The following is a 72089-nucleotide window of genomic DNA, read 5'->3' as shown; positions in this document are numbered from 1 at the left end:
TAAAATCTTTCCTCTCCCTGATTTACATTCTGACATTTATCACATGGTGCCATTGTTACTGCTGACAGGTGATGTCACTGGAAGGAGATGATGCTTGCTTTTTTGGCAGTTGGAAACAGCTGTAAACAGCTATTTCCCACAATGCAATGAGGTTCACAGACAGGAAACTGCCAGGAGTACCATGGTCCTCACAGTTTCCTGTGGGAGGGGTTTCATCACAATATCAGCTACTGACTGGGACGAAGTTCAATTCTTGGTCACGGTTTCTCTTTAAATACATTAATATTATTGTATAAGACGATATAGCAACACCCACCAAGGTTTTTTAACTTCTTATCCACCACCATAGGTCAGAAAACAAGGACAGTAGAGTGACTCCACAACCTTAGTAATACAAATCCAATAGCATATATTACTGGGGGTTGCCTTGCAAAGGGCAAGTGAAACATTCCTGACACCCTTATAAAGCATAGTTCTTCTAATGCTAAGCCCTGGGGATCTTCCTCCCCTCTCTGTGTCTCAGTGGAAAGTGGAAATATTATGTATTGTAGGGCTCATGGTAGAATAATAATAGGAAAGAGACCTACGTATCCATTCACACCCAAGTCAATAATAAATTCCCAGTTGTTAAATGTGAAAAAAACACCATGTGAAAATAAACACAATTCAATTATTTTTAAAGCTGATCCGAGATGAAAGACTAACTATAACAAGTAACTTGTCTATATCTTATCTAAAGTTTAGATAGTTTACACAGTAAATCTAGCTGCAAAGAGCTTCAAAAGTTTATGATGATTTATTCCTGTGATAGAATGAGGGCAGCCATGTTCTGTTTGTCACATTGTCACAGGCTGAGGGCTGTAGATGCTATCAGCTTGCCTGTTTTGTCTATGGAAATCCTCCCAAGAGTAAACTCCATCATTTTGGTATTTTCAAGTACCTCTGCAATTTGTCCAACCAGTTAATATCTGCCTTCAATGGGATTCTCAATGGGATTGACATTGCTCAAGACATATTTTAAGCTCCTCTAGAGTTTTTTTTTTAAGGCTCATTGTGTGAACATAAATTAGAGAAGTTTTCTTCAAACTTAGATATTTCACCCTGTATGCCCTGGATAATTTAAGTGAAAAGATCTGAGCTACGCTTGTTCAGAATTTTATACCAGTTCTAACACAAAAAAAAAAGAATTGTCCAACCTATCTGGGTAGGCCTAATATTTAACCTCAGACCCAGATGACCCTTTTCATGTTTAAATATTTCCCTTGGGTTTCTAAGTAGAGTTTCTATCGTATAACTCTCTTAGACATCATCTCAAATTGCTTGTTCAGAAAGACAAAGGGCAGTATTAAACATACTCTCAGATTTCCCAAACTAAGAGATAACACTCTCTAGTCTCTACTTCACTCTGACTGCAGACAAAAGTTTCTTCTTTCCTGCCATATCAGAAAAAGATATACCGGTAGTCAAAAGCTTAGGGTTTAATACCATCATGAAATGAATGAAACAAGTGATACACAGTTAACCACTTGCCGACCGCATGCTTATACCGTGCGTCGGCAAAGTGGCAGCTGCAGGACCAGCGACGCAGTATTGCGTCGCCAGCTGCAGGCTGATTAATCAGGAAGCAGCCGCTCGTGCGAGCGGCTGCTTCCTGTCAATTCACGGCGGGGGGCTCCGTGAATAGCCTGCGGGCCGCCGATGGCGGCTCGCAGGCTAAATGTAAACACAAGCGGAAATAATCCGCTTTGTTTACATTGTAAGGCGCTGCTGCGCAGCAGCGCCGTAAGGCAGATCGGCGATCCCCGGCCAATCAGCGGCCGGGAATCGCCGCCATGTGACAGGAGACAGCCTGTCACTGACTGCACAGGACGGATAGCGTCCTGTGCAGCCCGGTTCACCAGGGGGGGCCAGGTAGGAGAGGGAGGGGGAGGATTTCGCCGCGGAGGGGGGGCTTTGAGGTGCCCCCCCCCCCGCAACACCCGGCAGGCAGGAGCGATCAGACCCCCCCAGCACATCATCTCCCTAGTGGGGAAAAAAGGGGGGGCGATCTGGTCGCTCTGCCTGCACGCTGATCTGTGCTGGGGGCTGCAGAGCCCACCCAGCACAGATCAGCTAAAACAGCGCTGGTCCTTAAGGGGGGGTAAAGGGTGGGTCCTCAAGTGGTTAAAGGGACACTGTAGGGGGGGTCGGGGAAAATGGGTTGAACTTACCCGGGGCTTCTAATGGTCCCCCGCAGACATCCTGTGCCTGTGCAGCCACTCACCGATGCTCCGGCCCCGCCTCCGGTTCACTTCTGGAATTTCCGACTTTAAAGTCAGAAAACCACTGCGCATGCGTTGCCGTGTCCTTGATCCCACTGATGTCACCAGGAATGTATAGCACAATCCCAGTATGGTCTGTGTCTGCGCAGTACGCTCCTGGTGACATCAGCGGGATTGAGGACATGGCAACGCAGGCGCAGTGGTTTTCTGACTTTAAAGTCTGAAATTCCAGAAGTGAACAGGAGGCGGGGCCAGAGCATCGGTGAGTGGCTGCGCGGGGCGCAGGATGTCTGCGGGGGACCATTAGAAGCCCCGGGTAAGTTCAACTCATTTTCCCCCTACCCCCTACAGTATCCCTTTAAAGCCCTTTTCAACATTTTTTTTTTGTTAAGTGTAACTCTCAGGCATAATATAAAAAAGCAATTCTTTATTTTTCTTTGGTAAACAAGTAAAAAGGATGCTAACCAGGCAATCCAAAAGTTAAAAATCACTAACACTTTTCTTGTTGATAAATGACCATTCCCCATTTTAACTGACTCGTATTTGGTACATCTGCTGCACAAAGGAAGTTGCAGGGCATTCTGGGTTGTCCTCTTTTGCTTCTCTACCTTCCCCATAAGACTTAACTAATGCAGCCTGATTGGCTGAAGACTCTTTCCCTCCTGTTTTCCCCTCCCCCACCTCTGTTCCTCTCTGATTGGCTAATATTTCTCTTGCTGAGACAATGCACTTTCTATAGTGGAGGGCAGGCAATGCATACACAATCAGGCAGAGAAGAGTAAGGGAGGAAATGACATCAGGATTGGCTTCAAAATAGCCACAGTTAAAATGGGAAATGCTAAGAAGGATTTTCTCTTTTTTTAATGTAGAAAAATCACTAAAATCAAAACGTGGACAGTGCAATACATTTGTTATGTAAATAGAGCAAGTATTTATGAACTTATATACGTGTTTTGTTTTTTTTTACATAGTATGGCTGACAGCTCCTCTTTGAAGCAAACCTGTATTGGAAAAAACTGGATACTTCTCGAAAGTCCAACGGCTTCCTGATCCATCCATGAGCCCACTGTTCCAGCACTGGATCCTTCTGAAAATATCTAACAAGAGCTCCTCAGATACATTCTTGTGGCCGCACTCACTGCCGTGATCGAGCATAACTGTAAAGGGCATGTGCGAGTACAGCCACAATCGTATCAGGAGGGGAGCATGACCTCAAAGAAGAAGTTCCCAGCCAGCAGCGGTGGGGTCAAGGTGGACATGGAAACTTCTGCACCATAAAAAGACTCAGTTTATAGAGACTTTAGAGCCTATATGGTGAGATCTGGTGGTGAAACCGATGGTTTTATTTATGGTTTGATTGATTGTCATTTAAAAGGTAATAACTTTATATATTTCCTGCCGGCTGTGTTCCTCCTGAAAATCTCCTGGAGCTGCTTGGCCTCCAGCTTCCGTCCTATTGCCCCATTTCCTGCTGAAAAAAACACCACGTTATTTTCTGTACTCTAAATAGAAAACACCATGCCATTTTTTTCAGCAGGGGGCATGGCTACACAAAGGAAGCTGAAAGATTTTCAGAAGGGAAATAGATGGTGGGGAATTATAATTTTAACCACTTCACCCGCAAGGGTTTTTCCCTTAAGAAAAACAGAGCAATTTTCACCTGTCAGTGCTCCTTCCATTCATTCACCTATAACTTTATTTACTACTTAACTCAATGAAACAATCAATACCTTGTTTTTTTCCACCACCAATTAGGCTTTCTTTGGGGGGAGGGGGGGGGTGATTTTTGTTAAGAATTATTTTATTCTAAATGTGCATTAACCAGAAAAACATTTTTAAAAAAATCATTATTTCTCAGTTTTCGGCCATTATAGTTTTAAAATAATACGCACTACCGTGATTAAAACCCCCACATTTTATTTGGTCATTTGTCCTGGTTATTGCAACGTTTAAAAGTTTTCCCTAGTACAGCTCCAATATTTTATTCGGAAATAAAGGTGCATTTTTTCAGTTTTGCGTCCATCCCTAATTACAAGCCTATAATTTATAAGTAACAGTAATATACCCTCTTGACATACATATTAAAAAATTCAATCCCTAAGGTAACTATTAATGTATTATTTTAATTGTTTATTTATTTTTTAACAAAAAATGTTATGGGTAACTATTGGGGAGTGTGGGAGATAAATGGTAAAAAATGTCTTTTATTGAAATAAAAAATGTGTGGATGTAATTTTAATATTTGGCCACAAGATGTTCTCGTGCATAACTTCCCTATGCGTAGTATTACTACACAAAGAAGAAGTAATGCGTGGATGTGTATGGGTCCGCTTTTTGTGAATAGACAATCGCGGTCATTCACATGGGGACTTAAATCAATGATTGGGAACTTCATTGGCTGGCGGTAAAGATTGCAGGAGCGCAGGGGGAGGGCAGGGGGGATGGCGTCGGGGAGAGACGTAGTATTTATGTCCCTCCGAGGAGATATGGGATTTTGCAGGGACGTAGTTACTCATCCCGGGGGAGGGGAAGTGGTTAAAATGATGATCATATTAAAAATGAAAAGGTAATTTCAGACTGTATAATCTCTTTAAGTAAGTGTTCATTTTTTCTGTGATATAGGTTTGCTTGAAGTATCAGCTTCTTCTAACTGTGCATCACCTACCCTACAACCATATCATACCTAACTCTGAGGGCCTTTGACATTGGGGGACATGACCCCACCATCTGGCTGGACAGCCATCAAGCTGAAGCCCTCAGGCTGCTTTCACTCTGATAAGGACTGACTCAAGCTTCCCCCCCCCCCATAACCCTCTAACCCCTTACTCTCAGATCCTCTGTCATTGCCACCTGGCCACAAACCACACCCCTATTGTGAATATACTGGGGGAGGTCCATGGCTATAAAATCCTTCAAACAGCATGGAATAGATAAGATAAGTGGCATGAACTCCATGTTATCTTCTAGATAGGGATGGTTGAAAATGCCGATTTCCGATTCCCAACAATGCTGATTACCGAATTTGTGGATTTCCAATTTCTAATTTCCAATTCCAATTTCCAAACAGTCTTTTTTGGTCATTTTTTTGCAGTCTCGGGCCAAATAATTCCGAGTTCTGCGATAGGGCTAAAATTACCAAGTTGCGGTAATGTGATATTTTCACAGAAATCCAATTTCTGTTTTGCGACTTCCAAGAAGTCTTAATTTTTGTCATATTTTGCATTCTCTGATTGGCCAAATACCTCCAAATGAACTCTGCAATCTCTGATTGGTCAGATGCTTCTGAATTCTGCTAAAATTACCTAGTTGTGGTAATGTAGTACCGTATATACTTGCATATAAGCCGACCCGCGTATAAGCCGAGGTACCCACTTTACCCTCAGAAACCAGGAAAAGGTGATTGACTCACATATAAGCCAGATGTGCCCCCAGTACAAGTCATCCTTTCTCCCTTTAACCAGACGTGCCCCAAGGATGATACAGTTGTGTCTCAAGATGCCACTAGATGGCATCAGAGATATGAAACAGCAATTGCCACACAGGAAGAATTTCTGATCATTGCACTGCTGACACGTTGCTGGACCGCTCCACTGCACATGTTGCATAGGATGGAGGGCAAATAAACGGCAGAGAGACAGCTAGCAAGTGCAGGATCACTAGTGCATGACCTTTAAGCTCCTCTGCCAGTAACAAAACCTGCTTCACCATCAGTTCTGCTCCGTTGACTCGCATATAAGATGAGAGGGTAACTTTTCAGCACATTTTTGTGCTGAAAAATTAGGCTTATACACGAGTATATAAGTTATTTCTGTAGAAATCCAATTCCCGGGGAGGATTTTTTTTGGTCATTTTTTTTTGCATTCTCTGATTGGCCAAATACTTCTGAGTTTGCTCTGCATTCTCTGATTGGTCCAATGCTTCCGAGTTCTGTGATTGGGCTAAAATTACTGAGTGGCGGTAATGGGATGGAAGCTGTTTCTGTGCAGCAAAGAATTAACGACTGAGGCCTTCCTGAATCCCTCACAGACCAGACCAAAACCTTCTGGCTTGATCCTCAAATCCAAGAAATTAATGGATTCGTCACTTATTTCCGAAGTGAACCGCATGTTCACCTGGTTGTCATTGAGGTAACTCATGAAGGCCGTAAAGTCCTCCCTACCTCCCTGCCACACGACCAGCACGCCGTCCACATACCGGGCCCAATTTTTTATTTTGTGCCTAAACGGATTCCTGGGGTTCGATACATAATCCTCCTCCCAAGCCCCCCAGACACTCTCCACCACCCAGGTTTGATGCATCTTTACTATTTGTCAAACTGTTGCATTCGTGGCTGTATGCTGTTTACTAAATAAAAGGTCTAAAAGAGACAGGTGCACAGTAGTGTTGGGCGAACACCTGGATGTTCGGGTTCGGGAACGTTCGCCGAACATGGCCGCGATGTTCGGCATGTTCGGGCCGAACCCCGAACTCCCCGAACATCCCGCTTTTGGGGGCCCTATGGGGTTGCAGGCATAAGGGGGGAGCATGCCCCGATCGCGGGGGGGGGGGGGTCGTCAATTCCCCCCACCCCCTCCGCTACCGCTCCCCCCTCTGCCCGCTTCCCCATACAAAAGTTTAAGGAAAGTAAAATAATACCGGTGGTAGTGGCTGGCAGTGGCACTGTGAAGTGAGTCAGGAGGAGGAGTCCGGAGAGTGACGCGTTGAGGAAGGCCGGGCAGCGGGCGGTTCAGCGGTAGTACCCTTGTGGTACTTCCGCCCTTTCTCTGACCTCACGTCCTCTGCATACGAGGGTACGCGTCACGCGTACCCTCGTATGCGTCATCACGCAGAGGACGTGAGGTCAGAGAAAGGGCGGAAGTACCACAAGGGTACTACCGCTGAACCGCCCGCTACCCGGCCTCCCTCAACGCGTCACTCTCCAGACTCCTCCTCCTGACTCACTTCACAGTGCCACTGCCAGCCACTACCACCGGTATTATTTTACTTTCCTTAAACTTTTGTATGGGGAAGCGGGCAGAGGGGGGAGCGCTAGCGGAGGGGGTGGGGGGAATTTCCGACCCCCCCCGCGATCGTGGCATGCTCCCCCCTTATGCCTGCGACCCCATAGGGGGGCCGTATTCGGCCGAACAGGGCCCTGTTCGGCCGAACAGGGGCCCTGTTCGGCCAGGCATTGAGCCGTTCGGGCGAACCCGAACAGTTTGGCCGAACACCACCAGGTGTTCGGCCGAACTCGAACATCACCCGAACAGGGTGATGTTCTGCAGAACCCGAACAGTGGCGAACACTGTTCGCCCAACACTAGTGCACAGTCATCTCTTTATGTGCTTTATATACTTCAGACTAGTTCCAGGGTGTCGAGACTACGGACCTCACACCCAAGATTAGGGAACTTGTGTTATCATTCTGTTATACTCCAGACTAGTTCCAGGGTGTCGAGACCATGGACCTCACACCCAAGATTAGGGAACTTGTGTTATCATTCTGTTATACTTCAGACTAGTTCCAGGGTGTAGAGACCATGGACCTCACACCCAAGACTAGGCATTGTTTGATATCTGTTATGACCTATTGCTTTCCTGACTATCCCTCCGCTATCTGATTCAGTACCATGCATATCTGATTATCCGTTGCCAACCCTGCCTGCCTTGGATACCGAATCAGCCTTCTGTCTTTGTACTTTATCTGTCCGTGTGTTGCCGACCTGGCTTGCCCGACCTCGAGAGCTATCTCTCCCCTTTAGGAGATAGTCTCCAGATCAGCTAGTGACATCCACCTTCAGGTGTCACTCACTCACTGGCCCTTCCTACCTTCAGCCTGAGACCCCACCTCTTGGAAGGTCTCTGGCTGCTGTAAGGTTCTTGTGCTTCTCTAAAGAGCAGTATTTCCCATACTGCTAAGGACCACCTGCTCATCAGGTGGTTTACTCAAAGTCATTACTGTTGCACCAAACACTCATGATATATATATAGGTGTCCAGAGGTTAGTACTATATCTGTATTATTGGTGATTCTGCAGATCATCAATAATCAGGTATATATCTGTATTCTTGGTGATACTGCAGATCACCAATAATAAGATTCTCTCTGTGTGCTGACACCGATCGTTACAGTAACAATTCTATATGTACAGTATATGAACTAGAACATGCTAACTGAGCACCAATAATATCATAAAATGGGATGTGATTCACTGTCTGAAAATATTAAAAATCAGTAATCAATATAAGAAAAAAAAAGGTCAAATATACACTCCATTTGGTGTAGCTTCACATACACAAATAAATAGTGTAATTATAATATTGAGAAAGTGAAACAGCCAGAAGCAAGCAATGTGCACAAAGCCATGTCATTTTTAAGTCAATACATATTTGGACATGAATTCAATAACGTAATATATCACCTGCGGAGACACAACACGGCATGCAGTGCAGTTAAATGACCCTGAGCAGTACATAGAATAAAAAATGAACTTACCTAGGGCTTCCGACCAGCCCCACCATAGACCGCGAGGTCCCCCGGCGTCGGAAGGCCTCAGAGTCCACCAGCTGGTATGGTAACAGCTGGGGGGCTAACAGTTCCGCCAAGCCAACTGTCAGACGCCGGGCAAGGGGGTGACTGGCAGACATTGGCTTCTTGCGCTCAAAGATTTAACTCACGGACACCTGGCTGCTGCTGTGCGCAGAGGAGCAGGAACCGCTCAAGGGCAGAGGCGGTGTGGAGGACTGTAGCTGTGAGAAAGGGAGAAAGCAGCTGAAGATAATGCACCTGAAGGAGGAAGAGGAGAAGGAGGGTGGCTTTGCTTTTGTGTGCTGCTTTTCCTCAGGTGGTCTTCCCATTGCAGTTTAGCCTCATGGGGGATTCTCAGGGTTTTCTTTGTTTCCAACAGCATTCCTGAACAGCAGTTGCAAAGTCTAACTGACAAATTAGTGTGCAAGTGAATAGGGAGGCTGGCTGGTATCTTACTATTTTGGCAGTTAAACTGCTGTTCAGAAAAATGCTGTTGAAAACAAAGAGAGCCCTGAGAATCCTCCATGATGAGATGTAGTGGCCCAAAACCTGTCAGATTTGAACTGCCTACTTTTTTCATGATAGTGGTCCTTTAATATTTCACTGGCAACTATGCTGAGCCTTAAAAAAAAATGAAAAAAAGAAAAACAGAATTAATGACAGTAAAAGGTCAATCAGCTTCCTGTATGTTCATTGACCTTTACATAAACATATTCAATAGAAACAGGTTTTCTGTGAGTCAGTACATTGGAGATAGAGACACATGTAACAGTATCCTATATAATAAAACCCCTGTGTCTCTGCGTCCTATCTGTGTGTGTGTCCCTGCATTTGTGCTATTGCGCATGTGCCACAGGGACAGCCTGGGACAGGTGCAGGATGGGTCAGGGGGTCAGCTGGGTGGGCTAGTGTGTGCGCGTGGCGGGCGGGTGTGTGTGCGCGTGGCTGGCGGCTGCGCACTCGGTCAGCAGGTACACAGGGGCGTGACTGTGCGGGCGCACACATCTGGCTTCGATGACAGACCTAGCGCCCATTTTTAAAGGGGCTAAGGTCACTAGTTCTTTATATGTTAGAACGGATGTGTTGCAAAACTAAGAAACTTGGCCTCTCGACTCCTCAACCAAATTGTTACTAGTTAGGGTGACCATACAGCATGTGGGCGTGGTCATGGGTGGGGCCAAATATACACACCCAGTATAGGTTAGATCGGTGTATGCCCCCAGTATAAGTTACATAGCTATATGCCCCCAGTATAGGTTAGATAGGTATATGCCTCCAGTATAAGTTAGATAGGTATATGCCCCCAGTATAGCTTAGATAGGTATATGCCCCCGTATAAGTTAGATAGGTATAACTATATGCCCCTAATATAGGTTAGATAGGTATATGCCTCCAGTATAGCTTAGATAGGTATATGTCCGCAGTATAGGTTAGATAGGTATATGCCCCCAGTATAGCTTAGATAGGTATATGCCCAGTATAGCTTAGGTATATGTCCGCAGTATAGGTTAGATAGGTATATGCCCCCAGTATAGCTTAAAAAGGTATATGCCCCAGTATAAGTTAGATAGGTATATGCCCCAATATAGCTTAGATAGGTATATGCCCCCAGTATAAGTTAGATAGGTATATGCCCCCAGTATAGCTTAGATAGGTATATGCCCCCAGTATAGCTTAGATAGGTATATGTCCGCAGTATAGGTTAGATAGGTATATGCCCCCAGTATAGCTTAGATAGGTATATGCCCCCAGTATAGCTTAGATAGGTATATGTCCGCAGTATAGGTTAGATAGGTATATGCCCCCCGTATAGCTTAGATAGGTATATGCCCCCTGTATAGCTTAAATAGGTATATGCCCCAGTATAAGTTAGATAGGTATATGCCCCCAGTATAGCTTAGATAGGTATATGCCCCCAGTATAGATTAGATAGGTATATGTCCACAGTATAGCTTAGATAGGTATATGCCACCAGTATAGATTAGATCGGTATATGTCCACAGTATAGCTTAGAAAGGTATATGTCCGCAGTATAGCTTAGATAGGCATATGCCTCCAGTATGTGCGCAGCGGCGGGGGGAGTGGGGAGAGAGAAGTTTCCACTTACCTGCCTGGATCCTGAAGAGAGCTTCTATCTTCAGCCTCTCCCAGAGCACGTCGCATCGGTAAGAGTTCTCCCTGTGATGACATGCGGTTACGTCATCACAGGGGGGCTCTGTTACCATAACGACAGACGCCGGTGTAATATCAGATAGGGCAGCCCGGAAGCAGCCTTCCTCATTGAGTATCACGCATGCTCAATGGAAAGTTAGATGTTATTTCTCTGAAATATCTCCGCTTCCGCACCAAGTACACTCCCAAAATTTTGATGCGAAAATTCGCAAGTAACACTGCCACCCACCAAAAATCGATTAGGTTGTAGTGATCAATTCAACCTTATCTATTTTACTCAGCCTTGATTAGGTTTCAGTATTATTAGTATTTATATAGCGCCGACATCTTCTGCAGCGCTGTACATAGTATATATAGTCTTGCCACTAACTGTCCCTCAGAGGAGCTTACAATCTAATCCCTACCATAGTCATATGTCTATGTATGTATGGTGTAGTGTAGTGTATGTATCGTAGTGTAGGGCCATCTACATCTATCTTTATGTTTTGGGATGTGGGAGGAAACCGGAGTGCCCAGAGGAAACCCACACAGACACGGTGAGATTATACAAACTCCTTGCAGATGTTGATCGGCTGCTCCTCCAAAGAGAAACACGATGGATTTACAATCTTAAGGCGTGTCAGTCACAAGGTCTGAACGAGATGTTTCGTTTTGCCCATTTTCTCCCCTTGTAGTCTTGAGTTGGTGACCTGCTGTTTTTACCAACCCTGTCCCCCCCTTTAATATCCCCCGTTAGGGTACGTTTTCCCTCCTCTTGTTCGGATGCATGGCTTTCCCGCTGTAAGCATATGATGGGCTTTTTTCTTGGACTATATATTGGCATGCCCAGACTGCGACGTGTCGTGTGGGCATGCATATTTTGTTATGACCCCATTTAAGCAGTGGGCTTTTTGGGAGTTTTTCTAGTCTGCCCATTAAAACCTCTCTTTCAAGGAGATTTAGAAATATGTATGCATGTTCTCAGTGGCTGTATGCTGCAGTGTATGAAAGTACAATCACGGGGCCGCTATGGCACGGTGGACGTGCGGTTTGTGAACTGCTGGGACGCGGCACTGGCGGCGAGGGATTCATTTCCTCGCCGCTGGCACGCACGTGTCACTTCCGCCCGGCGGGCGGGCTTCCGCTGTGCCCTGATTGGCCATAGCCACACATTTGAATCCCCTGGAACAGACGACGGACACGCCTTCTGATGACGCCGTAGAGAACGGCGAAACATGTAAAGGTCGTGTCCGCATGAGACGCCGTCTCCTCCTGCGACCCTTACAGCTCCCCATGCTGGCATCCATCTGGGCCCACCACACGGGACTTCCATTACGGGCCTGGCAGCACCATTACAAGCCCGTAGGACATCCATATGGAGCACTTGGTCCTATAAGCCACAGCGGATGCACATGCTGATGCGCAGGAATCTCAAGCTCCTGTGTAACCTGAAAACGACAGAGTGGTGAGAGACTGTGGTAACATTTGTTCTTCATGCTGCCATTACGGATTTGGCTGCTTCATGCTGCGCTTGTGCACTCTGATGACAAACTTGTTGCTGCTTTGCTCCTTCTAGCGTGCTTTGGATGCTTATCTGCTTTCTGCTTACATGGACAGTCCTGATGTTCATGGGTCCTATATCCATTCAGTGAGCTCACTTGCAGTTATTATCTGGCCAGATATTTGTATGTGTGGAGGGTGTGGTATGGGTCTGCATGAGGAGATGGCCATCTCATGTCATTTTAAATTTAACATTGTTTATGGAACAGACTTTTGAATAAAATTTGTACTAGATTTTTATGATCGTGATCTAGCATTTATTTAGATAGATACCATGAGCATCAATAGAAAATTTCTTTCTCCTATTGATTGTGATCCTTGCAGATGTTGACATGCTGAGATTCGAACCGAGGACCCAACGCTGCAAGACGAGAGCGCTAATTACTACCAGACGCGTATCTGGAGGCGTGCAGGCATGACACGTGCCCCAGGCGACCTCCTTCTTCAAACAACAGGGGGGGGCAGTGCTGCTGACAGCAATCCTGAGTCTAAGGGGGTAACAATCATTCAGCAGCCTGCCCGTCTCAGTCTTTGTCATATATCTACATTAGAAGCTATTGAGAGGTGAGCTCCGAAGTTTTCCCTCACTCCCTACCACAGACCATGTCTCAGTCCCCCGAGATAGCAGCAGATGCTCCTGGTCTGGAGGTTACAAGATCTCCCATCAATTCCGCTCTCTGTCATTCACACATTCCTCAGCCTTATCTCAGCGTGCTGTTTACTTACTTTTATTTATGACACTCTCTGCACTTTAACCATTACCCTGCTGGCATCTCTGTGGCCAGATTTAACGTCTCTCTTGTAACAGTATACCGTCCTCAGTTGTTAAAATGCATTATATTTCTAGCTCAGTACCTATCTACTGATATTTAATAGGTTGTCAGGCTTTTATTATGTTATAACCGTCACTGCAAATATGTCATTGCTTTCATTCATATGAGAGTGGTGGCTGCCAAATGTATTTCCTTTTAAACAATACCAGTTGCATGGAAATCCTGCTGATCTTTCTGGTCAGTAGGGCCTAAATCACACACCTGAAACATGCATGCAGCTAATCTTGTCAGATGTGTCATAGACATTTGATCTGCTTGCTTGTTCAGGGTCCATGGCTTAGGCATTGAACACACTTGTTTTTCAGTTTTCAGCTTGGCTTTTTCCGCGTACATTTTCTGCACACCAAGTTAGTGTTGGGCGAACACCTGGATGTTCGGGTTCGGCAACGTTCGCCGAACATGGCCGCGATGTTCGGCATGTTCGGGCCGAACCCCGAACTCCCCGAACATCCCGCTTTTGGGGGCCCTATGGGGTCGCAGGCATAAGGGGGGAGCATGCCCCGATCGCGGGGGGGGGGGCGGAAATTCCCCCCACCCCCTCCGCTAGCGCTCCCCCCTCTGCTCACTTCCCCATACAAAAGTTTGACGAAAGTAAAATAGTACCGGTGGTGGTGGCTGGCTGCTGCAGTGGCTGGCTGGCACTATGAAGTGACTGAGGAGGAGGAGTCGGAGTAGAACGCGTTGAGGGAGGCCGGGCAGCGGGCGGTTCAGCGGTAGTACCCTTGTGGTACTACCGCCCTTTCTCTGACCTCACGTCCTCTGCATACGAGGGTACGCGTCACGCGTACCCTCGTATGCGTCATCACGCAGAGGACGTGAGGTCAGAGAAAGGGCGGAAGTACCACAAGGGTACTACCGCTGAACCGCCCGCTGCCCGGCCTCCCTCAACGCGTCCTACTCCGACTCCTCCTCCTCAGTCACTTCATAGTGCCAGCCAGCCACTGCAGCAGCCAGCCACCACCACCGGTACTATTTTACTTTCGTCAAACTTTTGTATGGGGAAGCGGGCAGAGGGGGGAGCACTAGCGGAGGGGGTGGGGGGAATTTCCGACCCCCCCCGCGATCGGGGCATGCTCCCCCCTTATGCCTGCGACCCCATAGGGGGGCCGTATTCGGCCGAACAGGGTCCCTGTTCGGCCGGGCATTCAGCAGTTCGGGCGAACCCGAACAGTTTGGCCGAACACCACCAGGTGTTCGGCCAAACTCGAACATCACCCGAACAGGGTGATGTTCTGTAGAACCCGAACAGTGGCGAACACTGTTCGCCCAACACTATACCAAGTGTGTTTCTATGCAGAAAAATATGTGCGTATTTTCACAACAGTTAGTGTAATTGAAGCAGAAAACTGACAAAATATGCAGAATTATCCTGCAGAATGTCAGTTTTTTTTCTGTGCAAGAAAAACACATTAAGTGTGAACTAGCCCAAGATTAACACGAGTTTTCAGTTTTTCTGTGCAGAAAATGCGTATGAAAACAGTCAAGTATGTTCCCTGCCTTAAAGGGGAACTGAAGAGAGATGTATATGGAGGCTGCCATGTTTATTTCCTTTTAAGCAATACCAGTTGCCTGGGAGCCCTGCTGATCCTCTGCCTCTAATTCTATTAGCCATAGCCCCTGAACAAGCATGCAGCAGATCAGGTGTTTCAGACTTTAAAGTCAGATCTGACAAGACTAGCTGCATGCTTGTTTCTGGTGTTATTCAGATACTACTGCAGAGAAATAGACCAGCAGGGCTGTCAGGCAACTGGTATTGATTAAAAGGAAATAAATATGGCAGCCTCTGTATACCTCTTGCTTCAGTTCCCCTTTAACCACTTCACAACTGAGGAGTTTTACCCCTTTACCACCAGAGCAATTTTCACCTTTCAGCGCTCCTTCCATTCATTAGTCTATAACTTTATCATTACTTATCACAATGAAATAAACTATATCTTGTTTTTTTTTTTTTGCCACCAATTAGGCTTTCTTTAGGTGGGACATTATGCCAAGAATTATTTTATTCTAAATGTGTTTTAATGGGAAAATAGGAAAAAATGTGGGAAAAAAATAGTATTTTTCAATTTTTGGCGTTTATAGTTTTTAAATAATGCATGCTACTGTATTAAAACCCATGAAATGTATTTGCCCTTTTGTCCCGGTTATAAAACCGTTTAAATTATGTCCCTATCACAATGTTTGGCGCCAATATTTTAAATGGAAATAAAGGTGCATTTTTTTCAGTTTTACATCCATCCCTAATTACAAGCCCGTAGTTTATAAAGTAACAGTGTTATACCCTCTTAACATAAATATTTAAAAAGTTCAGTCCCTAAGGTAACTATTTATGCATTTTTTTTTATTGTAATTTTTTTTTTTAAAATTACAAAAAAAAAAAAGATTGGGGAGTGTGGGAGGTAAGGAGTTTATTTTGTGTGTAAAACTAATTTATTTGTATGTGAAAAATGCTTTAGGGTGTAGTTTTACTATTTGGCCACAAGATGGCCACAGTAACATTTTATTTATGCGACCTGCAAGCGTCCGGAAGGACGCTTGCAGGAAGTACAAAGAGGCTGAGAACTTTTTTTTTTCACGATGATCGCGCTGCTTATCGGAGAAGCAGCGGATCATTGCGAGGCTTAGATCAACGAACAGGAATGGATTTTCCTGTTCATTGATCTCCGGGCGAGCGGCCGGCGGCGTATTTACGAGCGGGAGTGCGGGCAGCGGCGGGAGCGCGGAAAGTACGCATTTCTCCGTTCCTGGCGGTGAAAGGATGGAAAAAGGGACGGAGAAATGCGTACGCGTGGGGGTAAAGTGGTTAAAGTGTTCGAGGCAGAGGATCAGAAGTAAAGCCTTATTTATTTCATAGTGATCGTTACATTCTAGTATCTGTGTGTGCGTGTGTGTTCTGAATGCATGAAGAGGTTACCCTGTCCAAAAAGGTTAGACAGGATGCTGTTGATTGTAGGTGTGTGTGTGTGTGTGTGCGGGGGGGGGCCTGGGGGGCACAATTTTAGTATTTGCCATGGGCGCTGTCTTGCCTAGATACGCCACTGATCACTATATCACTGTGCTGCCCTTCAGTAGAATAAATTTGCTCAATACAGTACAACCCTATGCAACCCTCCCCTGCTTCTCCCCGTCCAGTGATATTCCAGCATACTTAATGTGTTTTTCATTGATAAAACTGTCCGAACCTGATTGAAGGTTAATTAACTGGATGTGTTGGGGGAAGCAGACAGCAGGCAGATTCAATCAAAGTGTATATTGGGAATTACCGTATATACGTCAGTATAAGCCAAGATTTTGAGACCTAAAAAGTGGTTCAAAAGTGGGGGTCTTGGCTTATACTCGAGTCATGACCCCTACGAGTGCATCCACTGACCATAAATTAAAACAGGAGCTGCATTATAGTGCAATGGTGCATTTTTAAATGAGCAGTGTCTGTGCCGTGTCCCCCTCCCCTCCATGTGCAGAGTGCGGTTTTAGATTGCGCTGGTGGTGTGTAAATCCCCGTCCGCCACTGCGGAATGTTGGGTATACCTCTTTGCTTTCTTCAGCCCCCTCCTGTCCTCTACAGCGTCTGAACGTCCCCTGGCAAATGCAGAGAGGTGTTACGTTTGTTTTCTTGGTTCTCGGTCCACCTGGATTCCTTTGCAATTTCAGTCTTTTTGCTATGACGCCAGCAGTGGCGCACAGGCGCCACTAGATGGCATCATAGCAAGGATCTTCATCAGCTCTGTTCTACGCCATGAGGTTACTCCATTACCTACCATCGGCTAATACTTGAGTCAATCATTTGTTCTGACTTTGTATGGTAAAAGTTGGGGGGTTGACTTATACTCGGTTCGGCTTATACTCGATATGTATGGTACCGCTTCCAGTTTACAAATGTTAACATGTATTTTGTCAATCAATTATTTTGCTACGGGGGCATTGCAGGGGTGTGTCTTAAAGGTTATAGCGTGGGGTCTGAAGGGAACAAACAGAAATACCAGGAGCCCTGTAGAGTGTAGTATGTTATTAGAAGGTAAGAGACAAAGGCCTCAATTCACAGAGCTTTATCAAACACTTTATCAAACGTTTGATAATTTACCTCATGGGTAAAATCTAATTTTGAATTCACTAAGGTGTTATAGATTTATCGAACGTTTTATCGATAAAACATTAGATAAATCTATAACACCTTAGTGAATTCAAAATTAGATTTTACCCATGAGGAAAATTATCAAACGTTTGATAAAGTGTTTGATAAAGCTTAGTGAATTGAGGCCAAAGTAATACTTATAAGAGATACTCCCAAACCTGGGTTGTAGGTTCATCAACCATGGTAGATCACTAGTGAAGAAAGCCTGTCTTGGCTTCGACCTGGATAACCTGGATAACTGAGCAATTATAAGTGACTGCCAAATGGGGGAAAAACAATCAATGAGAGGGAAGTGGTGTCTCAAATGAATAAAAAAGAAATCTAAAAACAGTTTATGGTGAACTAGCTAAAAGGTGCTTCTAACCATCCATGGTATACCTCCAGACACTTACTGTGACATGTGGAAGGTGGAAGTGAGCATGTACCTGCAAAACACATCATCCAATAAACTTCCCCTTTTTTTCCTAATTCATGTTTGTATGTTATTGACTATTGAGGTAAGCTACTCGGAGCTAGTATGGCTTAGGTGACTCAGGGAGTAAGTACCTTGGAAAATTCATGATTTTTTTTTTTTTGGACAGCACCATCTCAAACATTTAGGTTTAAGATACTGTTGGTTGTAGTAAGTAATAATACACCCACACTATTCAGCTAATTAATATACTTCAAGTTGTAAAGGTTGCTGTGATTAGAGAACTGTTCCCTATGGCCTCTACCTGGGCCACCTAAACTATACTAGCTTAGCTACTCTTACCATTTTAAACTGTTTTTAGATTTGTATTCTTTTGAGGTGCCCCCTTCCTCCCATTGGGTGTCTTGAAGGAATCCTTCTATCTTATCTCAAAATGTTGGGAGGTATGCTTGTTCCCTTACATGTGCAAACTCCATGTAGAGCATCTCCTTTCTTTCATGTACAACTCCCTTGGACAGTAGACAGGCCTGGATTTACCTGTAGACACAGATGTTCTGCCCCCTTAGATATCGCCCTCGATGAACCTACAAACCCCCACCAAACTGCACTGCAAGTGTGCTGGCTGTCCCAGCTGTCACTTACCTACCTTGCCTGTCATAGGTAGCTACAGGTGCCCCTTACTATTAGGTAGCCACAAGCACCCTCAATATTAAGTAGCTTAAGGGGCCCCGAGTATTAGGTAGCTAGAGGAACCTCGGTATTAACCCTCCTGGCGGTTTATTAAAATCCGCCAGGGGGCAGCACAGCAGTCTTTTTAATTTTTTTTTAAAATCATGTAGCGAGCCCGGGGCTCGCTACATGATAGCCGCTATGCAGCGGCATCCCCCCGCCCGCTTCGATCGCCCGCGGCGATCTCCAATCAGGAAATCCCATTCAAAGAACGGGATTTCCTGGAGGGCTTCCCCGTCGCCATGGCGACGGGGCGGGATGACGTCAATGACTTCATCGACGTCGTGACGTCATTGGGAGTCCCGATCCACCCCTCAGCGCTGCCTGGCACTGATTGGCCAGGCAGCGCACGGGGTCTGGGGGGCGCGGCGGAGCGGATAGCGGCGATCGAGCGCGGGGCGGCGGCGATCGGGTGCTCACGCAGCTAGCAAAGTGCCAGCTGCGTGCAGCAAAAAAAAATTATGCAAATCGGCCCAGCAGGGCCTGAGAAAACCTCCTGTGCGGCTTACGCACAGGAGGTTAAGTAACTAGAGTTGTCCCTGACTGGAAGAAGATGTCGTCAGTGGAATGCCGTAACCTCACTTACATTCTTATCTGGACTCTGCTTAGGGAAGGAGGGATAGAGGCAATCGCCAAGGGGAGTGTGCCACCTTTCCATCATTAGGCACCTAAAGGCATTTGTCTACAGTGCCTTATGGTAAATCCGGGCCTGACAGTAGATCCTCTCTTTCATGTGCTTCTCCCCATTTAAAGCCTCCCTTCAGTTCCACCCACACTCTTGGGCATCCACCAGCCTAGGCCCTTGTGGCCTCTCCAGAAAACCAGCCCTGCATGGCACCCAAATGAATGCCACTGAATCTAATTTGACTGCAGAGAACTCAATATGGTGCATCATATTTTGCATCATAATTCTCTCCATATTTGCGGTGGTGACCTGTGACCTCTACCTTCTCTTTGATGTATTGTTTTGCCTTTCATCCTTCATCTTTTTTTATGAAAAAGTTAAAATAAAAACCACAGAAAGAAAGGAAGAATTATTGAAAACAAAGTGAGAATGCGATGAAACATTCTGTGTAAGTTGTGGTGGAGCCATAAATATATGTATGGCGATATGTATTATTATGTCCGGCTGCACCAACGTATCTCCCGTGTTTTATTACAGCCTGATTCTCGTCCCTCTGACAGCGGATGATGAAAAATCCATACAGTGCGCGCTGCATGTTATTCAGCCTGATGCACTATCTTTATCTTACAGTCACAACACCAGATAGCCATACATTAGTTCCGTCGTGTTATACTAACCTTTTCTCTCCAGGCCTTAGAGTTATCGCTGCTAAGATGTACAGTGAGTCACTTATGAGAGAATAAAAAACAAATTCCGTTCTTGAGCAGCGTTACAAATGGCCAAGTTCCCTTCAAGCACCCAAAACAGTTCCCAGGGCAGTAGTGTAACCGCAAATCATGGTACCCTTCAGGGCTGGCCATTGCCCTGATTGACCTGAGCAATCGCTTAGGGCACCACAACGATCTTTTTAGAAGCAGTGAATGGGCATCCACGAAGCTCCGCACCTCAACTACAGTAAACCACCACCTCTAGCCATTGCAAAGCTCTGCCCACAACCTATACTGCAGGTCTCTCTGGCTACCTACACTGGGGGCACCCTGTATTGCCACCTAATGAAGGGGGTGTCCTCTCTGACTACTTAATACTGGGGGTTCCTTTGACTACCTACACTGGGGGACACATCTGGCCACATGCACTAGGTGCTCCGTCTCCGTGCTCCATGTTTGCGCGACCTAGTGGACAGTGCCGTGCGCAGCAGGCTATGGGGGGGGGGGCTGGGGTGCGGCGGCATAGCTAGCATAGTTGCCCCAGTGTAGAAGGGAGTTTAGTTGCCTCAGTATAGCTAGTATAGTGCCCCAGTATAGCCAGTATAGTGCCCCCAGTATAGCCAGTATAGTGCCCCAGTATAGTCAGAATAGTGCCCCAGTATAGCCAGAATAGTGCCCCAGTATAGCCAGAATAGTGCCCCAGTATAGCTAGTATAGTGCCCCAGTATAGCCAGAATAGTGCCCCAGTATAGCTAGTATAGTGCCACAGTATAGCCAGTATAGTGCCCCCAGTATAGCCAGTATAGTGCCCCAGTATAGCCAGAATAGTGCCCCAGTATAGCCAGAATAGTGCCCCAGTATAGCCAGAATAGTGCCCCAGTATAGCCAGAATAGTGCCCCAGCATAGCTATTATAGTGCCCCAGTATAGTGCCCCAGTATAGCCAGTATAGTGCCCCCAGTATAGCCAGTATAGTGCCCCAGTATAACCAGTATAGTGCCCCAGTATAGCCAGTATAGTGCCCCAGTATAGCCAGAATAGTGCCCCCAGTATAGCCAGAATAGTGCCCCCAGTATAGCCAGAATAGTGCCCCCAGTATAGCCAGTATAGTGCCCCCAGTATAGTGCCCCAGTATAGCCAGAATAGTGCCCCAGTATAGCCAGAATAGTGCCCCAGTATAGCCAGAATAGTGCCCCAGTATAGCCAAAATAGTGTCCCCAGTATAGCCAGAATAGTGCTCCAGGATAGCCAGAATAGTGCCCCAGTATAGCCAAAATAGTGCCCCAGTATAGCCAGAATAGTGCCCCAGTATAGCCAGAATAGTGCCCCCAGACAGTATAGCCAGAATAGTGCCCCAGTATAGCCAGAATAGTGCCCCAGTATAGCCAGAATAGTGCCCCAGTATAGCCAGAATAGTGCCCCCAGTATAGCCAGAATAGTGCCCCCAGTATAGCCAGTATAGTGCCCCCAGTATAGCCAGAATAGTGCCCCCAGTATAGACAGTATAGTGCCCCCAGTATAGTGCCCCAGTATAGCCAGTATAGTGCCCCCAGTATAGCCAGAATAGTGCCCCAGTATAGCCAGAATAGTGCCCCCAGTATAGCCAGAATAGTGCCCCCAGTATAGCCAAAATAGTGCCCCAGTATAGCCAGAATAGTGCCCCCAGTATAGCCAGAATAGTGCCCCCAGTATAGCCAGTATAGTGCCCCCAGTATAGCCAGAATAGTGCCCCAGTATAGCCAGAATAGTGCCCCAGTATAGCCAGAATAGTGCCCCCAGTATAGCCAGTATAGTGCCCCCAGTATAGCCAGAATAGTGCCCCAGTATAGCCAGAATAGTGCCCCAGTATAGTGCCCCAGTATAGCTAGTATAGTGCCCCAGAATAGTGCCCCAGTATGGGTAGGTGGTGCCCCCCGCCCATCCACGCTGCTGTTATTACCTTAACAGCTGCCGCTCTCACCTCTCCAGTGCAATGCATGTGTTTATTCAAGGCAAGCAGCGTATCTCCCGGCTGCTCTGTGATACGACAGGAAGCAGGGCCGCGGCTTCCTGTAGTGGCGATATGTATCGCCGTTACTATGGTAACCGAGCCCTGATTCCTGCGCATCACAGAGCAACCGGGAGATACGCTGCTTGCCTTAAACAAACACATGCGCTGGAGAGGGGAGAGCGGCCGCTGCTAAGGTAATAGCAGCGGTGGCCGCGGGGACGTGCGGGAGGGGGGGGGGGGGAAGAGGACGGGACACCAGGCAACATGCCGCGGCACACTGGTTGAAAAACGCTGCCTTAGAGGGCGAAGTCTAGGGTGCCAAGACATCTGTGCCTATAGGCTCCTGTGAGGTAAATCCGGCCCTGATCTGGACGCCATAGAGCCTTTACGGTCTCTCCTGTCTTTCCTCCACCTTCCAGGTGAAGCCAGTCTCCATGCATAAAGGCTTTGTATTTTATTAACAGCCATCAATATGAACCACTTCTTGTAGGATACAACGCACATGGATTTTGTATAATTCCAAATGTCCAGTTTTTGAATTCCTTATTTGTTTAGAGGTGTTAATTATTGCTACACAGCCATAGCCGTTAAGACAAAAGACAGGAGGAGCGCTCCGTAGTGTGATACCGTTTAATAAAATGAAAACTGCGCAATAAAAGATACACTTACTAGATGTGTATGAACAGTAGGCATTTAAAATTGGCATATAGCCCAGAATAAAAAGGACATCCCCTCTTGGAAGCGAAACCTGAAGCTGCAGTGGCCAGCGGCAGCAAGGATCCAGATGGTCACTGACGAAGGCGTGGACACGCCGAAACGCGTCTTGACGTAACCTGCACACAGTCACCCCGAAGGGACACCTGTCATCCATTTACCATCTGGATCCTTGCTGCCGCTGGCCACTGCAGCTTCAGGTTTCGCTTCCAAGAGGGGATGTCCTTTTTATTCTGGGCTATATGCCAATTTTAAATGCCTACTGTTCATACACATCTAGTAAGTGTATCTTTTATTGCGCAGTTTTCATTTTATTAAACGGTATCACACTACGGAGCGCTCCTCCTGTCTTTTGCTTCCTTTTCCAGTAGTCCGCTCACAGCCGAGTGTTTGAGGAGCTGCCAGTGTGTGATCAGTCTGCGGTCCACTTTGACCTCTCACCTGCGTTAGCGCAAGATTGCACATCTTTTGTTTTTCCTCATAGCCGTTAAGACATCTGTTTATTTCACTGACCTGGGGAAGTGGGCAAACACCTGCGAAATGCGTTGTTTTATGTGTTCGAATAAGGGAACTTTTTTCAATAAACTGGTCAAAATTCTTCAAGAGAAGTAAGATTACTTCTCTGTTTATAAGATCAAAAGCTTTATTAAGGGGCCCATACACTGGTCGAATTTCAGCCATCGATCGATTGATTGATTCTATGGAATCAATTGATTGATCGGAAATCAATTCTTTCAAATCAGCAAATCAATCGATTTGCAGACAATTTGCCAGGGTGGAAAATCTAGGTTGATCTGCTGCTGGCAACAGTTCGATGGCCCATAGAGTTGCATTGGATCTAATGGTGCAATAATGCATTTAGATTGATTTTCAATAGATTTCCAATAAATTTCATTCTAAAATCTATTGGAAATCTGTTCCTAGTGGGTGGAACACATCAGATAGATTCCTGTCAGAATCGACTTGACAGGCATCTGATAGAAATCTATCTGATGGTCGAATCTGCTGCAAATCTATTTAGGGCCCGTTTCCACTTGTGCGGTGTGAATCGCCGCGGTAAAAAATTGCATGCGGATGCAAACTTCGCATGCGGTTGTATGCAAATTTTCATTTGAATTTGCATACGATTTCGCATACGATTGGATGACGATGTATGTGAATTTAACCATGGCAGTGCCTGTGTGCTTTTCCATTGATTCCATGCGAAATTGTATGCAAATTCGCATGAAAATTCGCATACCAATGCCGCATGCGAAATTCCCTATTAAATACATTGTATGCGATTCGCATAGCGGTATGCGGTATGCAAATTCCGATGGCTCTGCCGTGCAGATTTTTTCTGCACAGAAAAACGCAAAGGAATCCTGACAAGTGGAAACAGTCCTATCCACTTGTATTGGCTATGCGAATTTGCACACGGCAAACACATGCGAATTCGCGATAGTGGAAAGGGGCCCTTAGTGTATGTCCACAGTTAGTCTGTCAGTTATGCATTGGGCGCCTCCTGTTTTAAGTGCCCTTTATTGTTTACACACATTGCGCACAGATGACATTTGCAAAAAGAAAAATCTTTTTGACATTAGCTGTAATCACTGTGGCATCCAGTACTAAAGTATGAAGACAGCGGATCAGGCTGAGAGCTATTTTGAACATAAGTTCTTTATTTTTACTGTATTAAGTTAAAAGAAATAAATTGCATAAGACGTGGGAGCCAAACAGCTTGGGAAGGAACCTCCTGAGGCTGCGGAAATGATTTTGTTGCAAATAAATACTTCTGGTTTCGTCTTTTTTTTTTTTTTTTTGCTTTAATTGAATTTTGGTGCATCACTTGTATAGGATTAAAGCAGCAGCAACAGCCATACTACCCCAGGAAAAGGAAGACATATGGAGAAATATACAGTGAGATGCAAAAGTTTGGGCAACCTTGTTAATCGTCACGATAAAAAATGTCAGTTAAATATATCATATAGGAGACACACACACAATGATATTTGAGAAGTGAAATGAAGTTTATTACATTTACAGAAAGTGTGCAATAATTGTTTAAACAAAATTAGGCAGGTGCATAAATTTGGGCACCACAAAAAAGAAATGAAATCAATATTTAGTAGATCCTCCTTTTGCAGAAATTACAGCCTCTAAACCAGGGGTCTCAAACTCGCGGCCCGCGGGCCATTTGCGGCCCTCGATACAATATTTTGTGGGCCGCGCCGGCAAAAGCTTCCTCATAGTTCGCTTCAGTGCTCCCAAGTAATACGCCGCATCCCCGCCGCTAAACGAGGGCTGCAGAGCCCCCAAATCGCCCGGGGGCAATCCGCCGGCATTTCCTGGAAGGGGCAGAGCTTTCAGCTTCAGCTCTGCCCCTCCTGACGTCAATCACGGCGCATCGCCGCCTCTGCCTGCCCCTCTCTGTGAAGGAAGAGTGAGAGGGGCGGGCAGAGGCGGCGATGCGCCGTGATTGACGTCAGGAGGGGCAGAGCTGAAGCTGAAAGCTCTGCCCCTGGATCATACCTCTTTACAAAACATCTCTAGTTCATTCAGGTTTGATGGTTTCCAAGCATGGGCAGCTCTCTTTAGCTCACACCACAGATTTTCCATTATATCCAGGTCTGGGGACTGAGATGGCCATTCCAGAACGTTGTACTTGTTCCTCTGCATGAATGCCTTAGTAGATTTTTAACACTGTTTAGGGTTGTTTGTCTTGTTGAAAGAACAAGCCCCAGTGCAGCTTCAGCTTTGTCACTGATTCCTGGACATTGGTCTCCAGAATCTGCTGATACTGAGTGGAATCCATGCGTCCCTCAACTTTGACAAGATTCCCAGTCCCTGCACTGGCCACACATCCCCACAGCATGATAGAAACCACCACCATATTTTACTGTAGGAAGCTGGTGTTTTTCATGGAATGCTGTGTTCTGTTTCCTCCATGCATAACGCCCCTTGTTATGCCCAAATAACTCATCAGTCCACAGCACCTTTTTCCAAATTGAAGCTGGCTTGTCCAAATGCACTTTAGCATACTTCAAGCAGCTCTGTTTCTGCTGTGGGTGTGGGCTTCCTCTGAGTCTGCATCACTCTTGCATACAGCATCTCCTTGTGTAAAGTGCGCTGAATGGTTGAAGGATGCACAGTGACTCCATCTGCAGCAAGATGATGTTGTAGGTCTTCGGTGCTGGTCTGTGGGTTGACTCTGACTGTTCTCACCATTTGTCCCATCTGTCTATCCAAGATTTTTCTTGGTCTGTCACTTTGAGCCTTAACTTAAAACTGAGCCTGTGTTCTTCCATTTCCTCAATATGTTCCTAACTGTAGAAACAGACAGCTGAAATCTCTGAGACAGCTTTCTGTATCCTTCCCCTAAACCATGATGGTGAATAATCTTTGTCTTCACATAATTTGAGAGTGGTTTCGAGACCCCCATGTTGCTACTCTTCAGAGAAAATTAAAAGAGAAGGAAAACATACAATTGACGCCCTTAAATACTCTTTCTTATAATTGGATTCACCTGTGTAAGTAGGTCAGGGGTCACTGAGCTTACCAAGCCAATTTGAGTTACAGTAATTAGTTCTAAAGGTTTTGGAATCAATAAAATGACAACAGTGCCCAAATGTATGCACCTGCCTAATTTTATTTAAGCAATTATTGCGCACTTTCTGTAAATCCAATAAATATATAATAACTTTTATCTTATACAATAAAATGCAAGTGTGTACTGAGCATGTGCGCAGCCAGGGCAGTTAGGACACAGGACCGGATGTGACTTATTGCATTGTGGGAAATAACAGCTTTTTCCAAATTCCAAGCAAGCAGCTCCCTGTGTGCATATACTTCAGACAGTGGTGGGGAACGAGCAAGCGGGGCGCGTATGTGCGCTCATTGGGGGGGGGGGGGGGGGTAGCAGCTGTGACCTGGTGCCGTTTTTTAACCGGCGGGCCTTTTTACTAGTTTGATACATTTAACTGACATTTTGTATCGTAACAACCACCGATTTATACAGGAAAATTATGACGATTAACAAGGTTGTCCAAACTTTCGCATCCCACTGTGAATGATCACTGTATCTAAAATTTCTCAAATTTTCCCTATTCGTTCCTCAGCTAATTGTATTACTCTACATCTGACTGAAATCTATTGTCCCAACATGTCTAATCAATTGAATTGTGAATGGGATTGTGTTTGACCTAAATAAATCAAAACTACTGATGGGGCAGGACAGAACGTTTCTGTTGAATTGGGGCAGGGTAGGAATGATGGTCAATCTATGGGCCATATTGTTGCATTGCATTGAACAGTGCAATGCTGTGTTTCACTACATTTTCAATCTAGTGAACTACAATGCACTGAATAAGCTCATAATCGAGGCACCAATAGACACCAGGTATCAATGTATGGGGAAGGGGAGGGAGGGGCGAACCATCTGGGAACTGTGTAAGGGAGGGGAGAAGTAGACACACACCAGTAAACTTTGTTGGGGAGGAAGTGTGGCAACTCTAAACACCAGGAAACTGTATAGGGGAGGGTCACTAGACACCAGGGAAATATATATAGAGGAGGGAGAGGGGTCACTAAACATCAGGGAACTGTACAGAAAGGGAGGGGGTGTGCTGCATGTATAATTGGTGCATGGCAAAGGTGTCGCATGGGAGTTTCTAAGTGTTTATTTTTCCTGGCTTCACAAGTTGGAATGTATGACCAAAGACCAGATCATTCTCTCAACACACAAATTCCCCCACCCACCGCACTGGTCATACTCTTGACCTCATCCTCTCAAGGTCCACCTCCCTCAGCAACCTGTAAGCAAAGTTACAGAGGCGCCAGTAGTATAAAAATAGATACAAAGTTTAAAAATAGGGAGGCAGTAGTTGGACCTACCTCCCCAATGCAGACACAAGATAATGCTGATTTTTCAACACATAAAAAGTTTAATCACATACTCCAATTAGATGCAATGCGTTCTGCGGGCTCAACCCACTTCATCAGGCTATAGGTAGGAGACAGACTACGAGACAGGAAAGATAAAGCCACTAAGTATCCAGTTAGAGTATAATATCACATGAAAATACATAAATATCATCAAAACATATTTCATTTTTTAATCGGTTTATATATTCAAGTTGATGTGCTCAAACTAAACAATTTCCTCCTGGATGTCAGCTAGGTTCCTGAAGCTTAACCTAGACAAAACTGAGCTCCTGATCTTTCAACCCCATGCTGCTGCACCCGTCCCAGATTTCCACCTCACAATCGACAACACAACCATTCACCCTACCTCCTAGGCCTGCTGTCTGGGTGTCACCTTGGACTCTGACCTCTCCTTCATCCCCCACATTCAAAACATCACCAGAGCCTGCAATTTCCACCTCCGTAATAACCTCCGACAGGAAGTGGCAACATTTCTCCAAGATTGATTTGTCAGCAACAAATAAAACTTTTATGTGTGCATAATAGTGTTGAAAAGGCTTAGAATCCATGGCTATTTTTTATTGCTGATGTTTCCTTTTACCAGGGCAACAATTTTTTTTTTTTTTTTTAGCAATAATGACAAAAAGGTTTTGAAAGGTACAGGGGACAGGACCTAAAGGAAGATCATTTTAATGGGGATCCAGACTGCAGTACAACTACAATGGGGCAAGCAACCCACTCTGTTTGAGGCCTCTTGCACACTGCAAGTGATTCCGATTCAGATTCCGCTTTTTAATCAGTTTTTACATCCGATTCAGATTCTGATTTGCAGTTTGCTCCCTGCACACTGCAAATCGGAATCTGAATCGGATGTAAAAATTGATTAAAAAGCGGAATCTGAATCGGAATCACTTGCAGTGTGCAAGAGGCCTTAGGGAGATGATGTGGTCAAACGCAAAACATTCTGTCCTGCAGATAGAGTAGGATGCTAAGGACAGGAATAGGGTAGCAGGATGTTTGGGTGCCGTCATAGGTGCTCATTAAAATAGTGATGGTAAGGGGAAATTTGGGTTAGAGTTTGGGTACGGGGGCACCCGATAAGTAGCAGGTGCTGCTTCCAGAGCCGAATGTTTATCGGACACCATGGGTGCCCAAATTACCCATCAATGCTGCAATTTGAATGGGCACCTATGGCGGGAGTGGTTAAGGTTAGTGGTGCTCGGATACCCCTTTTTATTATTCGAGTTTGGTCGAATTCGAATAGTAAATTATTCGAATTCAGTCGAATATTCGAGTCGAATATTTTTTACTATTCGATTCGACCTCGGACTTCGAGCTCACTATTCGAGTCGGTATTCGAGCTCATTATTCGAGCTGACTATTCGAATTGGCCTTAAATAGCTTCCAACACTTGTTTTGAGGGTGAATGATGCAAGAAACATCTTTTTTTCCAAGTAACAACAGCAAGTGATTATGTGGGGATGTTCCTTTAAAAAAAAAAAGGTGGAAAGAAAAGTTGTGTCCAGAATTTTGTTCAGTACTGTATATACTTCTTCTTCTTCTTCTTCTATATCTTCTTCTATATCTTCTTCTTCTTCTTCTTCTTCTTCTTCTTCTTCTTCTTCTTCTTCTTCTTCTTCTTCTTCTTCTTCTCCTTCTCCTTCTCCTTCTCCTTCTCCTTCTCCTTCTCCTTCTCCTTCTCCTTCTTCTCCTTCTCCTTCTCCTTCTTCTCCTTCTCCTTCTCCTTCTTCTTCTTCTCCTTCTTTTTCTATATCGTCTTCTTCTTCTTCACTTATTTCTCTTTTATATTTTTTTTTTAAAGAAATGCAGCTATTTTTGAGCGTAATAAATAGCTGGTGGCGCACGCATGTTGGAAGCGCCATTGTATGTGCTACCTGGCAGTGGAAACACACAGACAGCAGGAGGTAAATTCAGCAGCAGCAGCAGGAGGAGGAGGATGATTGTGTGGCAGCAGGCAGTCAATGAGGCAGGCAGCGAGACATAATAGGCTGTGTGGTACCTAGCGGTGGTACCAGGCCGTAAATACACAGCATGAGGTTCCAGACAGCGGTCGTGAAGCCCACATAATGTCCAATACACAACTGGGACAACACAGTTTTCAAACCGGACACCTCTAAAAATAATATCACACAGTATTAATAAAAAGTATATATAATTTTTTTGTTTTTTTAAAGAAATGCAGCTATTTTTGAGCGTAACAAATAGCTGGTGGCGCACGCATGTTGGAAGCGCCATTGTATGTGCTCCCTGGCAGTGGAAACACACAGACAGCAGGAGGTAAATTCAGCAGCAGGAGGAGGAGGATGAGTGTGTGGCAGCAGGCAGTCAATGAGGCAGGCAGCGTGACATAATAGCCCTGGTACCTAGCGGTGATACCAGGGCTGTAAATAAACACAACAGGAGGTCCCAGACAGCGGTCGTGCAGCCCACATCGTGTCCAATACACAACTGGGACAACACAGTTTTCAACCCGGGCACCTCAGAAAAATTAAACCTTTTTTTTTTAATGGTTTTGTAGTTTTGGTTTTAAAACCAATTACACAGATATAGCTATTTTTTGACGTAATAGCTGGTGGCAGAGTGGCAGCAGAAGGTAAATCTGTGTACCCTGGCAGTGGGAAACACAGACAGACAGCAGCAGCAGCAGGAGGAGAGGAGGAGTAATTATGTGAGCAGCTATTGTTTGACGTAATAGCTGGTGGCAGAGTGGCAGCAGAAGGTAATTCTGTGTACCCTGACAATGGGAAACACAGACAGACAGCAGAAGGGCAGTACACAGCAGCCCACTGTAGGTGTAAAATGTGTGGCTGCAGGCGACGTAATAGTCAAAGTGAACCAGGCTGGCTTAGTGAGCAGGAGCCAGGAGGTGGTAAAGGGTGGTAAGGCACATTAACGATGGTTCTTCAGTTCATGTCCCCCTCTCGCCGACAACAGGGGCCAGGAACTCGCCTTCCACCCACGCCTGGTTCATCTTGAGAAACGTCAGTCTGTCCACAGACTTGTGAGACAGACGTGAGCGTTTCTCGGTGACCACGCCACCAGCTGCACTGAAGCAGCGCTCGGACAGCACGCTGGAAGGGGGACAGGACAGCACTTCCAGGGCGTACTGTGCCAGCTCGCTCCAGATCTCCAGGCGCTTGACCCAATACTCCATGGGATCAGCAGGGGCATCGCTGTAGTCAGCCACCATTCGGGTCAGGCGCTGGCTGTGACCGGGGGAGAATGCTGCTGCATGCACCTCCTCTCTAGTCACTGCTGCCGGAGCCTCTACAGTCCTGTAGAGCTCGTTGCTGAGAGACAGCAGGTCTGTGGGGCGCTTGCTGCTGGATGCAGGCACCTGCTGCTGCCTCTGTGCTGGCTGGACAGTGGGGGTGGAAGGCTGGGGGAAGGCTTCCTCCAAGCGCTCAACAAGGGCCTGCTGCAAGCTCCTTATTTGTTGCGCTGGGTCTCCTCCTGCAGGCGGCAGGAACTGGCTCAACTTCCCCTTGAGGCGTGGGTCCAACATCATGCTGATCCAGATGTCCTCCCTCTGCTTCATCTGGATCACCCTGGGGTCCTTGCGCAGGCACGTCAGCATGTGCGCTGCCATTGGGAAGAGGCGGGCCACGTGTGCTGGCACATCGGCGGCAGTGCTGTCCTCATCCTCCTCCTCTCCCTCCTCAGCCTCATCCTCTCTCAACCCCCGCACCAACTCAGCTGCACTGTGCTGATCCCCCTCATCAGCAGCAAGGTCAGGGACCTCCACCAAGTCCTCCTCCTCCTCCCCCTCAGAGGTGGACTGTGCAGCTGCTTGCCGCTCCTGCTGGTCCAAGGCTGCCGCTCCCTGTTCCAGCAAAGCATCGAGGGCCCTGTTCAGCAGACAAACCAGGGGCACCCACTCGCAGACCATAGCATGGTCCCTGCTCACCATGTTAGTGGCCTGCAGAAAGGGAGCCAGCACTAAGCACACCTGCTGCATGTGCCTCCAGTCATCATTGGGGATGATGGACGGGATGTTGCTGGTCTTGTCCCTTCTCTGAGCGGCGGAAACAGTGGCCAGGGCAAGGTACTGGTTGACAGCGTGCTTCTGTTCAACCAGACGCTCCAACATCGCCAGGGTGGAGTTCCAGCGAGTCGGAACGTCAAGGATCAGCCGATGGCGTGGCAGCTCCAGCTCCTTTTGCACGTCTTTCAGGCTCGCACAGGCTGCAGCCGAGCGCCGGAAGTGACGCACAACGTTCCTTGCCATTTCCAGAAGTTCGCCCATCCCCTGGTAGGTGCGCAAGAACTTCTGCACCACCAGGTTCAGCACGTGGGCAAGACAGGGGATGTGGGTCAGGTTTCCCCTGTCAATTGCGGCAACCAGATTGGCCCCATTGTCGGCCACCACCTCTCCAACTCTGAGGCCTCTTGGGGTCAGCCAAATCCTCTCCTGCTCCTGGAGTTTGGCCAACACATGGGTTGCCGTCAGCTTGGTCTTCCCAAGGCTGACCAAGTGCAGCAGCGCTTGGCAGTGGCGGGCCTTCACGCTGCTGCTGAGGCGGGGGGTTTGGCCAGGTGTGCCGGAGGATGGCAGAGGATCGGAGGAACCTGCTGCAGTTCCCCTGACCCTGCGGGGTGGCACCACCCACTGTGTTGCTGCTGCTGCTGTGCCCGCTGCTGCTCTCCCATCCTCACCCCCTTCCACCAAGCTGACCCAGTGGACAGTGAAGGACAGGTAGCGGCCTGTCCCGAAGCGGCTGCTCCAGGAGTACATGGTGACGTGGACCCTTTCACCAACCGCGTGCTCCAGCCCTCGCTCCACATTGGCCATCACAAAGCGGTGCAGTGCAGGAATGGCCTTGCGGGCGAAGAAGTGTCTGCTGGGGAGCTGCCAGTCTGGGGCTGCACAAGCAAGCAGCGCACGCATGTCGCTCCCCTCCTGCACGAGCGTGTACGGCAGGAGTTGGGAGCACATGGCCCGTGCCAGCAAGCCGTTCAGCTGCCGCACGCGACGGCTGCTGGCAGGCAGAGCCCTAACCACCCCCTGGAAGGACTCGCTCAAAAGGCTCTGGCGTGGCCTTTTGCTGGCACGGGAATCAGCAGACACAGCAGAGGAGGCCACTGAGGACTGGCTGCCAGAACAGGCCTCAGTGTCGGCGGCAGGAGTTGCAGAGGGGGGAGGAGCAGTGCGTTTCCGCACTCCTGCTGGTGCTGCTGGAGGAGCAGGAGGGCGGGTGGCTGCTGCTGCTGCTGCTGCTGAAGGCTGTGCAGTGATGGGTGTGGTGCCACTGCCAGCACCAGATGCCTTCAGCCTCTGGAACTCCTCATGCTGGTGGAAATGTTTCGCAGCAAGGTGGTTGATGAGCGAGCTGGTGCTGAACTTTAAGGGGTCTGCACCTCTGCTCAACTTCCGCTGACAGTGGTTGCAAGTTGCGTACTTGCTGTCCACAGTGGGCATGGTGAAAAAGCGCCAGATTGGTGACAAAAACAACCCCCTATGGCATGGAACCGCTGCTGCCTGTCTCCCTGTGGTGGTTGGGGGGGGGCTTGGGTGCGGCTGGTGGTGGTACTGGCAGATGCTGCTGCTGCTGCTGCTGAGCCTGAGACACCAGCAGGCTGTGGGACCGGCCTACTGCTGCCAATGCTTGCAATGATGCGCCTCCTTGCAAGTCCCACAAGCGCATCCTCCTCCTCCTCCTCAGAGCTGCTGATGACGACATCCCCTGGAGCTGGTGGCACCCAGTCTCTGTCTGTCACCGTGTCATCATCATCCTCCCCCTCCTGAAACATGTCCTGCTGGGATGATGACCCCCCAAACTCCTCTCCTGATGCATGGATGGGCTGCTTGACTGTCCCCACAGTCTTGCTGTCCAATCCCTCATCCCCCAAAGTGCCTATCAGCATCTCCTCCTCCAAATCGCCAACAACAGCAGACAATTGACGCATCATGCCTGGGGTCAAAAGAGTGCTGAGTGACAGGTCGGCGACTGACGGTGAACTGGCCTCCTCCCCAGGCCCTGCTGGGCAGCTGCTGCGAACAGGGGTGGTGGTGGTGAGGGTGGAGGCCTCGGATGCAGAGCTGATGGCGGGCTGCTCATCCTCCGTCATCATTTGCACCACAGTGTCTGCATCCTTTTCCTCAATGGGACGTTTCCGACCCGGCTGGAGGAAAATAGGAGCAGGTGCTACACGCTGCTGCTGCTGTGTCTCTGCAGCGTGAGTTGCAGATGCTCCTGCTGGGCGGCGCCCAAGGCGTCCACGGCCAGTGGCTATAGGAGGAATGTTAGCCACTGACGCTGCTGCTGCGGAACTGTGCATGGTGGCGCGCCCGCGGCTTGCCACAATGCTGCTCCCTCTCCTCCTGATTCCTTTGCTGCCCTTCCCCTTGCCCAAACCGCGCTGGCTGCCACTTCCAGACATCTTAGATGTTTTGGGCGTAAACACAAAAGTTTTTTAAAACTGCGGGTGAAAAGTGGGGTACTTTAATGGAGTGGGTTGTTGGGTGAGGTGACACTAATCACTAAGTGATTAGATCGCTAAGTGATTATTACAGTACAAATACAAAATACAATAATCGGTAATCAGTAAGTGTGAACAGTGAACAGTGAGTGTGTCCCCTAGTAAACTAACTAGAAAATACACTAATCAGTAGTAATCACAAGGAAATAGAGTGCGTGTACACTACAGACAGTGAGTGCACGCACGCGCAAACACGCGCAGGAGCTAGCCTATGAACAGTGACTGAGTGAGTGTCTAGTACAGTAAGTAAGTAGTAACAGTCAGGAAGTACAACTCGCAGTTACAATAATCAGTAGTAATCACAAGGAAATAGAGTGTGTGTACACTACAGACAGTGAGTGCACGCATGCGCACACACGCGCAGGAGCTAGCCTATGAACAGTGACTGAGTGAGTGTCTAGTACAGTAAGTAAGTAGTAACAGTCAGGAAGTACAACTAGCAGTTACAATAATCAGTAGTAATCACAAGGAAATAGAGTGTGTGTACACTACAGACAGTGAGTGCACGCACGCGCAAACACGCGCAGGAGCTAGCCTATGAACAGTGACTGAGTGAGTGTCTAGTACAGTAAGTAAGTAAGTACACTACAGACAGTGAGTGCACGCACACGCAGGAGCTATGAACAAACAGTGGCAGTGAGTGTCCTAGTACAGTTACAGTGTATAACTACAATACAAAATACAATCACTCAGTACTAAAGGACAGCAGAAATACTGGTATAGATGAGAAATAAACTAACAGAGGATAGGAGAGAACAGCTGCCCACACAGGCAGGCCCTGAGGCCTAAAGCTGTAAGCCTGCAGCAGCTGTCTCTATGTAACACAAAAGCTACTAACTAAAATACAATGTCTATCTAACTAACAACAATATAGGTGTATATAGGAGGTGTATGTGAGCAAAAACGCTAGGTGATTGACCACAATAAAGCTCTTGCTAAGCCAACGCACAAAGGAGCAGATCTATTCTCTCTCTGTACAAAGTCAGGCAAGGACGGAAACACCTAACATGGCGGCCGCTATTTGTAGGGTAGGGGCTGGCCAGGGTCCCCCTCTGTGATTGGCTGCCGTCAGAGGACATCAATCTGGGCTATGATGCTATTCGAGCTCGGTATTCGAGCTCGAATAGCGCTGTTAGCTCGAATAGCTCGAATATTGAATGGGCTATTCGAGTTCACTCGAATAGCCCATTCGAATAGCTCCAGCTATTCAGAGCTCGAATACTGAGCTCGAATAGCTGAAAAAGAGCTTGAATATTCGAGCTACTCGAATATTCGAGCTCTGCTGAGCACCACTGGTTAAGGTTAGGTGTGGGGAATGGGTGGTTAAAGTTAAGTGTCAGGGGGGTGGTTGAGGTTGGCATGGGCTGGGGTGGATGGTTAGTAGTCAGGTAGGCTGTTTGTGCAGGTGGGTGAATAGGGTTAGGCATCAGGAAGGGTGCCTGTGCTGGCAGATGTGCAGGGGGGAGGGGTGGTTAGGGTTAGGCATCGGGGGGAGGGTTGTGGGTAAGAGTAGGAAAAGTTTGAAAAATGTGATATTTAATATCAATATTTTATGATTCTTCTTTACGCTTACATAGTTCAATATCAGTAAATGTACCAATATTCTCAGCTTTCATGAACCCAAATTGTGATGCGCCTTTTTAGTACGTAAGCCACAGGAAGGACAGGTGTAGTTTCGCTGCAGTCACCCCATGAATTACAATAGTGACCAGCTGTGCATTATCGCTGAATAGAACCCAAACAAACTGTCACCTGAAGCAATCATGCACGACCATTGCAGATGAAAAATATCTAGTGTGTGTACATGAAACTGAAACAGGAGCCATACATAGCAAAGTCGTGAATGGTAAGCTATCATGTTTACTAATTCCCTTCTGATGCTAACCTTAAAATTTTAAAAAATAAACTACGTGACGTGTACCTGAGATGGATAGAGGAAAAAAACTCATATGTACCTGGGGCTTTCTCCAGACCCCTCCAGCCTGATTGCTCGCCGCCGTCCTCTGACCTCCTGGCCCCCTTGTTACCCAAACCCCATGAGGGTCACATGATCGGGAGCCAGCGAATGACAACAGGGAGTGTTCTGCTGTGAAGCAGAACCCGTAAGCAGGACAAAATTACAGGCGCTCCTGCTACTCGCTACTCTGCAGGGCAGGGATGGTTTTTGTGAGTGAACGGGGAGATTACTTTGCTAATTGGCTGCACTTGCGGTTAGGGAGAGGTAGGAGGAGAGGCCTCCAAAGTCTCTGCCCCCCCTGCGATGGCAGGGGTCGCAGGGGTAATTGCTATGCCCATGTTCTTAGATCGTCTGTCCCGGTATCTTTGGCCAGTTGGGGCCAGTCGGCGCATGTGCGACTGTGCATGCTCCGCGTCTTGCTCCCGCTGCCAGGAGAGTTCTGCGCATGTGCAGTCGACTGCGCAAAGAAAGCTCCCAGCAACGGGAGCGCAGAAGGGTAGATGCGTGCTCCCGCGCCGTGCATGTGCAGTAAGTGACTGTGCATGCTCCTCGTCTTGCTCCCGCTGCCAGGAGAGTTCTGCGCCTGTGCAGTAGACTGCGCAAAGAAAGCTCCCAGCAACAGGAGCGCGGCGGGGTAGATGCGTGCTCCCGCGCCTTGCATGTGCAGTAAGTCGTGACTGGCCAAAGATACTGGGACCCCTTACGGAAGATCCACGAGGCAGGGGACGGCGCCGAGGGAGCGATCAGGCTGGAGGAAGCTGCAGGAAGCTCCAGGTATGTATGATTTTTTTTTTATTATTATTATTCTTAGGTTCCCTTTAAAGTTATATAACTTAGTTTGCTCTGCGTTCTTTTTGTAAAGTGTATGGCTTTTGTGTAGTAAAGTTGTGAAAATCCGAAACGATACGGGGAAAAACAGGAACAGATGTCGCTGTGAGTAACATCGCATTCATTTTAATATTCTATTTTTTTACCTCACTGACACAGTGTTTGCTTGTGTGAAATTCACGGCCTTAAAATAGCTCACTGTACTTCATAGAATATCTACAAGTGTAATTCTTGCACATTTAAATACATGAAGCTCAGTGGTTAGCTCTCCTGCCTTACACTAAGACCAGGCTTTAAAGAGAACCTGAACTGAAAATAAAAAGTCAAAATAACCAAACACAGGTCATACTTACCTCCTGTGCAGTCTACTCCTCAATCTCTTTCTCCTCTCCTGTGTCCTGTTTGTCCACTTTAATCAATGGAATTCTCCGTCCTCCATTTTAAAAATGGCCATTACCCCATAACAGCTTCCTGGTCAGCACACTGTTTATGTGTTATATCACCCATAGGGAAACATGGACATGACTTTGCACATTCAGTTATAACTGACAGCTGCTGATATATAACTGACAGCAACTGGTATGTTTCAGTTCTGACAAAATATTGTCAGAACTGGAAGGGATCACTGTAAGAAGAAAATGGTGAGCTTCTGAGAGGAACTGACAGTGAGGTTAGCAGAGGCGTAGCTAGGCTTTTCAGCACCCGGGGACAAATTGGGCATGACCATGCATCAGAATGTGGGTGTGGTCATGGGTGGAGCCAAATGTACAAATGCTGTTTAGATGACCAGATGTGGCCCCCTTAACCCCAAATTCCTCCCCCCACCCCGTTTAGATAGCCAAATGTGCTCCCCTTCAGATAGCCAGATTTGCCTCCCTTCCCCACATTTAGATAGCCAAATGTGTCTCCCTTCCCTACATTAGATAGCCGGATGTACCCCCTATAGTTAGCCAGATGTGCTCCCTATAGTTAGCCAGATGTGCTCCCCTTGTTCTGCTGCTGTTAACACTTCTGTACTCCTCTGCAGAGGGAGGGAGAGAAGCACTTCGGGCAGCCAGCGAGCCACCTCTCACTCACTTTGGGGTGCAGTGGCCATGCTCTGCGCCCCCTTACAGTGCTGCGCCCGGGGACATGTGTCCCCCCTTGCCCACCCATAGCTACGCCTCTGGAGGTTAGTATGTAATATTCATTTGCATCTACGTCATGTGTTTATTTGAAATAATTTTACTCACTTCAGGTTCCTTTTAAAGGACAACTGTAGCGAGAGGTATGTGGAGGCTGCCATATTTATTTCCTTTTAAGCAATACCAGTTGCCTGGCAGCCCTGCCAATCCTCTGCCTCTAATACTTTTAGCCATAGACCCTGAACAAGCCTGCAGCAGATCAGGTGTTTCTGACATTATTGTCAGATCTTACAAGATTATCTGCATGATTGTTTCTGGTGTGATTCAGACACTGCTGCAGCCAAATAGACCAGCAGGGCTGCCAGGCAACTGGTATTGTTTAACATGAAATAAATATGACATCCTTCACATACAAGATAAGACAAATAACATTTATATCGTGCTTTTCTCCTGGCGGACTCAAAGCACCAGAGCTGCAGCCACTGGGGCGCGCTCTATAGGCAGTAGCAGTGTTAGGGAGATTTGCCTAAGGTCTCCTATTGAATACGTGCTGACTTACTGAACAGGGAGAGCTGAGATTTGAACCCAGGTCTGCTGTGTCAGAGACAGAGCCCTTAACCATTACACCACCAGCCACCACCCTTCGCTACAGTTGTCCTTTAAAATGTAGCAAGGACTAGTGATACGCACACATTTTGCATAATGTATAATTGTGTATCATAATTTGCAATTGCAATTCAAAAATCATAATGCAAAATTTCTGTAAAAATCGCAATTAATTTTGTACATAAACATATCAGGAACAGTGCTGCTTGTGCATTTTCGGCAAAGTAACTTTCGCATCAAAAATAATATTTTCAATTTCGAGAGAATTTTCTCAAAAATAGCTTTTGCACTTTCGCGTTTTTCGTGAAAACATGCAAAATAGACACTTTACTGCGATAATTCGCAATATTTTTACTGCGGAAACATGAAAAATCTATATTTTTACCATTAAAGGGGCACTAAAGTGAAAAATTGTAAAATATGTGCAAACACAGATAAATAAGATCTTCCTCTTTTTTTTAGAGTAAAATGAGCCATAAATTACTTTTCTCCTATGTTGCTGTCACTTACAGTAGGTAGTAGGAATCTGACAGAAGTGACAGGTTTTGGACTAGTCCATCTCTTCATAGGGGATTCTCAGCAATTCTCATTCTCATTCTCTTTATAAAGATATTCCCTAAAAAGGATTTAAACAATGATGCTGGCCAGTTTCCCTGCTGTTTTTGGCAGTTGGACAGAGCAACTGCCATTCACTAAGTGCTTTTGAAAATAAATAAATCCCTGATAATCCCCTATGGAGACATAGACTAGTCCAAAACCTGTCGCTTCTGTCAGATTTCTACAAGTAGGAGAAAAGTAATTTATGGCTCATTTTTCTTTGTAAAAAAAAAAAAAAACATGCCTATTTGTCTATGTTTGCAAATATTTTAAATGTTACAATTTTTCACCATAGTGCCCCTTTAGTGGCGTTTTTTGGAATTTTTAAGAGGAGGCGATTTGTACAATTCCTAAAGCGCTTAGACTCTGCCTTCCAAAGAGATAGTTCTCATTGGGGCGTTCCATTTCCTTACCGCTGACAAAAACGCTGCATGAACCATCTTCAGGGCGATTTTAACCTGAATGGAAGGTATAGGGAAATTGCAAAGCGCTTGAAAAAGCGTTTTGTATAGCGATTTCCCCAGCACTTTATTGCATAAATACACTGTATTTATTCATTTCCGGGTGCAAATTAATCACTTCCTGAGTCTGACTGACGTCAGGAAGGGATTTAAATAATTGCTTTGCTAAAGCGCTTACAAAAGTGCTTATAAACCGCAGATTTGTGGGTATTAGGAAGGGTGGGGTGTCTGCATAGTTTCTTTTCTTTTTTTTTGTAGGGGGCAAGGGAGGCCCTGCCTGGTTTCTGTTGAGTGGGATGGGGGTTTCCTGTCGGTTTTCCATTTTCTTGTGTGTGTAGGGGGGTGGGGGGTTGCCTGTGTCAGGATTTCTGTTTTGTGAGCGGTGTGGAGGGTTCCCGCCTGATTTTGTGTGTGTGGTTTGGGGCAGGGTTGACAATGTGGGGGTGGGAGGTTGGGAGGGAAGGCCCATCCAAAAGTTTTACAGGGGGCCCAGTGGTTTCTAGTTACACCCCTGTGTGTAATATTTTATTCTGAAGTCTTTGATGTTCCTCTCTAGGCCACCTCCATCTTCATCAGCAGTCTTGATTGCAGTATGATTCCTCTTTTGTTCATAGGTTTCATCCCTTGTTGTTTGCACTCTTCTGTCTCGCCTGAAGAGTCTCTTTGGAGGAAGTCCATCTTCTACGAGCTTCCTGCTGGCTCCTCTATTTATAGACTTGGCCATGGCAGCCCCATCTTTGCAGAATAAGCAGTCATTTGTCTGTTTTCACGCTTCCATTGCTCAACTCGATAACCTATCAGCAGCATACAGGTTTACAGGGGGGACAATCGCTTTTCTTTTAATGACCTTTCAGGAGACCAAAGGGTACTTCAACGAGCTGTGAGGATACCAAAAAATGTGTCCATGTCTGTGGATATAAAAAAAAAGAAGTCTCACTGACAAAACTAATAGTGCCAGTACGGAACACTCCATCTCTCAGCCTGCGATCATTACGCCGGGAGAGAACAATCTGCCCTTAAAGAGCGCTCGGCAAACAGAGCCATAAATAACAGCTAAAAAGCATCCAATTCTCTGGCGTTCCACTTTAGCCGTAAAACATCTCATTCGCTAAAACAAGTTGTCAAATCACATTTTGAAACAATCCACCAAGGAAATGGAAGCGCGGCGTGAGGCTCGTACGATTTTTTTTTACCTCCTCTCAATGTCATAAAAATTGATCAGATCACTTTTGAAGGAAGAAATCGATGAAAGTGTAATTTGCCATGCTCCAAAAATATATGTTAAGAACGGTTAAAAACGAGAAATGTGATGTGATCTGATACTTATTGTACGATTATTAATAGCTTCTCTGGAGCGGCTGAGACATAGGTTTTCTCGCAGTTTGTCATGTCAGATGATACCCGGGACAATGAGTAGTTATGTTTCAGACATTTAAGAATTGCGTGCCCTGGGATATATGCTTAAGAATGACCTTTCTTTCCTTATTTATACAAGTTCTCTTTGAAAGAGAGAGAGAGAGACGTTGAAAAATGGAAGGAAGGAGAACTAAGAGAGAGGGAGAGATGGGAGACAGAGATGGTGAGGTCCAAGCATTGAGAAAGGTAAACTAGGAGGAGACAGTCTGTATAAGTGGATAGCATTGTTGACTTGCAGTTCTGAGGTCCTGGGTTCGAATCCCACGAAGGATAGTTGCTACATAGAGTTTGTACACATAGCACACTCACTGGCAAGGGCAGAATAAATACGATAGGACTAGAGAAGGATTAAGCCAAAATGGGGTCCAAGGCAAGGATATACTTTGGCTCTGGGCCTAGTCGAGCCAGAGGCGAGAGAGGCTCCAGCCTATGTATGTGTGAAAACGTGCCCGTTTTATCAGGGGCGTAACTAGAAAAAACTTTGGATGGGGCCCCCTCCCACCAATCCCGCCAATAGGTACAGTTCCAAGCTGTACAGAAGACCCTGCTGCAAACAGAATAGGGTCTGTCTAGAAATCTTTGTCTAGAAAACTTTGTATGATTCGTTATCAGTGGCTGAGCAGATGCAGTCACTAGAACAATTTTGCAGAGAATAGAAAGCCTTTTCTCTCTGTGCCCAGACTCCTCAAGCAACACTACAGGACACAGTACTTGGGGAGCGGTACAAAGGCTGGGGGTAGAGCAGCGCTGTTCACAAGACCCTGCTGAACACTGAATAGGGACTGTCTACAAATCTTGTCTGCAAAAGTTTGTATGGTTCCTTATCAGTGGCTGAGCAGATGCAGTCATGAGAACAATTGTGCAGAGAATAGAAATCCTTTTCTCTCTGTGCCCAGACTCCTCAAGCAACACTACAGGACACAGCACTTGGGGAGCGGTAGAAAGGCTGGGGGTAGAGCAGCGCTGTTCACAAGACCCTGCTGAACACTGAATAGGGACTGTCTACAAATCTTGTATGCAAAAGTTTGTATGATTCCTTATCAGTATCTGAGCAGATTCAGTCATGGGAACAATTGTGCAGAGAGCAGACATGTTTTTCTTTCCTTGCCCTTAGTTGTCAGTCTCTCAGGACAAGGCCCCCCTGTGGCTTCTGGGCCCCCCTGCAGCTGCATCCCTTGCAGGGTCTATTGTTAAGTCCAGGTGTTTTATCACAGAAGCTAATACAATTGATAGATAAAATACTGTAAATGCAGTGCTTCACTTCCGTCTCACTGCTTTCTGTTTTTATCAGCATGGGGAAAACACAATTATGTGTGCACTAGCCAACTGAATAACACTGGTTCTCAGTTTACTTGTGCAGAAAGCGGGTGAGGGTGGGGGTTGGCAGGAGGGGGCTCCATCCAAAGTTTTGCAGAGGGGCCAGTGATTTCTAGTTACGCCACTAATATCCACTGAAAACTGAGACATTGACTTAGGGTGAACAATGCTTTAATTGTGCAAAGAAGGCCCAACACACTTATCCAAACTTTGTTTTTTTATTTTTTTGTCATTGTACAGAATCCCCACTGGAGGAGTTTTTACGCAAGGAAACAAAAAAAGTCCAATGATTCTCCGCATAGTCCTGTTTAATTATTTACCCACTTTCAGTGACAAGAGAATGAGATCCTTGCATTGTTTGTACGAGATGAGACGTATAAAGTTCATTACAAATTAGGCCTGCCAGATGTGCTTTTATACGGGTGGAAATCGGATCTCGGAGAGGTGGGGTGTTGAATAATGCATCCCATGAATTAAGCATTAGGTACAGTAGACGGTTCCCGCTAATAAGATGCTTGTTTACCTTCACCCAGAAATCTGGTCTGGAAATGTTTTGTGTTTTTGAAAAATCAGCAGGAATCATGTTCTGTCTGATGAGCAGGAGGGGGGATCAGTGCATGTTCTGTAAAATATTAATGGGAATATCAATGAGAACAGAACATTGACAGGGGCAAACGCAGGATTTTTAAGGGGGGGGGGGGGGGTTCCTGAAAGGTCCAGAAGCACATATGTCCCCGAGTGCTTCCGAATACAGGTGGCTCCATACTGCCCATGCACAAAAGTGCGCTGGCGTATTACGGAGCTGCCTATCTTTGGAAGTACTCAAGGACACGAGTGTTTCTGAGGGCTTCTGGTAGCAGCAAATGTGAACGGGGTACAGCGCTGGAACAACTCCCCAAGAGAGGAACAGGAGATAGACTTAGTTTGGACAATTCAGTGGAATATGCCACATAGTGTCACATAGCGCAAGCGATACCCATATGATGCAGGGATATATGCATCTGCGGAAGATGTTGGCGCTACATAAATACTAAATAATAATATTTTGCCTCACCAGGATTGCACTTTTATTTAGCTTTCCTGTATGACAAGAACACACAGCCAGCTCTAGGGGAAGAGGGAAACAAAGGTGAATGAAGGAGGCTGGTGCACACCAAGAGTGCTTCTGAGCGTTTTTCAAATCAACAGTGATTTGAAAAGCGCTTGGCTAATGTTACCCTATGTGGGTGTTCCCACAGCAGCGTTGTGATTTTTTCAAAATCGCAGGTATACTGCATGTAGCATGTTTTTGAGCAATTCATTCAAAAATCGCTCTGAAAATCACTTCACAAAATCACACTCACAAATTGCTAGCGATTGCTATTGTCATTTTGGCGTTGCACTAGCCCAGAAGAGGAGTGGAGAAATTGAGAATAGCCTGAGATGGAGCAGAGAACTTATCTGTATTGAAGTCCCACATCACACAGGCTACTTGCCTGTAATCGGACTTCTGTCCCTGTCAGTCTCTCACACAAGTCAGAAAGAAGCCCTCCTGGAGTCTAGGGACTGTCAAAAACTTTTCAGCTTGTTAAACACCTTACCCACACATGCTGTCATTATAACAATGGGGAGAGACCAGACAGATGTTTGCCCACAGACCCTGAGTCCAGGCAAGCTCTGCATCATGCTGTGCATATTTACCAGCTTGCCTGCACTCTAATTTCATCATGTCTGACACTTCTGTGCTGTGGAGAGTCCAGGACTCCATAATCAACATTCTCTCACTGCAGGCTGCATCTTCTTGTGAGGGAAGCTGGGCTGCCTCTCTCATTCTATTAGCTGGAGGGAGGCACCAGAAGTAAGAAGGGAGGGAGAATGAGGCTGTTTATATTATGCGGGCTTCCCTGGCTGAATACACAGCTCAGTGCAGGGGGGAGGTTCCAGACACCCGGAATAGCCCCCTCAGTTCGCCAGTGATTGACCTGGAATGTATTATAATGCTGTTTTATGGTATACTGTTGCAGAACTCAGTATATGTGAAAGTGGGAGGGAACAGTGGTGCTCAGCAAGATTTTGGATATCCGAACTACCCAGATAATCCGAACTTTTTCCACTATCCGAACTTTGAATAGCAATTTGGATATTTTTTAAAATCCGAATAGACTATCCGAGCAAACTTGGATTTCCCATCTGAAATCCAGGCGAGATTTTGCCATTTAAAGATACTTTTGGAAGCATTTTAACCTCCCTGGCGGTGAGCCCGAACTGAGTTCAGGCTATGCCGCTGCGGAGGATTTAATTTTTTTTCGGTACACGCAGCTAGCACTTTGTACTTTACGATCGCCACCGCTACCTGCCGTGCGGCCCCCCCAGGCCTCCCCAGTTCTGAATGGGATTTCCTGTTTGCTCTGATCGCCGAAGGTGATCGGAAGGGGAAGGGCATGCCGCTGCACAGTGGTTATCATGTAGCTAGCGCTAGGCTAGCTAAATGCTTTCAAATTTTTTTTAAAGTGCTGCGCTGCCCCCTGGCGGTTTTAATAGACCGCCAGGGAGGTCAAGCCATTTTCCGGTCACTTCCAGTTTTCTATCCGGATATCCGAATCCGCCAGATACTGAGGTCAGATATACGATTTGGATTGGAAAATTTTGAACTAGGATATCCGACCTGGTTTGGATATCGGGGTATCCGAAACCGAATCAGATCCGTATTTTGAAAAGGGGTATCCAAGCAGCACTAGCTGCATTGTAACTTGTATTGTAATGACTGTATGGTTACCAGTGGCTGCGCTACACTGGGGCACTAACTCCCCTAGCAACCACTGCATCCCTGATTGCCCCCGCTCAGTAACATACTGTTAATTGTTTCCAGACTCCAGCAGCATACACTGAACAGGATAGGGTCTGTAAAAAAACTATCCATATCAACTAGTGTCTATGTAGGCGTTAGGTAAACCAAGGATCTTATCTATTTGCCATAAATACCTTACAATCCTTGCAAGGTCATTTGTAATTCATGTATCTGAATGACACTTATACCGTATTTGCAAAAAAAAAAAATCTCTCTACCTCCTTCTAATTGTACTTTCTAACATTATCAGTCAACAACATTAGTTGTTGAAGAATGCTTACAAGCTGAAAGCTTACAGTTTTTCTTTTCAGTTAGCCAATACATGGTATTATCCTGATTCAAAACTGTCTGTCTGTAAAATACAAGCTCTAGTCTGCAGCAGTGGTTAGCTACTAAGACAGGGAATGTCAAACCGGTCCTTAGAGGGCCGAGGTCCTCACACATTTTTGACACAGCTCAAATTAATTGATGGGTCTGAATCAGGAAAGGTGCGGTCCATCAGGTAGAACACATTCCTCTCTTTCCCCAGTCCATCCTAAACACTGGCATGGATCTGGCCCTCCAGGCCTGGAGTTCCACACCTGTGGGCTAAGATAAGTAATTACACACACAGTGTTTATCCCCTTCCTTGTAGAGTCATGAGACACAGGCTAGGGCATGGAATGATTTGTCTGTGACCTGTCCACACAAGAACACAGTGGATGCATCTGCTTGATGCCTATACTTTATAGGTTGAGATATTTCATGAGTTTTATCTTGAGGTATCCTATATTTCTGATTGACCAATCTGCTATTATTAAGGAGCGTATTATGTGGGAGTCTTTACTCCTGGATGATTTTTTACGTCTGGGTTGACTTTCACCCCATACGTCACAGTATGTAGAGGTCTTAACGTTTATCCAATCGGTAGATATTTATATGGAGTTTACCCATTTACCCCCTTAATAAAATTTAGTGATGGTATCAATGGCCCAATTTTATTCTAGGAATAATTAAAAAGTTACGTTTTAGGTACTTTAGTACCCATTAAGAAAGGGCAACTTAGGGACTGTTTGGTCCCAGTGTTTTGTTGTTCAATACCCTATCTTACCTTTGGTAGTTCAAGTGTTTGCTCTTCTGAGTTCTGTTTGTGATGTTAGCATTTGGTTCCCATCATTGCTGAACTAGTTAGGGCCCGTTTCCACTAGAGCGAATCTGCATGTGTTTCCTGCATGCAGATTTGCATAGACAACACAAGTGGATGGGACTGTTTCCACTTGTGCGGGATTCTGTGCGGTCTGTCATGCAGAAAAAATCTGCACAGCAGACCCATCAGAATTCGCACGCTGCACACCTGCACACGATTCGTCGGTAATGTAACTAAATAGGAAAACCACAAGCATTTTAGTCTTGCGTTTTTTTCCGGCGTTTTCGCGTGCATTTCCGCTTAAAAACTCATGTCAATGCTTGCCGGCATTGACATGGTTAAAATCACGTTGTACAAACCACGAGCGATTCCGCGTGAAAATCCGCATAGAAACGGCAACGAAACTGCAACCGCATGCAGATTTGTTGCCGCAATTTTCCCGTTGAAATCGCGCCACAATAGTGGAAATGGGTCCTGAGTCTTATTTTTATCACCTGAGTTAGAGAAAAAATATCTAAAGCTCACCATGCAAACATTGATTTGGATCACCCAAATGAGCCCCACCGGCCAGCCATAGTGCCCCCTTTTGTGCCTTGCTAAAAATTTGAAGCTGGAAAGCCACCACTGATTATAACTGCAGTGATTAACCAATGCAATGTTCGCAGTGGTGCAGGTGTGGGGCAGTCTAACAGGATGCGGCATCCCACAAACCGCACACATTAAAGCGGTATTGTCACCATAAAATCAAATTTCAACAGCAACTGGTCTGAGCGTAGAGGTGAGCGTAATGGAGTAATTACGATTTCGCGAAATTTCGCGTAATTAGTGTAATTACGTTTATGGCCGTAAGTACATAATCGTAATGAAGAAGGATTTCGTGAAATTTCGCGTAAGCGTAATTTTCGCGTAATTTTCACATTGCAACGGCTATTACGAAATTAATGCGTATGGTCATGCTCCCAAAGCGGAAAAGTTGACGCATGTATCAATGTTAGGTAGCCGCCTACTTTAAGGGTTAATAGCAAAGCCCCCTTAAATGCTAAGAGCCTCAAATTTGGAGAATATATTAAGGAGATCAGGAGGAATAAGAGGAAAATTTTTTTTTTCAAAAAGACCTTATAGTTTTTGAGAAAATCGATGTTAAAGTTTCAAAGGAAAAATGTAAACATTTAAAAACCCGCCGACTTTAACGGTTAATAGCAAAGCCTGCTTAAAGTTTAGGAACACCGGTGGAGGTGGAGGCCGCGATTTCCTGGGGGGGAGGTTCATGGTGGAATCTGGGAGTCCCCTTTAAAAAGGGGTCCCCCAGATGCCCACCCCCCCCTCCCAGGAGAAATGAGTATAGAGGTAGTTGTACCCCTTACCCATTTCCTTTAAGAGTTAAAAGTAAATAAACACACAAACACTTAGAAAAAGTATTTTAATTGAACAAAAAACATAACCACGAAAAAAGTCCTTTAATATTCTTAATTAACCATTAATACTTACCTGTCCCTTTAAATAAATGATCCCTCGAAATAGCCTCGGAAATGTTCTATCAGTTACAATGTAACAAAGTTATTACAATGTAACAACTTTGTTACATTGTAACTACGCCGCACCCGACGTCACTCGCCGCCGCCGCATACGCGTCTGCGCAGCACACATTCCCGACAGAGCTCTGAGCTATATAGCTCAAAGCTCTGAGAAGCATCTTTGTATTTTGGCTCCAAGGAGCCCCATTGGTCCTTAGCAGACCAATGGGGTTCCTTCAAATCAAAAGGAACCCCATTGGTCTGCTAAGGACCAATGGGGCTCCTTGGAGCCCAAATACAAAGATGCTTCTCAGAGCTCTGAGCTATATAGCTCAGAGCTCTGTCGGGTCCGTGCAGGACGCTAAGTCCCCGCAGCTCCCGCTGTCCACCCCGCCTCTCCCACATGTCACCCACATGTGACATATTATAGCTCAGAGCTCTGTCGGGTCCGTGCAGGACGCTAAGTCCCCGCAGCTCCCGCTGTCCACCCCGCCTCTCCCACATGTCACCCACATGTCACTCACATGTGAGTGACATGTGGGTGACAGATGTGGGCGGGGTGGACAGCGGGAGCTGCGGGGACTTAGCGTCCTGCACGGACCCGACAGAGCTCTGAGCTATATAGCTCAGAGCTCTGAGAAGCATCTTTGTATTTGGGCTCCAAGGAGCCCCATTGGTCCTTAGCAGACCAATGGGGTTCCTTTTGATTTGAAGGAACCCCATTGGTCTGCTAAGGACCAATGGGGCTCCTTGGAGCCAAAATACAAAGATGCTTCTCAGAGCTCTGAGCTATATAGCTCAGAGCTCTGTCGGGAATGTGTGCTGCGCAGACGCGTATGCAGCGGCGGCGAGTGACGTCGGGTGCGGCGTAGTTACAATGTAACAAAGTTGTTACATTGTAATAACTTTGTTACATTGTAACTGATAGAACATTTCCGAGGCTATTTCGAGGGATCATTTATTTAAAGGGACAGGTAAGTATTAATGGTTAATTAAGAATATTAAAGGACTTTTTTCGTGGTTATGTTTTTTGTTCAATTAAAATACTTTTTCTAAGTGTTTGTGTGTTTATTTACTTTTAACTCTTAAAGGAAATGGGTAAGGGGTACAACTACCTCTATACACATTTCTCCTGGGAGGGGGGGTGGGCATCTGGGGGACCTCTTTTTAAAGGGGACTCCCAGATTCCACCATGAACCTCCCCCCCAGGAAATCGCGGCCTCCACCTCCACCGCCCATCGGAGGTGGAGAAGAGCCCCTTGTCCTTGGATTGGACAAGGGCTCGGAGGGGGAGGGGAAAGCTTGGCTGCCCCTCCCCTTCCGAGACCCCCCAATCCATGGACCATGTGGGCTGGTATAGTCAGGGTGCGGAGCCCCACGCGGCCGGTGCTCCGCATTCTGGCTATCCCAGCCTGCATGGGGGACAAGGGGTTAAAGAGGTCTGGGAGGGGGGACCCCACGTCGTTTTTTTTTAATATTTCCCACACTCGGAACGAAGTAAGTAAAACTCTTCCCACTTGGGGGAATCTATGAAAATAATACACTATTGTTACCTGTGCAAAAAAAAACTGACATTTTCTGCATTTAAAAGACATTTTCGCCCTTGAAACTTAAAAATCGATTTTCTCAAAAACTATAAGGTCTTTTTGAAAAAAAAATTTTTCCTCTTATTCCCACTGATCCCCTTAATTTACCCTGGGAATTTGGTGTTCCTAAACTTTAAGCAGGCTTTGCTATTAACCGTTAAAGTCGGCGGGTTTTTAAATGTTTACATTTTTCCTTTGAAACTTTAACATCGATTTTCTCAAAAACTATAAGGTCTTTTTGAAAAAAAAAATTTTCCTCTTATTCCTCCTGATCTCCTTAATATATTCTCCAAATTTGAGGCTCTTAGCATTTAAGGGGGCTTTGCTATTAACACTTAAAGTCGGCGGCTTTTTTATATTATACGGAGCGTTACGGTTTAACGTGAAATTACGGTAGCGTTTAATGCGAAATTACGACATGAACGAAACGCGAAATTACGCGTTGAAAATTACGCTTACGGTATTTTCAATTACGATTTTAATGGCAATTACGCTACTGTAATTTCGCATCGTAATCGCAAATTTCGCATGCGTAATTTTAGTAATGCGAAATTACGAAAATTTCAGCTCAACTCTATCTGAGTGTATTAAGTGATAAAAATGCTAATCCTGCATTCAAAACTTTTTCTGCTGTTATGGTTTGGAGTTATCACATACTTTAGGAGCACTGGCCCTAGTGCCAAACATTGCCAAAAAGTCGAATGCTGGGAGTTCTTTTTATCTATAATATATTCCTCCTCTTCCATCTATTTCCCTGCCTAGCTTCTTATCAGAAAAACCCTCTGATTACTTGTGTTTACAAGCAAGGCTGAGGTGACACAGTGATTGGATGTGTAAATAAAAAAGACAGTGCAGCTGTTAGTATACACCTCAGTGAGAGTGTCTGAAGACTCTGGGAGGAGGGCAGCTAATGAATACACAATGAGCAAGAGAAGGGAGGGGGGAAAACAAGAGTCAGGGAGGATATGATGTCAGCATTAGCTTGGCAAGATGCCACTGCCTAGAATAGGATTTTCTGCGTTTCCTTTATAAAATTCACAGGAATCATAATGTGGACAGTGCAATACATCTGTTATGTAAGTAGAAGCATGGCTGGATTTCTGGCAAGGCCACATAGGCCATGGCCTAGGGCACCAGATAAACAAGGGGCAGCCTGCAGACAGTGGGCATTATTTGCAAGTGTCCAAACAAATGAAAGGGGTCAGGATTAGTGTTGGGCGAACATCTGGATGTTCGGGTTCGGTGTGGTTCGGCCGAACATGCCCCTGATGTTCGGCATGTGCGAGCCGGACCCCAAACCCAACCCGAACATGTCCCTTTGGGGCCCCTATAGGGTCCCAGCATAAAAGGAGAGCATGCCCCGAGCGCCCCCCCCCCCCCCCGCGCTCGGGGCATGCTCTCCCTTTATGCTGGGACCCTATAGGGGGCTATGTTCGGCCGGACACGGCTGTGTTCGGCCGAACAAAGAAGGCCTGTTCGGGTTTGGGCAGCGTGCCCAAGCACCCTCCCGAACACCATGAGGTGTTCGGGGGGTGCCGAACCGAACCTGAACAGGCCAAAATCCGGGCGAACCCGAACAGTGGCGAACACTGTTCGCCCATCACTAGTCAGGATAACTGCACTATTAGTACCAGCTGGCATCTGCCTGTGCAGTGCTACAGGCAGCTGCAGTCCATTAACCAAACGTTTGTGAACAGTGTGTGACTAGCAAAAAGCCAGACCTTGTCCAATGACATAGCAGCAGCTGCAGGCAGTTACAGAAGGCCAGGTCTCACGCACTTGGCGTGGGGAATGAAAGGACCAGGGGCAGCATCAGCAAATAGTACAGAATACAGAAAGCAGCCTCTCACAGTACCCATTTCTTAATTATTGATTGGCCAGCGCTGTTACCCTGGAGACAGCAGTGGGTACAGGACTCACTTTTACGTGTTGCTGACCCCACCCAATGTCCAATTGTGTGCCACTTTTGACTATGTGTGTGTGGTGGACGGCTCCCACCACGCCCATCACCTGTAGATCGCTTGATTGACCAGTTCCCCCGTGTGACTTGATTGATTCACTTCACGTTGCCATGGAGACCTCGGCACTAGCCGCAATAGTGGACACCAGCGGCCCAAACATTTTTGGGTGTGTGTGTGGAGAGAGGTGGTATGATACGGTTTCGGTTGGGGCGGCTGGTAATAGTCGGCCTTGGGCGGTAAGAAGTACAAATTTCCTTTTGGATAGTACAAATTGCCTGGTTGTCCTGCCTCTACACTAAGCCTCACACACACACTTATGAGGCATGTGACCTGGTCAGGACCTAACCCGCAAGAACTCCTGGGGGCCCCAGAGTGAAACTTTGATGCCCACCCAATACTTACACCCCTTCCCTTGCCTCCCCTTAATGCCCTTCATGGCCTGGGGGGCCATCTCCCAAGGGCAGGGATGGTTGGAAATGCCAATTTCCGATATAGCGGAAAATCCTCATTCTGCCACTGCCAATTACCGCTACTGCTACCCATTCCGCTTTCCGCTACCAATTTCCACATTCAGATTGTGGATTTCCGCCGGAAATCGTGGAAATTTCTGTCGACTTTAACATCGATTTTCTCAAAAACTATAAGGTTTTTTTAAACCTTTTTTTTTCATCTTGTTCACAAGATTCTGTTTAATAAATCCTTAACATTTGGTGTTTCTAGGACTTATGAGGGGTTTGCTATTAACCGCTAAAAAAATGTCGGATTTTCACTGTAATGTAAAATGCAGAAAATCCACATTATGCGATACGCGGTAATTTTAAGCGAATCAGAAGACTCGGAATGAATAAGCCAATCAGAGAATGCTGAAATTTCCACCTAAATCCCTATTCTCTGATTGGTTTATACATTCCGAGTCTTCTGATTGGCTTAAAATTACCGCATATCGGATAATGCAGATTTTCTGCATTTTACATTACAGTAAAAATCCGCCAACTTTAGTGGTTAATAGCAAAGCCCCTATAAGACCTAGACACACCAAGGGTTTATTAAACAGATCCTTGTGAAAATCCGCGAAAATCCGCCTACCGCACTTGTGTTCCCGATTTCCACATTCTGATGCGGAAATGTGGAAATTGCATTTCCGCGGAATCCGAATGAGCATCCCTACCCAAGGGTCATAAAACAAGGGTGATCATCATGTCCTTCACACCCATAATAAGTGTAGCCACGAAAAACACGGGTCTGAAGTATTGTCCCTGGCATCAGAGAAAGGGAAGGTTAGTAGTTGGAGCCCTCCAAAGCTCTGGAACCTGTGACCGCAGGGAATTTTGCAGGCTGCTCATGCACAGTGCAGTATGTCCAGGGTAAAGGGCTCCGACCAGGATAACGAGAGGAACAGCAAGCAAATTGAGGCAGGCACAAGGCCACGTGAGGTGGGGTGGGCCTATACGCACCCCCCCCCCCCCCCACACACACACACACACACACACACACAGGGCATCATTTTTAAATTTTAATTAGGGCTAAGGTATCCTTTAAAGATCATTCATGTAATTAAGGCGCCAGGAAGTGTGTGTGTGTGTGTGTGTGTGTGTGTGTGTGTGTGTGTGTGTGTGTGTGTGTGTGTGTGTGTGTGTGTGTGTGTGTGTGTGTGTGTGTGTGTGTGTGTGTGTGTGTGTGTGTGTGTGTGTGTGTGTGTGTGTGTGTGTGTGTGTGTGTGTGTGTGTGTGTGTGTGTGTGTGTGTGTGTGTGTGTGTGTGTGTGTGTGTGTGTGTGTGTGTGTGGTGACCGAGGTTACAAATCCAGGAAAAGTGGGTGGAGAATAAAACAGCCAATCAAATTGCAGCTATTCATTTTAAATGGGAAAATGTAAACTGCAGCCATTCTTAGACTGTTAATCGCAGGGTTCTCGAACTTGCCACACTTGGTCACTGGGTGAATGCGATTAAGACTCAAGAAAGTGGGTTGAGCCTAAAAAAGCCAATCAAAATTCACCTATTGATTTTCAAGGGGGATATTTAAACTGCTGCTATTCTTACACTGTTAATGGCAGAGGCTTCAAACTTCCTACAGTGTGTCTTTGGGAAACTGGGGTCCAAATTCACAATCAGATTTCCTTGGTGGATAAACTGCTTCCATTCACACATTTTTGATGCCAGGAACCTGAAAGCTCACAAACTTGGTCAGTGAGTGACTGTGTGTCCAGGTTACAAAAAGTGGGCGGAGCCAAAAACAAATGTCACTGGGAAAATATAAACTGTAGGCATTCTTACACCGTTAATGGCAGGGTTCTCAAACTTTGCACAGTTGGTCACTGGGTGAATGATATTAAGAATTTGGAAAGTAGGTGGAGCCTACAACAGCCAATAGAAATTCACCTTTCGATTTTCAAAGGGAATATTTAAGCTGCTACCATTCTTATACTGTTAATAGCAGATGCCTCAAACCTGGTACAGTCGGTCACTGGATGATTAGGGTTCAAATTCAGAAAGGGGGCGGAGCCACAAACAGCCAAACAGATTTGTTTTTTTTTCAATGGGAATATACAAAGTATTGATACCAAGGACCCCAAAGCTGATAAACTTGATAGAGTGACTGTATGTCAAGGTTAGAAAAATTGTGCGGCGCCAACAACTTAATTTTTTACATGGCAGGGTTCCCAAACTTGACACAATTGGCCACTGGGTGACTGGGATTAATATTCAGAAATGTGGGTGGAGCCTAAAAACAGCCAATCAAAATGTACCTATTGATTTTCAAGGGGGAACATCTACATTACATTTTACTCCGTCTAATCTGGGCTGCGTGTGTGTTCCAATACACCAAGCGTCACATGCTAATCATGTGACGCTTGGTGTAATGGAGCGCACACGCAGCCCAGATTAGACAGAGAGGACAGCGTGCTTCTGAGCCGAAAGCTATGCGCCGGCCAGAAGTAAAGAGGGAAGAAATATGTTCAGGTCAAGGGTCAAGCAAGTCGCCGGGACACCGGCATGAATAGTGCACGAACAGCGGCAGACGGAGGGGGCAGGAGGAGGTCACAGTATGTACTTTTGACCCCCCACACACTGGAGTTATCTGTTTATTCAGCTGTGGTATCCTTTAATGGCAGAGGTCTCAAACCTGATACAGTCAGTTATTGGGTGACTGGGGTCCAAATTCACTAAAGTGGGTGGAGCCACAAACAGCCAATCAGATTTTTTAAATTGATTTCAGCCATTCTGTTATTGGCAGGGTTCTCAAACTTGACACAGTTTGCCACTGGGTGACTGGGACTAATATTCAGGAAAGTGGGTGTAGCAGCCTACAACAGCCAATCAAAATTCACCTTTTGATTTTCAAGGGGAATAATTACATTGCTGCTATTCACACACTCTTAATGGCAGAGGCCTCAAATCTGGTACAGTCAGTCACTGGGAGACTGGGGTTTAAATTCTGAAAAGGGAGTGGGCCAAAAACAGCCAATCAGATTTGTTTAATTTCAATGGTAACATGCAACTTATTGATGCCAAAGACCACAAAGCTCATAAACTTGGTCAGTGAGTGACTGTATGTCAAGGTTAGTGGGCAGAGCCAAAAACAACTTTTTACATAGCAAAATATAAATTGCAGCGATTCTTACACTGTTAATGGCAGGGATCTCAAACTTGACACAGTTGGTCACTGGGGGACTAGGATTAATATATGGAAAAGTAGGTCGAGCCTACAAGAGCCAATCAAAATTCACCTATTGATTTTCAAGGGGAATATTGAAACTGCTGTCATTCTTACACTGTTAATGGCAGAGGCCTCAAACCTGCTACAGTCGATCATCAAGTGACTGTGGTTCAAATTCACTAAAGGGGTGGAGCCACAAAAATCCAATCAGATTTGCTTTTTTTTTTGATAAACTGCTTCCATTCACACAATTTTGATGCCTGGAACCCAAAAGCTCACAAACTTGGTCGACTGTGTGTCAAGGTTACAAAAAGTAGGTGGAGTCAAAAACAGATTTTCTGGGAAATTGTAAACTGCAGCCCTTCTTACACTGTTAATGGCAGGGTTCTCAAACTTTGCACAATTGGTTACTGGGTGACTGGGATTAATATTCATAACAGTGGATAGAGCCTAAAAAAGCCAATCAAAATCACCTGTTGATTTTCAAGGGGAATATTAAAATTGCTGCCATTCTTGCACTGTTAACGGCACAAGCCTCAAACCTGGTACAGTTAGTCATTGGGGTTCAAATTCAGAAAAGGGGACAGAGCCACAAACAGTTTAATTTCTTGGAAAATACAAATTATTGATGCCAAGGACCCCAAAGCTCAGAAACTTGGTCATTGAGTGACTGTATGTCCAGGTGACAAAAAGAAGGCAGAGCCAAAACCAAATTTCACTGGGAAAATGTAGACTGCAGCCCTTCTTACACTGTTAATGGCAGGGTTCCCAAACGTTGCCCAGATGGTCACTGGGTGACTGAGATTAATATTCAGGGAAGTGGGTGGAGCATATCATAGCCAATCAAAATTCACCTGTCGATTTTCAAGGGGAATATTTAAATTGCTGCCATTTTTACACTGGTAATAGCAGATGCCTCAAACCTGCTACAGTTGGTCATTGGGTGACTGGGGTTCAAATGCTGGAGAGGGGCAGAGCCACAAACAGCCAATCTGATTTGTTTAATTTCTATGGGAATATACAAATTATTGATGCTAAAGACCCCAAAGCTCACAAACTTGGTCATTGAGTGTTTGTGCGTTAGGGTTAGAAGAAGTGGGCGGAACCAACACCTGTCAAATACATACCCGGGCAATGCCGGGTCATCAGTGGGTGGAGACAAATACAAATTTCACTGGGAAAATGTAAACTGCAGCCATTCTTACACTGTTAATTGGAGGGTTCTTAAACTTTGCACAGTTGCTCACTCAGTGAATGGGATTAATATTCAGAAAAGTGGGTGGAGCCTACAATAGTGTATAAAGCTTCACCTATTGCTTTTCAAGTGGAATATTTAATTGCTACCATTCTTGCACTGTTAATGGCAGAGGCCTCGAACCTGGTACAGTTGGTCATTGGGTGACTGGGGTTCAAATTCAGAAAAGGGGGTGGAGCCACAAACAACCCATCAGATTTTTTCATTTCAATACAAATTATTGATGCCAAAGACCACAAAGCTCACAAACTTGGTAATTGATTAATTGTTAGGGTTAGAAAAAGTGGGTGGAGCCGACACCAGCCAAATATATTCCCGGGCAACGCCGGGCAATCAGCTAGTTTTTCATAAAACTGAGGTAGTCAACATTGTCTAAGGAAGGGCGAACGCCCTTCTCACTAGATCCTAGACATGACCTCCACTAAGACTTTGTTCACATCATAAATCGCCAGCGCTATCACAAGTGCTGAGCGATTTATGAAGATTTTTTTTCTCTGCGCTTTTGCAGAGCGATTTGTTTTTTCACTTCCTGACTTAAGTCAGGAAGTGAACTCTTTCACCCGGAAATGAATCAATACAATATATTTATTTATGAAAGCGCTGGGGAAATTGCTATACAAATTACTTTTTCAAGTGCTTTGCGATTTCCCTGTACCTTCCATTGAGCAAAAACACTCAGAAAATGGTACAGGCAGCGCTTTGCTGAGCGGCTTGGAAACGAACCGCTCAGATGTGAACTCCCTTATAGGGAATCATTGCACAAGCACTTTAGAAAATTGCCGGCGCTTACAAAAACTTGAAAACGCCCTTAGTGTGAATAAGCCCTCAACCAGTGCAGATCCTTGTTTCCTGACTGGCTTCCAAGGGCTTGCAGTAGCCTGTGATTCTGTACTATGACCAGTGACATGTGTTTGTTAGAAGATAAGCAGCCAATTTCTTTCTTTGCATTCAATTTACATGTAAGCCAGAAAAATAAACATCTATCTCATTGGTCATTTCTATTAGTATCACCAGCAGAGTTGTAGATCAAGATTGAATGGCCCAAGGTAGTGCAAAAGCTGCTGCGCCTTGATTAATTTTTGCTTGGTGAATCATCTGTAGTTTGCAGGATAGTATTGCTATTGACCTGTAATGTACTACAAAAAGACAGAGCACTACAAAATCCGAATCTCTGGACCAAATCATAAACACTATTAAACAACAAGAAAGTAGTCCATGGTCTAAATACAACAACTGCACACAAATGTAAAATATATAATGATTTATTTAAAGAAAACCTGAACTGAAAATTAAGAGTCAAAATAAGCATACACAAGTCATACTTACCTTCCATGTAGTCTACTTTTCAGTGTCTTTCTCCTGTTCTGCGTCCTGTTTTTTCACTGTGATCAAGGGAATTTTCCGTCCTCCATTTTGAAAATGGCTATTACCCCATAACAGCTTTCTGGTCAGCACACAGTTAAACTGTAACATCGCCCACTTGAGCCATAGGGAACCATGGACATTGCCTGGTACATCAGTTTTCCTCTCGGCTATAACTGACAGCAACTGATATTTTACTGACAGCAACTGATATATTTCAGATCTGACAAAATATTGTCAGAACTGGAAGGGATCATTGTCAGAAGAAAATGGTGAGCTTCTGAGAGGAACTGATGGCAAGGTAACTATGCAATGTTCATTTGAAACTACCTCATGTCTTTATTTTAAATATTTTTTACTCAGTACAGGTTATCTTTAAAGAGACTCTGTAACATTAAAAAGATCCCCTGGGGGGTACTCACCTCGGGTGGGGGAAGCCTCCGGATCCTAATGAGGCTTCCCACGCCGTCCTCTGTCCCACGGGGGTCTCGCCGCAGCCCTCCGAACAGCCGGCGACTGTGCCGACTGTCAGTTCAATATTCACCTTTGCTGGCTCCAGTGGGGGCGCTGTGGCGGCTTTCCATTCCGAACTACACGGAAATACCCGATCTCATTCGGGTCCGCTCTACTGCGCAGGCGCCGGAAACTTGCGCCTGCGCAGTAGAGCAGATCCGACGGCGATCGGGTATTTCCGTGTAGTTCGGAGCCGACAGCCGTCAGAGCGCCTGCGCAGGAGCCAGGAAGGTAAATATTGACGTCACCGCTGCCCGGACTCCACGGAGGGCTGCAGCGAGACCCCTGAGGGACGGAGGATGGCGTGGGAAGCCTCATTAGGATCCGGAGGCTTCCCCCACCCGAGGTGAGCACCCCCCAGGGGATCTTTTTAATGTTACAGAGTCTCTTTAAGGACTTATCCCAAAAATTAAAAACAAATGTGCTGCCTAATTGGCCAAAGGGGGTATAAAGATATGAAAATCCATAAATATATATGTTCATACAGAGTGCCAAACATCGATAAGTATATGAAAATAGTAATTGATCACTAATGTGAAAATACTAAGATGCTGCCTGCTGCTCCAAGTGTATTTGGAGAAGAAGATCTTTAAGGGTACGATACATGTGAGGTCTGTACTGCCCATTGGACCTGGGGGTGACGGTGCTCTAGCTCGATAAGGTCAATTTTCCATATCATTATTTGTGTATTTTCTTGCAGGCCATTGCTTTACATACTCAGCTGCTGCTTTGCAAATACACTTGGAGCAGCAGGCAGCATCTTAGGATGTTCACATTGGTGATCAGTTGCTATTGACCTGTGTCTGGGTAAATTAAAGGGCACCTGTATTCATCTTGCTTATTTGCCTATTCTGCGATGGAGGAAGGTGTGGGCGAGCTCAGTAGGCAGGAGCTCTGTTAGGGTGTCTAGCCCAAGGTCTCCTTGCAGAATAGTAGCTGACTTACTGAACAGGAAAACCCAAGTTTCAAACCCTGGTCTTCTGTGTCAGAGGCAGAACCCTTAAAGGGGTACTCTACGGGGCTATGGGGAAAAAAGAGTTGAGCTTACCTGGGGATTCTAATTTACCCCCACACACATCCTGTGCCTGCACAGCCACTTGCCGATGCTCTGGTCCCTGTTGCTGGTTCACTTCTTTAAAGTTGAAAAAACACTATGCTTGCATGGCAGCTTCCTCGCTCCCACTGACGTCACCGGAAGCATACTGCGCAGGTGATCTGTAGTACGGTCTGCACCTGTGCAGAATGCTCCTGGTGACGTCAGGATGCGGCCATGAAGGTGCAATGGTTTTTCGACTTAATAGTCTCAAATTCCAGAAGTGAACCGGAGGCAGGGACTGGAGCATCGGTGAATGGCTGCGCGGGCACAGGACGTCTGTGGGGGACCATTAGAAGCCCTGGGTAAGTTCAACTCTTTTTCTCCATAGCCCCCTACAGTAATCCTTTAACCAGTACATTATCCAAGTACCATAGGGTCAGTCAGTGTCCCAACAAAGAGTATCCAGCATGATCCTTATAAAAAGAAAATTCTTCATTTCTTCATTGAAAGTTACATTTGTAGCATAAAAAGGAAACTGTTTGGTGGCTACAGCCCCCTGTTTCAGGTTTAAAGGGTCACTTAAGTCAACGTGAAAAAATGAGTTTTACTCACCTGGGGCTTCTACCACCCCCCTGCAGCTGTCCGGTGCCCACGTAGAATCGCTATCGATGCTCCTGACCCCGCCGGCAGCCACTTCCGTTTCGGTGACAAGAGCCAACAGGCCGGGAACGCAAGTGATTCATCTCGTTCCTGGATGCAATAGCACCCTGTATACTGCTATTGCGTCCAGGAATGCAAAGAATCACTCGTGTTCCCAGGCCTGTCGGGTCTGTTGCCGAAACCGGAAGTGGCTGCCGGCGGGGCCAGGAGCATCGGAGCGAGTCTACGTGGGCACCGGACAGCTGCAGGGGGCTGGTAGAAGCCCCAGGTGAGTAAAACTCATTTTTTCCTTTAAGCCTTTTTTACGAGCCACCCAGCAATTCATTGCAGCTTCCACACTATCCTCTTTGAGTGTGATAAGCGGAGGGTCAATCGGGTGCGACCTTGTGATAGCCAAAGTAAGGCAATGTACACACCCAGTCCGTGAAGAGATGGACTAGTTCAAGTCACAGCCTCCAGACTTTGGCTACCTTCTGTAAGTGACAACAACATAGGAAAAAAGTAATGTACAGTGCATTGTACTCTGGGACAAAGACACCTCTTATATGTATGTATTTTAATTTTTTTACTTGTTCGCGATAGTCATCCTTTCACTTGAATAGGATCTCGCCTTGCTTAATTTTGGATTTAGTTGGGCTTTAAATGGACAAAAGTAGTCTTTATGAGAAAGACTTTCCTCTTTATAATAAGGAGGCTGGCCACAACTACTTATTTTAAGGCGTATGTGAAAAAAAAAATCCGATTTACAGCAACTCGGTACTTTTAGCCCAATCCCAGAACTCCGATGCGTTGAACCAATCCCAGAACTCCGATGAATTGAACCAATCCCAGAACTCCGATGCATTGAACCAATCCCAGAACTCCGATGCATTGAACCAACCAGAACTCCGATGCATTGAACCAATCCCAGAACTCCGATGCATTGAACCAATCCTAGAACTCCGATGCATTGAACCAATCAGAGAATGCAGAATTTTTCTGAAAAAATCTGATTATGGCGGTGATTTTATACCAATCACAAGATTTTGTTTTTCTGATTTTCAAGTTTCCGATTTCCCATTTTTTGGGTCATTTTTTTTTCTGCATTCTCTGATGCAAAAAATTAATTGGAAAATCAAAAATATGGAAAATCAGAAACCGGAAAAACGTAAATCAGAAATTTGCATTGGCGAAAATCAGAATTTCCGCAGAATCGGAAATGGGCATTTCAGGCCATCCCTAAACCTAACCTTACTCTCACACAGTACCCTCCCCCCAGATGCCTAACCCTAACCCCCACCCCCCCCACCCCACCCCCGCGCACAAACTTCCTACCTGATGCCTAACCTTAAACACCCCCCCCCCTTCCTGGCACAGACTTCCTACCTGAGACCTAACCCTGAACCCCCACCCATGCACAAACTACCTACCGGATGCCTGACCATAAACCCCACCCTCCACCTAAACTTAACCCTGCCAATTGCCGACCCATGCCACAAGAAAAAGAAAACGTAATTTTTTTGGTGCCCCCGCTGCTTTTTTTAGGGCGCCACGGGCAACCAAATTACCCCTCAATGCCAATATTTCAATTGGTGCCTATGGTGGCACCCAGACTCTAGCAGGCGGGCCAAATTGCTTGCTTCACATTTCAAGGCCGAAATTATATATTTATCTGGGTCGAATTTCTTTAAGGTTGAATTTCTTCCAAGAAAAATAAGAGGCTCGTCAAGTATGTTTACATTTCTTGGTATACCGTGTCCAGATGGCACGCTTCAGGGCGTGATGCAATGGGGAGTTCTAACTCACCTTCATTTGTTTTAAGAAACACATCAAACACTTTCTGAGCAAGAAGTTCCCCAGTGCCCCCTCCCCCCACCACCGCTACACCAGCCATTAACCAATTACCCGACTTTCTGCGGCGTTCTCTTCCAGCGTCAGCGAGCACGATGTTCTCTTTAGATGCCTGAGATTATCAGTACTTACCAAGACTTACAGCAGTCCCCCACGGAGGGAATTGAATTGTTTATACAGAGGATTTACGCTTCTTGTAAAATATCTCGCTGTCTTGCCGCGGCAGATGGCTGGTTCTAGCAAAATATATTAAATACCTTCTTGGGCCCAATTATTACAATCAGCAAACAGCCCATAATTTCAGTCGGCCTGTAAGAGAGTGAAAATATACATATTATGCATGGAGATCCTGCTAATTAAATTTCATTAACGTGAGATGACGGTGACTGCTCATTTATTTAAATCACGGTGGCTGGGGTCTGTGTGACAACGTAAGTACTTAAAGTTAGGCTAATATTTTCTGTGCTGGACTTAAAGGGGCACTATGGCGAAAAATTGTATAATTTAAAATATGTGCAAATATAGACAAATAAGAAGTACATTTTTTCCAGAGTAAAATGAGCCATAAATTACTTTTCTCTTATGTTGCCGTCACTTACAGTAGGTAGTAGAAATCTGACAGAAGTGACAGGTTTTGGACTAGTCCATCTCTTGATATGGGATTCTCATCAAGGCTTTTACTCTTTATAAATATATTCCCTAAAAAGGATTTAAACAATGATGCTATCCAGCTTCCCTGCTCACTACACAGTTTTTTTGGCAGTTGGACGGAGCAACTGCCATTCACTAAGTGCGTTGGAAAATAAATAAATCCCAGAGAATCGTCCCATGAAGAGATGGACTAGTCCAAAACCTGTCACTTCTATCAGATTTCTACTACCTACTGTAAGTGACAGCAATATAGGAGAAAAGTAATTTATGGTGCATGTTACTCTGGAAAAAAAACGTACTTCTTATTTGTATATGCTTGTACATATTTGAAATTTTACAATTGTTCGCCATAATGCCATTTTAAGAAATAAGGTACTTCAAGTTTTTCTAATTATTTTAGTATCAGTGATTGATATCATCAGTGATGGAATAGGTGATCAATTTGTCCATTGTGGCATTTGCAACATTGACTAATCAATCAGGCACTGCTTCCAGAGTTAAAGGTCCAGCTTATGAGTGTAACTACACACAAATCATAGGGCACCCCAGCAGTGGCGTAGCTAAGGAGCTCTGGGCCCTGATGCAAGTTTTACATTGGGGCCCCCCAAACACTCTATATGTAACAATTGATACAACGCACAAAAACTTGCCAAGGACAACCACAGTATCAGAGGTGAAAGAAGGGGATGGGGAACAGTTTGTTAATGATTACTACTATTCAAAGTATCTATAGAAGTGATTATTATGAGCACAGGACCAATAGAGAGCTAATACTGAAGTTGAGGGAGGGTCCTTTGGGGCCCCTCTGGCCCAAGGGCCCCGATGCGGTCGCTACCTCTGCAACCCCTATTGCTACGCCCCTGCACCCCAGTAAAAATTTCAACCCCCCCCCATGTTTATACCGTTTGCCTTGCCTACCCCTGGTGACCAGTGATGAGCAAAAATGGCAATACTCTTTTCACTTATTTTTTTTTTTCCAAAAATATGTTAAATTCGACTTGTGAGCAAAAACACCATAATTTTGTAATACGTTTGTGTTATTTTGCATTTTTTTGGGAGTATTTTGTGGCTAAAATGATTTTTCACACTGTTGTGAATGTTCACGCTTTTTGCGGTAAGTTTTTCCGGTAAAAATAACGCTTTTCCGCATTTTCACAAATTTTTGCCATAAGAAATGTTCTCAAAATCCATAATGTGATGCAAAAATTCATGAACAACACTGACCCCTATTGCCTGGGGGGGGCCCATCTTACAAGGGTTACATAACAAGCGTGGACATCATAATTACACCCATAACAAGTGTAGCCTTATCTAAAGGATGGATCCCATTATTGGAGGGAGTGAAGTCGTAGTTGGGGGCCCCTCACAGCTCTCGGCCCCTCTGGGGCTGCAGGGGCTTCTACCCTGTAGATATGCCCCTGGTTCCGCTCCTTTAAAACAGAAAATCTGGTCTGGCTGGTTTGGGTGCCCGAGAGTGGCTATAGAAATAATTTAGAGGAGACATTGGGCTGCAGCACCGAAGCAAAAAATGATATAAAATGTGTGTATTGGAAGGTAAGGGTTAGGCATTTATAAGAAGGGTTGAGAAACATGAGCTAGATTAGTAAATAAGGCGCTGGAGATGGGATGGATTGGTTAGGGTAAGTTATCGGTTTAAAAAAGTGAAAGTTAGAGGTAAACAACTAAACATCACGAAGTAAAGATTTCTTAACGTGGAAGGGTTAAAGTGTACCTAACCGGAGCTTCCTCCTGCCCCATAAGCATGTGTGAGTCCCTCGACGTCTTCCAGCGGTCTGCCGTTCAGCCTCGATCAGCCCCGGTAACAGGATCAGTCGTGTCAGTCGTGGCCTTCTGCGCATGCTTATGGGGTTGGAGGAAGCCCGAGTAACTATTGTTTCTTCTTCTTAAAGAAAACCTGTAATGAGAAAAAACAAAAAAACTCCCCTGGGGGGTACTCACCTGGGGTGGGGGAAGCCTCCGGATCCTATTGAGGCTTCCCCCGTCCTCCTCGGCCCCACGGCGGCAGCGAAAATCCTCCCAGAACGGCGGGGATGTAGATATTTTCCTCCCGGGCTCCAGCGCAGGCGCAGTATCGGCTCTCCACCTCGGAGATAGGTAGAAATAGCTTATCGCTGTTGTGCCGCTCTACTGCGCAGGCGCAAGCAGCCTGCGCCTGCGCAGTAGACCGGACCTGACAGAGTTTGGCTATTTTCACCTATCTCCATGTGGAGAGCCGCAACAGCGCCCCCTGCTGGAGCCAGGGAAGGTAAATAAATCAGCGCTTGTCAGCCTTTTCGAGGGAGGATTCCGGGACACTTCGGGGGAGCCAGGGCTGGACTGCCTGCAACTACAGGGGAGGGGGAAGCCTCAATGGGACCCTGAGGCTTCCCCCTACCGAGGTGAGTACCCCCCAGGGGACTTTTTTTTTGTTACAGGGTCTCTTTAAGTCAGCTCTGGTTTAATATAAAAGTAGCTGTAAGGAAAGTAAGGGACATAAGGTTAACCACTGGAAAAGTGTTAAAACAGTTACCAAAAGCAGTGTCACATAGCTGATGTAAACCTGTAATTTTAAAAAAAAAAGTTAGATCCTAGCCTTGGTAGATCTGGATCCTCCAGAGACTTTTTCAGGTTGTCCTCCTGACTTCTTATCCAGCCTCGGGACCCTCTGGAAGTTCATGGCTGCACTCCCCTCAATGATTAAGCATGGCTGCACTGTGCCAGCGCAGGACACCTTGCACCTGTGCAGTAGCACCGAGTCGCTCAGGTCATGCCTGTCGCACCCGCTGTGCAATGTGCATCCTACAGCACTGGAAGTTGGGATTCATACAGGGGCGTGACTACAGGGGAGGGCCCAAAGCTTTAAGAGGTCCCCAACTACTACTTCATTGCCTCCGACAAAGGCAGTGTCCAGTTCAGGTGCTTTTCAGACTATACTTGTTGACGATTAAGATGCCCACACTTGTTTAGATAAGATAGGCCCCCAAGCTTTTAGGGTCACAAAGGGTAGGCAAGGGAAAGAGTGTAGACATTTGGGAGGCCCCATCAAAGTTTTGCTGGGGGCGGGGCATTCTTTGTGGTTATGCCCCTGGATTCATATCTATTTTTGGGGTTAATATACAGGTCCTCCTAGAAGCCTGGACAGAGAGCTCTAATGTTGTGCCTGGGATCTGTTGGAACCACTCTTCCAGCTTTTGAATCATAACCACGAATCCTCCTACCACTACTAGGTACACATTGACCTTAAAGAGGAACTATCAAAGAAACTGTCCTTCTGTAAACCCCACATACCTATAGAGCTTTTAGCCAGTAACAGTAGAAAGCTTTTCAGAGGTCTCTGAAGACAGCCTGTGTGTAAAAAACAGTGCTGGTCGTAATGGAAAAATCTACGCTTACGGATCATTACGCGTAATTTTTCGCTATTACGCATTAAGCAATTACGGTTACGGCGTAGGAAATTATCTACGGTTCATCACTGTAATTACGCGTTAACTTACGCAGTTACGCGTAAGGATACCGTAATGTAGGCACTTACACTACGATGTTACGCGTAGTGCCGTAATACCCATTAATGCGTATTTTTTGACGCATACGGACGATGTGTACGCAATAGCCGTCAATGTGACAGATATTGCGTACACATCATTTGTATGCATCAAAACGTACGCTTATATACTGAAGGGCGGGAGAAGATACTATTGGTTGCTTAGGATGTTGACTGATTGGCTACTCTTAGAAAAGGGGAGTTTTTACGTTAGTAATTACGCGTAAAATTACGCGTAAGTCTTCGTAAAATTACGCATACCTAGCAATTACGGTAGACAGCGTAATTACGATACCACTTAACTGCTTACGCGTAAATAATTACGCGTAAGACCGTAAGTTACGCGTAGCGCTTACGCGTAAATTTACATTGAATTACGATGCGTAATTACGCTCATGCATAATTTTGGCCCAGCACTGGTAAAAAATACTTAGTTTGTAAGCTTTAGTAACAGTTTGTGTCGGCGTCAGGGCTAGAGCTGTACCATGTAGATGGGCTCCACTTCTCTGTCACTATTCACAGAAGAATGATTTAATGTTTGTTTCTGCCCTGCTTACGCACACACTGCTTTTTCACAGATCGTATGAGAACAACTGAGGGATTTTTGAGATACAAAGAAGTATATGAAAAAAAGGTCGTGTACTTTTTCCTTACTTGGATGCTTCCCTCCCCCCTCTCCATCACCATTCAGAATGAGTTATTCTTGGCTGTAAACTCTGTTTACATTGCATAGGGCAGAGAGAGAGAGAGAGAGAGAGAGAGAACACAGAGCTGCAGCTGATGAGTTATTTACACACATTTGAAGCTATATTTCTGCTTTCAATCATTCTGAACAGATTCCAGTCACAGTATTACAGCCAGCGAAGATTGTTTCTGTATGCTGGATGTGCTGGACACAGTCCTCTATAGCAGCGTTCCCCAACCCTGTCCTCAAGGCCCACCAACAGTGCATGTTTTGTGGAAGTCCACACAGGTAGTTAATCAGCGCTACTGAGGCACTAATTACCTCACCTGTGCATGTTGGTGGTTTTCTGCAAAACATGCACTGTTGGTGGGCCTTGAGGACAGGTGTAAGGATCGGTGTAAGCAACTAGAGAGAATCCGATTGTTGGCGATCTGCAGTATCACTAACAATACAGATGTCACTCGATTATTGATGATCTGCAGAATCACCAATAATACAAGCGCAGCTAACCTCTGGACGCCCAATACAACAATTGACAATGAGACAACAATAATAATAATTCACACGTATGGGGAAATATCCAACACACGGTAATTCCTCAGAGGTGTGGTTACCTCTGAATGGGAACCCCGTGTGTGAGATCCTCAGGCAGGCAGAGAGAGGATTCTCAGCCCCTGGCAGTAATCGTCTGCTAGGGACGGCGTCTCTGAGAGGCAAGCCTCAGAGATAGCCCACCAGTGGGAGACGTTCCACTGGAGGGAGAAAGGTCAGACAAGCAGAGGTTCGGCAACAGAGAGACGGCAACAGTACAGGAACGGAAGGCTGATTCAGAGTCAGTAAACAGGCAGGGTCGGCAACTTTGAATCAGATAGGCAGAGGTACAGGATCGGCAAGACAGACAACTTGCTACTGACCAGCAAGTTCTATTTGTAGCCAGAGAGCTACACAGCGCCGCCCCAGAGCCCCAGCCAATCCAGAGTACTGCTGGAGTCAGCTGACCGGCCTGGTCAGCTGACTCTTCTTCTGGAACAATAAAGTTCCTGTCTCCTCGCGCGTGCGCGCGTAATGTGCAGACTCCGAGCCGGCGAGAGAGCGGGCGACCCCCCAGACAGCAACTGTGCGGCGGAGTCCGCCGAGCTCGCGGACTCCGCCGCCTGCCCTACTCCACCCGCCGGCAGGAGTGCGGAGGCCCCTGTCTGAGATGCGGAGTCCGCCGCCACGTGCGTTCTGGCGGCGGCTCCGCTATCTGTCACAACAGGGTTGGGGAACTCTGCTCTATAGTGATGCCCACAGTGAAAACTGTTCTCTGTACATGTTATATTTTCTTCACATAAAAAAATGAAAAGATGAAAAAAAAGTATTTGTATTGCTTTTTAATAGGAATTACTGAAAGTATATGTAGCATTTACAATTTTAGTTAACTTAGGTGGTTGTCCTTTAACCACTTTACCCCCACGCGTATGTATTTCTCCGCCCCTTTTTCCATCCTTTAACAACCAGGGACGGAGAAATACGTACTTTCCGCGTTCCCGACGCTGTCCGCGCTCCCGCTCGTAAACACGCCGCCCGCCGCTAGTAAACATGCCGCCGTCCGCTCGCCCAGAGATCAATGAACGGGAAAATCCATTCCCGTTCGTTGATCTAAGCCCCGCAATGATCAGCTGCTCTCCTATGGGCAGCGCGATCATTGTGAGAAAAAACTCACGTGTCCAGCCTCCTTATACTTCCTCCAAGCTTCCGGAAGGAAGCTTGGAGGTCACATTAAAACAAAAAGTTACTGTGGCCATCTTGTGGCCAAATAGTAAACTACACCCTACACATTTTTCACATACAAATAAATGACTTTTACACATAAAATTAACTCATTACCTCCCACACTCCCCATTTTTTTTTTTTGTAATTAAAAAAAAATTAAAAAATTTACAATTAAAATAAATACATAAATAGTTACCTTAGGGACTGAACTTTTTAAATATTTATGTCAAGAGGGTTGAACACTGTTACTTTATAAACTATGGGCTTGTAATTAGGGATGGACGCAAAAATGAAAAAAATGCACCTTTATTTCCAAATAAAATATTGGCGCCAAACATTGTGATAGGGACATAATTTAAATGGTTTTATAACCGGGACAAAAGGGCAAATACATTTCATGGGTTTTAATTACAGTAGCATGCATTATTTAAAAACTATAATGGCCGAAAACTGAAAAATAATTATTTTTTTCCCCACATTTTTCCTATTTTCCCATTAAAACACATTTAGAAAAAAATAATTCTTGGCATAATGTCCCACCTAAAGAAAGCCTAATTGGTGGCGGAAAAAACAAGATATAGTTCATTTCATTGCGATAAGTAATGATAAAGTTATAGATGAATGAATGGAAGGAGCGCTGAAAGGTGAAAATTGCGCTGGTGCTCAGGGGGTAAAACCCCTCAGTGGTGAAGTGGTTAATGTTCTACATATTTACCTAGCTTCTCTTTCAACCCTTACGTTATTTTTACAACTTCTTCTATTTCCCTTTCCCTCTTCCTGATGCTGCTGTGACTTGGTACAGTCACATCTAGAATCACTGGTCCTTGTACAGCAGGAATCAAAATAACATTTGATCAGTTTTTTTCAATCTTAATTTTAAAAAGACTTTTCAAAAAGAAAGGAATAGCAGTGACACTGTCCAAACTCCGTGTCAACTGAATTTAAACCAAAATGAAACATCGGATGCAAAAACCATTTTGTGAACATTGCCATCTCTTTCCTACCCCTCACTCCTGTAAATAATAGTGTAAAGCTTTCAGAAACTGAGAAAATAAAACTTACAAATAAAAAAAAAATAATAGTTTTGCTCTATTCTCAGTTTTTGTAAAGTTGCGTCCATTATCTACATTGGTTTAAGGTCACTTTAGCGTTCTACCAAATCCCTAAAATTGAAATATTTAGATAAATGTCCACTTGTCAGCGGAATGACAGTGGGTAAATGGAAAATGCATCTGCTTGCTATGTTAAGCCAAACACATGACATGTTCTTCCTCCGATCCCAAAAGCTATTTACATTTAATGGTACTGCCACTCAAACTGCGCTTGTCCAAAACCAAACAAAAAAAAAGTCTCCAAATACAAGGTTTTATGCTCCTACGCTTCATAATTGACCATGGAGAGATCACAGTCTGAATCTGCTTCAGGCTGGCTTCCTGACCAAACATAGAGGGATGAAGGATTTTTTTTGTCCTTTTGCTTGACAGAGCAGCAAATAAAATGAAAAAAAAAAATCAGAAATAAATACGACAAATTGCTATATAATACGTTTTGCGTATAAAGTAAAATATTGAAAGGATATCTACGTCAAAACAGAAAAAAGGGCACTGGTAAAATGGGCCCCGGAACAAGCCAATCTAAAAACTGCAGCTGCAAATAGAGTCCCTGCAGTGCCCACTGTTTTTAGCTGAAATTTTCAAAGCAGGCAGCCCTAGAGCTTAAAGAACAACGATCAAAGAAACTGTTCTTCTGTAAACTCCACATACCTATAGAGCTTTTAGCCAGCAACAACAGAAAGCTTTTCAGAGGTCTCTCATCACAGCCTTTATGGAAAAAAAATGCCTTATTCACCAGCTGTTTGTAACAAATTGTGTCGACGTTAAAGCTAGAGGCTACAGCAATACCATGTACCTAGGTTCCATTTCTCTGTCACTATTCAAAGGAATGATTTACTGTTTGTTTCTGCCCTGCCTGCTTTCTTACAGATCATTGTAGAACAGGTGAGGGATTTTCAGATACAGAGAAGGATCTGAAAAGACGGACCTGTACTTTTTCCTCACTTGGATGCTGCCTCCCTCTCTGATTCAGAATGAGATCTCCCTGGCTGCACACTGTTTACTTTACACTGCGAGGCAGAGAGAGTGAGACACAGAATCAGGCACACAGAGCTGCAGCTGATGTTATTTACACACACTTGAAGCTATATTTCTGCTTTCTATCACTCTGAACACATTTTACTCACAGTATTAGAGCATGTATGCTGGAAGTGTTAGACACAGTCCTCCATAGATATGCCCACAGTGAAACCTGTTCCCTGTAAAGGTCATATTTTCTACACATAACACATGAAAAGATGGGGGGGGGAAGCCTTTTGTATTGCTATTTACTAGTAATTACTGGAAATACATGTGGCATTTCAAAATTTAGTTAAAGGAATACTTTCGATTCACACATTTTTTTTCAATTGACACAGAAATTGTTTGGGAAGTGCTGCTAAGTACTGGTGTATACGTTTTAGTAGCAACTTCTTTGTTTACTGTGAGCAAATACATTCAAAGTTTACTGACGCCAAAACTGACGGCTGGCTGAGCCATGAGGAGAGGGGAAATTCCCCTCACACTTGATCAGTTAACTCTATGTGTAGCTCTGTGTGTGACAGAGAGAGACAGGACACAGGAGCTGCAGCTGTTGGGAGTTCTGTTTCTGACTGAAGTGTCTGAAGAGAGCAGAGGAAATGTAACTAATTGTCACAGCTTTTTCATACTGTTTTTGCTTTCAGAGTTTGATATGTTTGATATTTGCTTTCTGTAGTCTGATATGCAACTCTGGCTGTGCATTGAAGCAGACACCCCTTCTGCAATTGATTTGTCCCAATATAGCTAAATCCTACCCTCAATAAATTACAGCTTTTGCCTCTGATATTTAACATGAAAAGTAGGAAAATGTTTACACAGTTACTTAGACATTATTTGTACATTGTCATTTTAGAACACTTGGGTATCGATTGTATTCCTTTAACTTTGATAGTTGTGCTTAATGTTTTGCAGGGAGGGGGAGTTCCTTAGTGTTAGGCATAGTGGGGGAGGAGCCTTTTAGGGTTAGGCAGGTTAGACATAACCAGGTGGGCCTTAAAGAAAACCTGAACTGAAAATTAAAAGACAAAATAAACATACACAAGTCATACTTACCTCCTGTGTAGTCTACTCCTCAATCTATTTTTCCTCTCCTGCGTCCTGTTTGTCCACTGTGATCAAGGGAATTCTCCGTCCTCCATTTTGAAAATGGTTATAAGCCCATAACAGCTTCCTGGTCAGCACACTGTTAAACTGTAACATCGCCCACTTGAGCCATAGGGAAACATGGACACATCAGTTCTCCTCTCAGCTGTACCTGACAGCAACTGATATATTTCAGTTATGACAAAATGTTGTCAGAACTGGAAGGGATCACTGTAAGAAGAAAATGGTGAGCTTCTGAGAGGAACTGATGGCAAGGTAACTATGTAATGTTCATTTGAAGTTACCTCATGTGTTTATTTTAAATAATTTTACTCAGTACAGGTTCTCTTTAAGGTTAGGCATTGCCAGTGGGGTCCTTTGGGTTAGGTATCAGTGCTGGTCGGATACCCCTTTCCAAAATCCGAATTGAATTCGGATCTGGATACCCAGATATCCAGATCTGAATCGGATATTCGAACCCAAACTTTTTTTGGTATCTGAGTAAACTCGGATATCCGAACCAGGATATCCGGATTGAAAACCGGAAGTGACCTGAAAATGGCTTAAAATGTTTCCAAAAGTCTCTTCAA

The 72089-nt window shown here is 45.6% G+C and overlaps 1 long non-coding RNA gene across 1 annotated transcript; it reads right to left on the bottom strand.

Moving 5' to 3' along the window:
• Positions 1-42678: 42678 nt before the first annotated feature.
• LOC137517892 (uncharacterized) lies at positions 42679-62389 on the bottom strand. Its single transcript, XR_011020709.1, has 3 exons — positions 62252-62389; positions 61785-61961; positions 42679-42947 (listed from the first exon to the last, which is right to left on the bottom strand). It is a non-coding gene; the product is annotated as an uncharacterized lncRNA (long non-coding RNA).
• Positions 62390-72089: the final 9700 nt, after the last annotated feature.

Source organism: Hyperolius riggenbachi, chromosome 5 (assembly GCF_040937935.1).
Source record: "Hyperolius riggenbachi isolate aHypRig1 chromosome 5, aHypRig1.pri, whole genome shotgun sequence".
Classification (NCBI taxonomy): Eukaryota; Metazoa; Chordata; class Amphibia; order Anura; family Hyperoliidae; genus Hyperolius; species Hyperolius riggenbachi.
Note: the sequence above shows the minus strand (reverse complement) of the source record. Positions and strands in the feature narration are given on the sequence as shown.